The 57,775-nt window shown below is 33.5% G+C and overlaps 5 protein-coding genes across 9 annotated transcripts; 1 reads left to right on the top strand and 4 right to left on the bottom strand.

The window, feature by feature from the left end:
- Window positions 1-7,531: 7,531 nt before the first annotated feature.
- Window positions 7,532-17,873, bottom strand: LOC141677962 (ribonuclease II, chloroplastic/mitochondrial). The gene is made up of 14 exons (XM_074484121.1): window positions 17,497-17,873; window positions 15,561-15,720; window positions 15,311-15,424; window positions 15,141-15,218; window positions 14,944-15,072; window positions 14,258-14,476; window positions 13,927-14,109; window positions 12,932-12,994; window positions 12,733-12,839; window positions 12,502-12,651; window positions 11,802-11,961; window positions 10,354-10,749; window positions 9,742-9,966; window positions 7,532-8,268 (listed from the first exon to the last, which is right to left on the bottom strand). The coding sequence occupies exons 1-14, from the start codon at window positions 17,775-17,777 to the stop codon at window positions 8,140-8,142; spliced, it is 2,394 nt and encodes a 797-aa protein (XP_074340222.1). The 5' UTR covers window positions 17,778-17,873; the 3' UTR covers window positions 7,532-8,139.
- A 420-nt stretch (window positions 17,874-18,293) lies between these two features.
- On the bottom strand, window positions 18,294-23,333 carry LOC141676825 (RHOMBOID-like protein 1). The gene is made up of 6 exons (XM_074482548.1): window positions 22,737-23,333; window positions 22,211-22,374; window positions 21,792-21,955; window positions 21,427-21,686; window positions 19,142-19,268; window positions 18,294-18,645 (listed from the first exon to the last, which is right to left on the bottom strand). The coding sequence occupies exons 1-6, from the start codon at window positions 23,051-23,053 to the stop codon at window positions 18,526-18,528; spliced, it is 1,152 nt and encodes a 383-aa protein (XP_074338649.1). The 5' UTR covers window positions 23,054-23,333; the 3' UTR covers window positions 18,294-18,525.
- A 6,644-nt stretch (window positions 23,334-29,977) lies between these two features.
- LOC141677576 (scarecrow-like protein 9) lies at window positions 29,978-33,010 on the top strand. The gene is made up of 2 exons (XM_074483569.1): window positions 29,978-30,188; window positions 30,585-33,010. The coding sequence occupies exon 2, from the start codon at window positions 30,633-30,635 to the stop codon at window positions 32,907-32,909; it is 2,277 nt and encodes a 758-aa protein (XP_074339670.1). The 5' UTR covers window positions 29,978-30,188; window positions 30,585-30,632; the 3' UTR covers window positions 32,910-33,010.
- Window positions 33,011-37,187: 4,177 nt separating this feature from the next.
- Window positions 37,188-41,252, bottom strand: LOC141677850 (UPF0161 protein At3g09310). 4 transcript variants are annotated; one of them, XM_074483925.1, is made up of 8 exons: window positions 41,054-41,252; window positions 40,910-40,973; window positions 40,713-40,775; window positions 40,429-40,569; window positions 39,553-39,646; window positions 37,881-37,987; window positions 37,673-37,762; window positions 37,188-37,500 (listed from the first exon to the last, which is right to left on the bottom strand). In XM_074483925.1, exons 1-5 carry the CDS (start codon window positions 41,207-41,209, stop codon window positions 39,588-39,590), a joined length of 483 nt encoding a protein of 160 aa, XP_074340026.1. In that variant the 5' UTR covers window positions 41,210-41,252; the 3' UTR covers window positions 37,188-37,500; window positions 37,673-37,762; window positions 37,881-37,987; window positions 39,553-39,587. The 4 variants fall into 4 exon arrangements, with proteins under 4 accessions (XP_074340026.1, XP_074340027.1, XP_074340028.1 ...); XM_074483926.1 differs by having other exon boundaries at window positions 37,673-37,799; window positions 37,927-37,987; XM_074483927.1 differs by lacking the exon at window positions 37,673-37,762.
- A 1,721-nt stretch (window positions 41,253-42,973) lies between these two features.
- On the bottom strand, window positions 42,974-45,603 carry LOC141678518 (suppressor of disruption of TFIIS). Of its 2 annotated transcripts, XM_074484868.1 has the most exons (9): window positions 45,446-45,603; window positions 44,718-44,785; window positions 44,547-44,612; window positions 44,366-44,463; window positions 44,212-44,249; window positions 44,024-44,111; window positions 43,589-43,918; window positions 43,407-43,472; window positions 42,974-43,305 (listed from the first exon to the last, which is right to left on the bottom strand). In XM_074484868.1, exons 2-9 carry the CDS (start codon window positions 44,776-44,778, stop codon window positions 43,150-43,152), a joined length of 903 nt encoding a protein of 300 aa, XP_074340969.1. In that variant the 5' UTR covers window positions 44,779-44,785; window positions 45,446-45,603; the 3' UTR covers window positions 42,974-43,149. The 2 variants fall into 2 exon arrangements, with proteins under 2 accessions (XP_074340969.1, XP_074340970.1); XM_074484869.1 differs by lacking the exon at window positions 45,446-45,603 and having other exon boundaries at window positions 44,718-44,804.
- Window positions 45,604-57,775: the final 12,172 nt, after the last annotated feature.

The raw sequence follows: 57,775 nt of genomic DNA, 5'->3' as shown, positions 1-57,775 counted from the left end.
CTAACAGTTAATTTGATTAATTTTTTATTAAAAATCAAAAGTTATTTTTATTTTATTTTAAAAAACTGGAAATTATTGATAGACTAGATTAAATGTTCATTACAATAATATATTTTTATTTAATTTAATTTTAAAATTATAATAAACTTCAGTCAAATTTTGAATAAAAATGTAACAATTAAAAAGAGACGGAAGTAAAATGTGAAAACTAAAAGGGCCGGAGAGATTACTTTGATTTTATTTAAAGAGATAAATGATAGTCAAATTAGGATCAGCGAAGCAAAATAATAGAATGAAATTTATCATAATTCTTTTTATAAAAAAAAATTAATATTATTGATTAAAAGATGATAATTGTTTTAACGTGCAAGTGAAAGGTGGGATGCGCATGTGATTTTCACGTGGGCATTAATTGTGATAGAGTAGGATGGATATATGGAAACTTGACACATGGCTGATGGTTGCAGAAAATATAATAATAAGTATAAATTAAAATTACTAGTACAATAATAAAATTTTACATCAAAAAATAAATAGTAAATAATTATTATTTTTTCTAGGGTAAAAGTTGTTATCATCCATATTAATTTTGCCTTACAAAATTACAACATCTGTTTCAATTATTTAATGTTGCTGGTAATAGTAAACGACATTATCAAATAATAATTAATGTTTTATAGTATTCAATTTTTTTAAAAAAATAAAAGACTAATTCCTAAATCTGTAAGTTTCATAATTCCAATTGCGCACATATATGAAAATGTTAAAATAATAGTGAGAGTATGAAAGATCGGAGTTCGATTTCTGGATTGTGCAGGTGAAACGTCGGTCGGCCTTGAAAAGTGTGCGTGTTTAATTAATTAATAAAAAAAGTAAGAAAGGCAAGTTTAAGTATTTCGTGACTATTAAGATATATGATAAAAGGAACCTCAAAATTATTCTCGAATGTCGAATATCCTTTTCTAATTTGGTGGAGTAGTTTTTTTTCTTTTTTCTTTTTTTTTAAAAAAATGCAAATCCAATTAAATTATGACAATTGAATATTTATAAGCGTTTTATGAAACGATTATGAAAATTTTAACATTTATGAGTAATAAATTAGTTTCAATCATGCACTTGCTTTTCCCCAATTTTTTCATTTGCCACAATAAATAATTAGAGATGAAAAGAACGAATCAACGATAAAGTCTAAAGTTAAAATAGTAAACAGTAAATGTTGTATTGTGTATTTGTGTGAAACAGGAAAAAGAAATAGGCAACATAGTAATAATTTTTGGAAAAAGAACAAATAATTAAACATCGATTCTTGAAATAAAGGGATTGAAAATAAAATAGAAATTAGTTATGGTACAGGGTCACATCAATATGTTAGACTCCGGGTGTTCTGCCGGCAGGCTGAGCAAAACGTAACTGAAACCGAAAAATCGAACCGAACCGTGTTAATTCTGTTCGGTTCGATCCTAAATTTCTCAGAAATTTTGTCTATTCGGTTCGGACCGAATAGACCGAAATAAAATTCAGTTCAGTTCGGTTCTTTATACAAATATTTCTGTCCAGACAGAATAGACCGAATAGACCAAATCATAAATATTATAATTTTGTATTATATATTTTACATATATCTTAAATATTATAATCAAAATTTTTATTTTATAATTATATTTATGGAGTATTAGAACTCTACGTATGACATTACTTTAATTATATTTTAAAATTTATAATTTGTGTTTTAATTTTTAATGTAATTTAATTTTTTTTAAAAATCGGTCTATTCGGTCCAAAATCGGACCGAACCGAAAACCGAACCGAATTATTTCGGTTAGGTTTTGTCCGGTCCATAATATAACTTCGGTCCGGTTCGGTCCAAGAAAATATGACTATTCCGTTTTTCGGTCTGTTCGGTCCGGTTTTGGACCGCACCGACCGAATGCTCAGCCCTCCTGCCTAGAGAAGGAGTTACACCCTCCTCCCCCTCCATTGTTTAGATCGGGTACCGGACTCGACACGTATTTTAATATTTTTATTAAATTTAGGTGTATAATATGTTTTTTAATTAAAAATAAATTACATAAATATACTTTACAGTTAACTTAAAATACATGTCAATCATGTAAAAATTTGTAAAGAAATGAGGGGAAGCAGTGGATAGTACCAAATTTCATCTTCCAGACTCGAGAAATGGTTTAGTAAATCATGTACCGTTACTTTTTAACTACATAATATTTTGTATAGTTATTTTTTTTAATATTACTAATTTAGTACTACTTAGACAATAATATGGAGTTTCAAAATCCAAATATTTAATTCTAATTCCAAGGAAAATTCCTCGATTCAATTATACATTACTCCATACTTGATAACTTAAAGTTTATTTCCGATTGTACATTACTTGATACTTGATGATTTAATATTAATTTTTTTTCCAAGAATGAACGGATTAATAACGAATATACACTCATGTTTACATATTTCGAAAATCGAAAACAATCGATTGAGTTATCAAAATGCAATTTATCGGTATTTTTTGAAAAATCAGTTGATTGATTTTACCGAATATGACAAATATTTTTAACTAATTTATTAGCAATTTTTTGAAAATCAGACCGATTTCGAAAACCATGATTGTTAGCTGTGTTATAGAAATCGGCTGATTTTTCAAAAATCGCCGATAAATCGGTCAAAAATATTTGTCCGATTTGACCGATTTCCAATAAATCGCCGATTAATCATCCGATTTTTTAAAAATCGTCCGATAAATCGTAAACCAGTACCTCAACCGAATAGTTCCGATTTCCGAAATCTATAACACTGATTGTTCGTCGTATTATCCCGGTGGCCTAGGAAATTAACCACCTACATTCACCGGATAATGAATAAGAGTTCAACTATGAATGTGAAATGTAAACTACACAATGGCATAGTTAAGAGGGTGACAGAGGAACCCTAGCCACAAAAAGGGTGATAAAAATGAATCACATGAAGTGATGTGAAATGGATTATATGCGAGTGGTGTGTTCTAGTTGCTTCTTCTTCCATGGGATATAATTATGTCTTTATCTTGCTTGTGTACATTTTTTCAAACAAATCCATAACCAGATCCGGAACTGAAATAACCGGACTGTATTTAACTGAATAAGTTTATCATGTAATTCAAAAATAAACAAGTTTCGAAAACTAAAATGATCAGACTTTATTCAACTAGATAAGTTGCTGAAAAAATACAAGTTCCGGAAGCTAAAATGACCAGATTTTAGATTTTATTTAACTGAATAAGTTGATCGATCACCAATCAATTTTGGCTCCAATTATAGTCATTAATAATCATTTATGGCCATTTTATCTAATCATTTATACTCCCTCCGTCCCTTTCAATTGTTTACATTATTTAGAGAGTGTCCGACACGCATTTTAAAGTGCTTATAAAGTATAGTTCTGTAATTTTTTTTTTAAATTTTGTTTTTCTTAATAAAAATTAAAACATTCAACTTTTATTCAGAAAAAGAAATTTGTAAAAACAAGTTACATAACTATACTTTTTATGCACCTTAAAATGCGTGTCAGACACTTTGTCAGAAATGTAAACAATTGGAAGAGACTGAGGGAGTAAAATAAAGTATTTTTGTGACATTTTTTATGATAACTAAGTTATCGAAGGGTTTTACCCGGTGCTAGGCTTTTTTTTTTCTCCCGATTTTTGTTAAAGAGGAACTAAAACACCCGAAAAATAACGGCCGTGGATTACCTACAATAATAATAAAAATAAAAATAAATTCAACTTATAAGTTTGGTCGACAAACAGTTAAAGATAAATACTTATAAGTCCGTAGACAAACATACGCTAAGTTAATTAATCATTAATCAATGTTCACTTCGCTTACAACCGATAATAATCATTTACGATCATTATATAATCAACCATTTTGGCAACATATATCATCTACAAGACTGCATAATGTCTTCAACCGAAAAACATCAAAAACTTGCTGGGTTCATTAATCTGAGGGTGGTAAATACAGTTAAATAGTTAAAGGTGCCGCACTTTATTTACACGTAATAAGATCCAAATAAGCTAAAGCTGGAAAGGGTCCCAGTCTCGTACCAATAAGATCATAGCAAATCTGCCTAGTCACTAAAGCAAATATTGAAGTAGCTCAGCTTACCTGAACTAATAAAAAGTTCTGGTACCAAAATATGACAAGATTGAAGCATACAAATCCATGTGAAAACACCACCAAGATCGCCCTAAACCCTTTTCATGTCCACGTTTAACCATGTGTCCATGTGTGTTTTTATCCACTTTGTTAATGTATAATTGTATATTAGTCCTGCATTATAATCAATTCAATATACCGTCAAGAAACCAGTTATTCTAAAATTTTAAGGTGTTACAGAATATCCCTTTCCAGAATCTTATATTATTCTAATATTTCCGCTCACTCGAAAGACCATTTATAGGTCGAAGAGTGAATCACGGAGGCATCGAACATGAGTTCTCTGTCAGTCTGTCTGAGCTCTGATATCATGTCAAGGAAACAGTTACTCTAAAACCTTAAGGTCTTAGGTAATGGCACTTTCCAGGATCTTATATTATTCTAATATATATCATATACACATTAGACGTCACGATCCTCATTAGTGTTTGTTGCAACAAATTTACCGGATATATTAAACGTAATAAGATATGTTCGGTGTTTTTTCGAAAATCAGGGTCCTACATTTATCGCTTTGAAATTAACTTTTTTTGGGTATATATTATCTTATTACGCTAAATACTAGACGATAAGTTAGAAAAGGTTTGTTCTATACCAAAAACCCTTAATTATATGAGAATTCCTATTTACCCTAAATTAGTTTCCAAAATTTGTTCCAAATGACGTTACATGATATTTATAATATTTTAATTTGTGAACATATATAAATTCACGCGGGATTTAATTTATATCAGGAAACTAACCAAGTATATATCTTTCGTATCATTGTCCGAAAACGATTTTAAAAACCGTTTTGGAGGCCATTACATTTCTCCGGATATATTACAAGAGTAATGCTACAATTGACTAGTAGTATTCTTGTTGCAGAATGTCAAATACATAATTTAGCATTTGACTTGTATGCGTCTTCACGTTCATAGGGATGCAAACCCACATGAGATATTACATGATAAATTAAGAACCCTAAAACTTAGGTTATATATTCCTTTCTGAGATTATAATACACCCACTAAACTCATCTAATCATTGTTCCTTCCTATTCTTGTGCCTTTGAAATTGAGTTTCGTTGTAATTCATGTTGTACACTAGTACGTACGCATTATCCCTATAAATTATGACAAAGTAAACATTACTCTAAACAACTTGTATGTCCTATTTTTTGTTCAAAAAAATACTTAAAATTTAAATTTTCAAAATTGTGGCCGAAGTTACCAAATATATAATTTCTCAAATGATGGAACGTGATTTTTGTCAAGTTTTAATTTGGGGATACGTATGTATACAACCGGATCACATCCATTATAAAAAAAATGTGTTAAATATGCAGAATGCATATCAACATCGGATACGTTTTTGTGAACCGTTTTGGGACTCCAAAATTTCTCAAATATTTTACAAGCCAACATATATTATATATGGGATGAGGAGGTTTAGCATGTCCAGTTAAATTTCTTTAAAATAATAGGGTCAGGATCAAAACAAAATATTATTTTACCGAGTTTATTACCTTATCGGGAGTAAAAATACACTGTGTTCATTATGTCGGAAAAAAAATATTATTTTAACGAGATTATTAATTTATCGAGGTTTAACCGTAGTAGTTTTAATCTATTCCTAATAAACTAGAGTTGTGTACTTAAATACTCATCATTGATTCCATTTGTTCCGTACCACTTGGTCAGCAACTGAATTCTCATGTGACTTTTCCGTTTCATTATTAATCTTCATTCGTCGGTCACCTTAAATAATTTATTAATCACTTAATTTGTTAGCAATTAGTTGACCACTTGTTAATAAATTATGTCAAAAGAATATTACCATAACTTAATCTATAGGAAACTACATTTTAAATACGTCTTCATTTGTCAAAACGTACATATTAATATTAAATGGCATCTAGCTAGGGTGCTAAATGATGTAGGTTTAATCTTTAATTATAATAACTTGGATAAGAAAACAACTGATTGATAAGCAAACTTGAGCAATTTGCATGTTCATTATGTGTATAATTTATATGGATCTAAGCTCATTATTAGGTAAACATCATGATAGACATGCTAGTCAATTTACTCTAGAGAAGTGGAGCTCAATGTTTCTTTTTGTCGAAGATATTAACAAATAATGATGGATCGACTAGCAATGTTTCTTTCAAATTGCTCAATTTCATATTTATTTGAAAAAACTAGCTAATGAATAGATTAGTTTAGATAAAATTATAAAAAATTGGAAATACTAGCTAAAACTTGGTATTAGTGGCAATAACATATATCTCATCATCGCTCGTTCTGAATTGGATTATCATCGCTCGTTCTGGATTGGATTATCATTATTATTCTTGTACATTTAACTTTTTTATAAATTTTTATTCTTACATGTACTAGAAATTTGACGGGCTCAAAAGTAGGGAGAAATTATATTTACTTCGCGGGACCAGTCCAAACAGAAGATAAGTAGTATCCATACTATTAGCTATGTTACCAACAAACAAAGTATCTCGAGAAATCGATGAGGAAGATTTTGTAAATACTTCAAAGATGGGTAATATGACTCGGGAACAATACTAAATTCAAACCACATATTAGGTTGTTGGTAGAATGAGTAGCACCCAGATTTGAAATGACAAATTATCTACTGCTGTACTTACCCTGCCTCTCTGCATTTAAAGGAAACCTTAACTGGCTTTCCGGGAAGCCCCTCGATTGCACCTTAGACCTTGCATCGAAAGGAAAACGGATCAGTATAATGAACAAAGAATTAAGTTGGAAACTGACAGAAAAGATACCGTTGTGGGTTCTAAGATTTGTAATTGAATACCTTCAATCATCTCTTGAATGCTGAGCAAGTTGAACATTGAAGACGACATGAACCTCTGTGATAGTACAACCGCAAAAGCTGGTATAGCGATGGATGGTGAAGACATCATCGTCTATTGTTGCACCTTTAAATACATAAACCATGTAGGGTATTATACAAGTACTACAAAGAAAGTATTACCAAGTATATCAGCCATCGGATTCCTCATCAGGTTTTCACCATCTTATCAAATGATTCCAGTCTCAAAAACACACAATAAACTTGGATCAATATCCAGTCCAATATTTGCCAGAAAGTGATAGAAGTAATCATACAACTCCATTCATGCTAAAAACTTCTGTATCACGCTGAGTTGATGAGACTGTTTGTCCTTGCCCAAGTCTTTCCATCTCCAAATCACTCGTGCAATCCTAACTCCTAACGTATTAGATATAGGGCAGAGAATATGAAGGCCATAACAAGAAAAGCACACCAAGGTTACATGATTTAATATCGACAGACCTGTGTATGATTACCAAACTAATATAATGTTGCATGAACTCTGAGTTAACTTTTGACATTAACACATTTCAGCCCTCTGGTAGCATTCATTACAATTAGCAGAAAGCAAAAAATCTATAAAGTTCTCTAGGTGCAATTCTGGCGGCATCGAACTTTTTTTAATAAAAGGCGGAAATGAAAAATATACACCAAGTATTAGAAAACCTAGCCTCGAGTTGTGTTGAACTGATGTTGATTGAAATCTTTCTAATTAAGTTCTGATATCAAGCAAAAATGCATATTTCCAATATTTACCAATTTCTCCCAGCATTGAAATGAGAAGAAATGTGCACCACGGTAGTCACACTCTGCAAAATATGGTGTGCCTGCATTGTGGAAGCTTTCTTCTTGGCACCAAAACCAGTCCGCAAAATAGACTTCTGAGAATCCCCATTTGTTAGCATTCTTTCTCCTATTATATCGAATGATTAGTTTAATGTAATGAATGGCACAAGTCTACTGCAAACATTATAGTTTTTGACCCTGCTGAAGGTTGTAAGGAACAGAACTAAGTGCCCTCTTTAAAGGAAGATCAAGAACCAGAGCTGAGATCTTGACTAGTGCTGGGATATCTTCAGGTCTGTTGTACAACTTCCTTGAGAGAAAGAGAATCATCACGCGGGTCAGCTTCTTCCACCCGAACCACCACTTCATCACCAATCTGGGACCCCACAGAAACCCAAGCAGTAGCTTGAAATCCTACCTGCAACAGAAATTGTAGTCCATTATTAGCTAGCATGCAAGACCCCTTTACTAACACTGATTGATAAGGTCTAACAACAGCTGAAACTTTTAAAGTATTCGACATCCCAATCATGTTAAAAAATTATCATTCCACAAACAGGATGCAATGGGCCAGGTCCAATCTGCTTAAATGCAGGCCCAAGTCCAACATCCTAATTAATTACATTTGTAAGAAGTCGATCGAAGGGAAAATGGGGGAACGTCTCTGAGAGATAGATAAGGTAGAGTAGAGGAGTCAGGGAGGATATCCTGTAAGAATTATCATGTAAACCGTTGTCTGGGTAGAGGGAGTCATGGTCTACTTGAAAGTCCTGTAGTTTATATTATTAAATCAAAGATTGATTCTCTTTCATTTTTAATGCTCTGGGTACTTAGTAGAGTGTGGGTTTGTTAAATATCTTTTGCAGTTTATAACAGAGGATTATTCTGCAACTTAAAATCTACTTCTGTCTAAAGATTTTTGTTTTGGAATATATCGACACATAATGCCTCCATTTAACTAGGTCCAAGTTTACATATTTGATATAGCTTGTCAGAAACCTATACATGTGATCAAAAGATAATATGTGATCAAAAGATAATATACAAGTTTCCAGGGAAAGTATTTAGCAAAAAAGAGTATCCAGGGATATACAAAGGACCACTTATGAACTTGCTGGAAAATTTACCAAAAAACAAGTGTGTGCGCCAAATTGCAAGGAAAACTTAAATAAGGTGATATTTTATCATTGGTTCTGAAGTAGAAAGTCTGACTGAGGTTTGATATTTTGTGAACTTTCAAACCAAGTGTTGGGGACACACACTTGTTTAACTCTATTCACTATAGAGCAAATCGGTACTCTCTACAACGACACTAAGATATACTAGCATTTTATAATTACTTGTTTGTATGAAATAGTCATTCCTATGCTAACCAATATATTTGTAACATATTTAAATACAATTAATCTTTTATTTCCTTGCTCCGCAGCACCGTGCAATAGCACAAGGTCCAAACATGTCTTAATAGAAGCAAAAATCTTTGCATCTTCTTGGTAAATAGAAAATGCAAAATGTATCAAGTAAATATTGCATGTTCTTGTCAATGTGTTTAGTTGCTGACTTGGCTAATGCCTTGCAACATGAGTAGAAGTATAACAATATATAAGCAAGTCTATTCCAGTGGCATGAAACACACTCTAATGTTCAATTCTACAAAATTCTGATAAAATGCTATACATAAAGAAATGAGGTATCATTGCTTAGTAAATTTAAGCAGTTTCCATCTAAGCATTTGAAAATGAGTTTTTGAATGGTGTTTAACACAACAGGTTGTGGCTCAGTAATAGATCATAGAAGCTGTTCCCACTAATTATGTACAATTTGCTACAGCAAAGGTATGAGTTGTAAAAGGCCTTGATGTGCCATTAGTTAGGAAATGCTATGTTCTTACCTCTGTTAGTAGCAAAGCTGCAATTCGATCTTTGACAAACTTAAGTATCAATGCGCGGAACCTTTTCTCCTTGGGCTGTCTTCTTAAGTATTCTAGTATCCAATATCGCAGACTGCTGTTGAATAGTTTTCTTGCTACTTTGGCCTGCATAGTTACATTCGATGACATCTGTTCCAGCTGACCAGCTGAAAATGGTGGACTCTCACCTCTAATAAATGCTTTCACCTGTAACAAATGAAGTACACATGATATCAGATCATTACTTTTAATTATACAGAAACTAAGATCATGCTCAAAAAAATGTTATAGACCTAATACCATTGCTCATACAAAGCTGATTGAATAAACATGATTCACATAGACAATGAATGATAAGTACATAAAATGTAATGGTCCCCATGTTTAACACGCAATAACATGAGACTATATTGTGTAGTAAATATACTTTAGGATTTAAGTTAATGGATCACCAATCAAACTGAATGAAACTTTATACAACTTAAAACATAAACGGAACAATTTATCACGAAAAACAAACCTAATAATGGGAACCACTACACTATAGAATCTTAAGTAAAACAAAAAAAAGAATGAATTATCACAAAAACCGACCTGATAATGAGCGAGAAGATCCATATATCTACGGATAGGAGATGTAAACTGAACATAACCAGGAAGTCCCATTATTCCGTGGCGTATAGGTTTCCTGTAATCCATCTCAGCTGCCCGCATGATCTTAATGATAGCAGAAGTTCTTACAGGCCCTTCGGGAAGATGATCATATGCAGATAAATCTATATCTGATTGGGGCTGTCCTCTGTAGGGTAGTGGAATATTATTGCAAGAGCCAAAAGTTGCCACAGCTTCTCCACATAATATCATCATCTCAGACACAAGTCGCATTGCATGATCTGCTTGGTTTTCAACATAGAGCTTGATGGTTGGATCTGGATCATCTGGATTAGCCACCTTAATTCGTGTTTCTATTGAGGTTGTCTCTATTGCTCCCTGAAAAAACACAGACTTTACAATGAAGTGGACTGGATCTAAATCTATATGATATGTGACGAGCCATTTAGGAAAAAACTTGGCCGGAAATATGATTAGTTATATTAATATATCTTTAAAAAAAATTATCAGAGAAACTGAACCCAATTTTTTTTGAAGTAAGAGAATAAGGAGACTGCAGTCTGCTGTGACAGGGGAACAGATGGTATGAATAGATGCACCTAGAGCAGTGAGCACTGATAACTTCATTAAGTTCCCGAGTCATGAGCTCGTTTAAGTGAAAACTTTAAAACAATACATCAATTTGTGTACAGCGGTGGACGCAGGTTGTGGGAATAGGTCTCCTAGGCCACATCCATATTTTAATATTTTTATTATAGAAAATCTTAGTAATGATGGGTCATGGGATTTTGGGTGGATCAAAGATCAATTTAATTCCACTAAAAACTCAAACCTAGTCTAGATGAAAATACTAAGAAAATGGAAGACATATTGTTTTGCCTGCTACAGAATTAATTGAATATGCTATCTTATGTCTAGAAGTAATCTCCTCTCCATTACTTAAAAGAGCATGTACCTAAAAAATTTTTACATCATAAAATTTAAATATATTTTCTGATCATATATGGGGAATGATCAAATAGAAACTAATCTAAGCCATTAGATCAATCTAATCTAATGGGCCCCCCTAAAGCACCACACCCAACTAATTTGCACCCTCCCACACACAATTTCGGTTTTTCCCCTTCGTTTTTAATTTGATTTTTCCCGTTAAACGATAATATTTTTTTAAAATCCGACTTCACTGTATTTTTCTCCATCTCTCAACGATCGATTTGCATACCATATGTGTTATATTTCAAAGTATTTTTTTTAAAAAATTATTTGGTTTCTAATTTCTATTCTAATATTGGTTTCTATTAGAGTAGCCCCCCCTATATATATATATATATAATAGCACTGCTAAAACCCTTGTGTGCGTCTCCTGCAGAATAACTTAGTTCAGCAGATATTCAAATTAAAAAAAAAATATGATGATGCCGAAAGCCAACCTGTTCCCGACGCCATTGCAACCTAAGCGCCGCAGCCTCAGACAAAATTCTAAGTTCAGCTTCCTCTTCCAAATTTAAATGAAGAAGCTCTGAAGCACTCTCATACGTCAGCATATAAGTTGGCTTGATAACCGAGTTCTCTATTTGGTACTCTGCAATGCTGCAAAAAGCACCCAACCATCAATGCCAGTCGTGTAAATGCCAACACATTGCTCAAAAGAAGTTCATGTTTAGTAAGAAGGTTCCTTCACAAGACTTATTCTGTTAAATTAGCATACATAACCAAGGTCTTAACTTTAATTTTTACCTCTCTTCCCTACTTTTAGGTAGAGTGAAGTTTCAACTTTTAAGTGTTGCAAGAGACATTCGTGGTTTCGTACTGTGTTCAAATTCAATATGTTTTTTTTATTAAATAAGAAACACTCTTCAGAAAATAGTAGCATTTACAATTATAAGGGTCTGGTGCTAGTTTTACCACTTTTCCCAATTTCTCGAGGGAGTGAAAGTTCAAGTCTCACAGGAGACATTTGTCTTTGTGTTGTGTGTGAGTTCGGCGGAGATACAACATGTGGGTGTCTGTGTTACCATATGCATAGAGACACTTGCATGCACCTAAAAATGCACAGAAACATACAACTAAGGGACAACTAGTCTGGAACCAAGAATTTAAAAGAAACTAGGTAACATGATAACAGTTTACCTGCCATCAGAATGAAGTACAACAGATACTGTAACAGCATTGCAAAGCTTTCCCTGCTTCATGCTCATCCCTTCCATTGCAAGCTTTTCGGGGAACATTGGATAAGTAGCAGTAGGTAAGAACACCGAAGTTCCTCTTTTAAATGCCTCCCTACAGATCACAGAACTTTAATCATCCAAATTTAAAGATCATCTAAATAATACTTACGAGTTGTATGTCAAGTAAACTTACTTGTCCAAAATGCTACCTGGTTGAACTAGACTACTTGGGTCTGCAACATGTATCCAGACCTTAATCCGTCCATCCTGCAATCTGGTAGCACTTAATGCATCATCAAGCTGCACAAATTTTGGTGAGTAGCAAACTAGTGTCACCTAACTGGATAAGATCAACATCCGTGGAAGGTAAAACCAGGTATTCATGTTCTTACCTCATCAGCTTCATCGACATCAATTGCATAAACCTTTAAGTGAGTCAAATTTACTCTGTCAACCTAAAAAAAATATCATCAAAATGAATATACAGCTATAAAAGTGCCGACGGCAGGAACCGATAATCAGCATGAGCAAATCATATTCAATTATGAAATTATCTGGTTTGAAAAAAGATGTCTAGTTAATTACATGTGCTAGTATAAAAGATAACTTTTGTACAAGCACAAAACATTATACTCTATAATTAACAGATTAAATCCTCTCTGCTAAAAACATGACCTCATATTCATGATTGGCCAAGGATAAGAAACACTGGGCAGGGAATATATGACATTTAATGTTGGAAATAGGACCCAATGACTGTGCATGATTAGTTTACCAGGATTCTACCTACACATAGTTCTGCACATAGCAGCACAAGATTTGGTATTTAGAGCGCCTACACTTCTACGGGCTACTAACTCTCTCCAGACGAGGAAAATTGTAGTGTTCCCAAATATAAAAATAGTAGAAATTGTACAGATGATATGGAGCTTTATATATTTACTTAAACTATCAGGAGGCCATTTAGATTTATTTCACAAAGGAAGACATTTCTGTTATTATTAGCCATCACTCTTCCTATCATGAACCAGGATCCTATCACACATACACCTTTCTCACAGGAAGCAAGAACTGCTATATCATTTCACATGCTTTATCAGAAGTGACTGGCAATATAAAAGGAGGAAGCTTTGTGTGTACCTCAGCTACCACGTACACACAACTTTTGGTACAAGCAGTTGAGCTCATCAAAAGTTAAGCAAGAAAAACAAAATCACAATAAGAATTCAACAGTTGCGTTTGCAACTATTAACCGGGAAAAAAATGGCTAAAAATTTCTATATATATATGATCAAAATTTCCTACCATAGAAGCAAAGATAATAACAGTTCGACAAATAAGAGATCTTCATACTTGGTAATAAAATATGAATCGAAAGCAAGGATACCTCATCTGTGTCAGATGATTCCAAGAGAAGATTTTCAGCTGCTGATAAAATATTATCTGCATAATCTGTACGAATGTTAAGCTTTAACAAATCGAGATTTACATGCACCGGGAAATACCCAATATCTATGAGGAGACCAACTGCTGAAGAAGATTTCTTAACCATCCCCATTGCCTTCAAGATCTAATTGAAAAAAAACTAGGAAATTATTTACTTGCTTTGACCTAATATTCAATTTACACAAACTGCATAATAGCTCCTTATCAATTAGAAACATCTAAAGATAAATAAACTAAATCATGAAACTTTAGAATCTAAACAAAATTATTACCGTCCCCGCTGTCTTTTGTTCATCATTTTCGCAATTATCAAGGGCATAAGCTTGAAGAGATTCAATTTTATGCCAAACATTCTCATCAACTTTCCATGAAGATTTGGGGGGCTTTGCATCTAGAGGCAGTCCCCTGGCAGATTTTAGTAATTTAATAAATTCCTCAAATTCCTTATCAGCAGCTTCCTGAGCAAGCTTCCGGCGCTGACGTTCTTCTACCTAATATTAAATTGTAAAAGTACAATAGCACAAAATAAAATTGCCTAATCAATATAAAATAATACTCCCTCCGTCCCAATAGGTTCTTAACATTTGAATCAGAGTGTCCGGCACGCATTTTAAGGATCTTATCTAGTATAGTTCCATAACTTATTTTGAATTTTTTTTTTCGAATAAAAATTTAAACATTTAATATTTATTCAGAAGAAAAAAAGTTTTTCAAATAATTAATGGAACTATACTAGATAAGAGCCTTAAAATGCGTGTCGATCACCCCGTTTCAAATGTTAAGAACCTAATGGGACGGAGGGACTAGCAAGTAAAAGTTCATTTACACTGTGCAGCCCTTTAAATTCAAGAATAGGGGCATACTTACTACCCATCCTAAACCAGATTGACAAACAAAAAATACAGATCATTACAAATGACACAAGCGAAAAAACACATAAGTAGGAAGGCAAACATACCTGAACAGTAGTTCGAGGTCCATAGATAGCAGGACCTTTGCTATGTAGAGACGTGAAGTAAATGTCATCTCTTGAAAGCAAGAGGTGAGCACAATAGCTCTCAAGTGGCTCCGAACTACCAAAAATCATCTGTTATTATAACTTACTTTAATTAGAGAACAAAGAATACATAAAACCTTTAAACTGAGAGTATATACCTCAGCTAATTCTTCAGCAGTGACAGACTTGTTACTCTCCAGAAGTTCCACCCAAGCAAACTCAAGAAGCGTGGTATCCTGTGTTAACAGAAAAAACACTATGTTTGTCTGTAAGCAGAGAGGAAGATGGTGAAACTGACATTGAAGTTTATATTATGATGAGAACTAACCAAGTTATTATGAGCTTTCTGAATGAAATCTGAAATATCTGTCTGATCAAAATTTTCAACACCAGGAACAACATATGTTATCTGTTGTGGTTTAATAGAAGTTGTGACACCATTCTGTGCATCATAATGAAGAAACATAAATATTAGGTAAAAGCAAAATGTCTGTTCTAATACATGAGATGCAAGAAACCCCTAGTTTTAACTCCTAGCAACCTATTTAACATGCCGCATTATTTGTAACTACAAAAACCTGATCAAAGACCATCCAGTTCTTCCTGCCATCAGGTTTCTGAGCAACAGCTAGTAAAAACCTTTCAGAATCTTTTTTAAACTCCAGCAACAGCCCCTTCTTTAATGCTCTCTTTTCCACCTTGTCTTCAACAAAGCTTCCACTGGCAATAATTTCTAATCTGCAGATTCATTTAGGAAAAAGTTTGATGCACATTCTTATAATGAAGTAACTCAACAATTAAATGCTCAGTTTCTGGAAAACAACTGGGTCTACCTTGATTTCAAAACTCCATATATAAAACTTTAAAAACTCGGCATAATAAGTATATGCAGATAATATGTTTTTATTCTACCATCTAGTTATATATTGGGTCAGACCCTATTTGAATTTTTGCAACAAACGAAAACAACTCACAGATTTATGTTATTTAATAATCCCCCTTGTAAGGTTATAAATGTCTTCCCTAATTCAATCATGCTTTACTTTTGCAGTCTGCACCTCAACGTCTTCCACTGAGTAGTTCTTTGGTTATTAACATAATGGAATAAGATTCTTAGCATCGTAGCCTAGTGCATACCCCTTATTTATTGATACTCAAAGGTTGAAGTTAAGCCTCAGTGGAGGCATGTGTTAAATTTCTCTATTTAAACTTTGGCATGAAAAGTTTTAGAAAAAGATTGTTTGAAGGATTCTTATCATTTCCACAATTCCTTAGCTAACTAGCTTCTATATACATAATTGCCGGATTGCTCCCCCAATTCTACTAAAATAAAGAAAGCATATACCACCTCCATCCCACAATTACCCGCCCTTTTGACTTTTTGTGGATTACAATTTCAGTTTAAAAATTAAATTTATAAAAAAAATAATTAAAATTAATTTGTACAAGTATCTTTAGTATATACTGCCAAAATTTAAAACGACTACTACGGGAAAGAGGGAGTATAATCTAGGCTCACTAATAATTTAACGACAAAGGCTAGTAACAGTATGCTCATCTTCATCTTCTATACAACCATTGTGTATGTACAGAGTGCATAAGTGTAGACAAATACATAAATTTTTTAGAAAGAAATTTAACTAAGTTTGGGAATGTTTAAAAATAAACACACTTAGACATCTAAAAATTAATGACCTCGAGACCGGAAATTTTTAATAATTTGTCGAGGTAAAGTATACACATCTCTATTATGTTAGGACAAAATAACATATATTAAGAATATTAATTAATCAAGGATTATTAATTTACTGATAAACAATTTATAGAGGTTATACTACATATTTACAAATAAAAAATAAATAAAACCCCAATTGGGCTTGTGAGCCTCACTAGCTAAGTAATTTAAAGCTCGAGTCAATAAAGTATCTTATAATTGAGCCGAATACAAATATTTAACAAGTCAAGCTCGAATAGCTCACAGACAGCTCGACTCATTTACACTCCCATTGACATTCCCCTCCCCAATGCGTACCTATAATTTCCAATAGTACACATTCATAGTTTTGCACACTATAAAACGTCACAAACTCCAACAACACTAAGCTCATTTTCATTTTTAATAATAAAACTCACATTCACTTCGTCAATTATTTAACACTCAAACAAATATCCACACACACTACAAAATGTTAACAACAAAAGCCAATAACACTAAGCTAAGCTCATTTTTCATTATTAACATTAGCACACTCACCATCACATCCTCAATTTATGCTCGTAAATAAACACACACGCACAACATTTATGCTAAACAACTATCTCCAAAATCAAACATATAAATGAATTACAAAAACACATAATTCGACACGTAAATCAATAATGCGAACAACCTAAACAAACAAACACACAACATTTCCGCAAAACAAATATCTCCAAAATCAAACACATAATAAATCACAAAAACACATAATTCGACAATACGTAAACTAACAATGCGAAGTATCGATAGAGTACTTGTTATTAGTAGCCGAAACTCTACGGCCAATTTTTCGCATACTTTCGAACTCTGACATAATAGAATCGAACAAAATCTGAATCGAATAGCTTCGAAAACCTAACAAACATCGTGACTGATAATACGAGAACTTCAATTCCGACAATTTCGAACTCCGGCGACGAAAATGACTGTACGGAGCTACGGAATTGAAGCTCCGGTGCCGGATAATAGACAACGGCGGCGCCGCGACGGAGCGGAGCACGGCGTAGTTGTTCACCGCTCGAACTGAGACCGCCATGAGGTGGTGTGTGTGTGTGTCTGTATGTATATGTGTATGTATAGATTTAGTTGTTGGTTGTGTTTTTAAGGGTTCGTGTTGATATACAGGAATAGAAGATGATGATAATTTTGTTGTTTATTATCGTTTGGATTTTATTTTATTTATTTTATTTATTTTTGTGCTTTTTAAATTAAAATTAAAACAATATTCTGCATTTATTAATTAATGATGGATATTTTATTTAAAAATATTACATTGTGATGGATTTGTTATGTTCTTTTGAATATTACAAACAATTTCAATTCAACTATGCTAAAGATGACAAAAATGAAAGTAAAAAAATATGATGAAATGAAAAAGTTACTATCAAATATTGAATAAACCGTAAAGATGCATGGTCTTCAGGTCTCCAACTATAATACAGTCTCCCTTGAACTTTTTTCAGCGTGTTATTGAAAATATCCCTTCGTATAAAATGAAATTTATCATTAAAATGTATTAGTTTTTGGTCATGTAATTTTGAATCATTTTATTAGCTAATAATATTTGCACTTGTTGCTTTGTCCCTAATAGATAATATTGTATTCAGTATTCATACACTTTTTGAAAGAAATAGAAATATGAACTAATACATTTTCCTGTTTCTAAGTGTTCATTTAGTATCATTGTATTGTATAATCCCTTTAACAAGAACAATGTTTTATACAGTTCAATTTCAGTCTCAACATCTCTACAATTCACTAATGAGCACAGCCAACTTCAAATATCATCGGCAGAGCTGGCTACATAGTCCCTGGATCTGAGATGCTGTTGCATTCACCAAGTCGTACGTTCTGGTTTTGTTGTTTGAACACGATAAGACGAGCTGGTTACCTCTTTGCTCGGACTGCAACAATGATGCATAAATTTAGAAAAACAAATATTTGGCAATGCATAATACGGATGCAGGTCTCTGAAAATATATGTTATAGTTAACAAAAACCAATACCTCTACTTCCTAAAATATACAGTATGAATTGCTCACCATGGAGTTTTATAAATTTTTAAAACCTTGGATATTCAGATATACGGATAAGCAGTAATCAGAAAGATGCAGATATAGGTGATGCATTGCTCTCCAATGGGTACATATGCAGACTCAGGTGACTCAAACTACCACAACATATGTATCAATGATTAATTTAATCTTCGGTCACGTAACGACTTTTTCATATTATATTGCACAGGGAAAGGTTCAACATGTGATGCTCAACGGACAAATAAACCCCCAAGTTCGGTTGGAGTTTTTAGTTATGGTTTAAAAATTATATGATATATTTTTTTTTATTTGAATGAAACTGGCCCCATTATAGTTTCGGCAAATCAAATAAAGAACCGGTTACCGTGCAGGAGACAGGTTGTGAGTTGCATCTCCACCGCGAAGTAGGTACACAACTCATATAGTGGCACCAAGAACAATGATCATTCAAATCAACTCCACGAAGAAGCATAACTAGGGAAAGGACCAACCTGGTACAAATAATCGAAAGCTTTAACTCCAATATACAGCATATTACAAGAATCGGATTTTCATATTTAGTATAAAAATAACAATGCAGTCAATAATTTTTAGTAATTTATAATCATATTATAACTCATACATGATGGTATAGAAACACTTTACTCGTCATGCAGTTAGCACCTATTAACTGTAGACCCAAAACTAAATTTGGATATTGACCAGACAACAGCTACATGGATGTGAGTAAATTTTAAATTCACTACCACTGATTAATTGTGCATTAAAATTGAAATTTCTCTGCTATATACTGTTTACATCAATACCATCTGCCACATTTTAATATATCCCTCTCAAGCTCTCTTTCTCAATCCGTTAACACATAAATATAGGAGCTACTAGCAGGGATGGCAAAATAATCCGATCTGACGGATACCCGATTCGAAATTAGAAATTTTGAATTTACCGAACCCGATTTTTTGGATTTGGATTTGGATATGGATTTAATTTTTAAACCCGAAAATTTTTGGATTTGGATTTGGATATTAGGTATACCGATCCAAAACCCGATCCGAAATCCGAAACTCTATCCCAACCCGATCCGAACCCGAATTATTATATATAAATGAATTATATATATATATAATATTAGAATTTTATATATTACACATTATGATATGATAATATATATATATATATGTGTATATATTATAATATACATTATACATATTATTATATATTTTTTAGAACATATATTTTTATATTTATGTTAAAAAATAACTAATTATAAAGTTTAATGAAATACAATTATTCAATTATTTAAACGGGTGATAAGGTTTATAAAGTTAACAAAACATCTTTTAATAATAAATCTAAAAATTGGGTATTAATTGAGTTGATTTTTTAAATATTAGCTACACATATAATAACACAATTAATGATGTGGTGGGATGGTTGAAAATGACACGTTAAAACTATTTCTTTACAAGTCGCGTGTTCAATCCCAAGCACTTGTAATATAAATAACTATACAAATTTTCGGGTTTCCGGTATGAATATCCAGTTCAAAAAAAATTCGGGTTTCGGGTATACCCGAATTCGATCCGAAATCCGATGGATCGGATTCGGGTATTTTTCGGGTTCGGATCAGGTTCGGGTATGGATAAAATTTTCGGGTTTGGATATGGATTATTCAATATCCGACCCGATTGCCATCCCTAGCTACTAGCTAGAGTTTTAGCCCTCAGATAGGTATGGAAAATAATAGAAAGATTTCATCAACTTTTCTAGCACAGTCAGGTCATAGAATCAGTAGTATAATTGTGCTTGACATAATACATGCAACCTTGTCCATAAAATGGAAGGAGTTCTGGTGAACATTTACCATCATTAATATTGATAAAAACAGCGTCTATGTGTTATGTATCCATGCATACCCATAATATGCATAATTGTATTCATCCATTAAGATTTTTTGAAGGGTTAAATTTTATTTATGGCTCTTATGTTTCACTGCAGATGGAGTGGGGAAGAAAGTTGGAGGATAAAATATTGAAATGTATGCAGAAGCGTTTACATGTCTACGTGTATATATATGGGGAGATATAGTGGTGGTAAATTTGATTTTTAGAGAACTTCTACATAAAATTATGACGCCTAACAGATAGGGAAAAGTATCTACTAAAGTCTTTAAATTAATAGACTATCGGATATAAAATTTAATGAGCCCGGTCATGTATATACTGTAAGTAATTCTTTTAGCTCATCTATATATTACCTTTTATATTTGTATTCTTAAAAATTTGGATATAATACGAGACATCTTGTCATCAAATTTCTTAATAAAATTATGTGCTGCATGTTAAGGAAGTAATGGCACGGGTAACTGCAGTCTGCACGTTTCTGCTTCCTAATGTGTAATCATACTCATGTCAGCATATCTACATAGAAGCTATTTATCAATAAATTTCTGTTAATACTTACCTTCACTGTGCATAATTAAAAATGTGGAGCAGCTATGCTCATTTTTAACTACAAATCTTAGCCTCGTGGATTCGCCCCTTCTCTTGATAATAAGAGGTCGAGGATTCATGCCACATGAAGGCGTGTGTGCATGAACAAAAAGATGTTTTTATATTGGATATAGCTCCTTTATGTTTTAGGACTCACCAGAGAATTACAAGGATCAGAGAAATGACCCAGAGTACACGCTGATACATCTTGAATTTAGATTTTGTCAAAGTCGCAGCATATTCACGAGTTGTGTATTTTTGGCTGACCCACCCAAACTGGGGGCGGATCAGAAACACAAAACCAATCAAGAATCCAGTGATAAAGCCTCCAAGATGAGCAAAGTTGTCAACATTTGGAAGGATTCCTACTGCCAGATTAATGACAATTACAAGTAACAGGGTCACAAGAGCTGCTACCTGGAAAAACAAATATGGATTATGACTAGACTGAGCTTTATATTACTGTAAATAAAAACTCACTGTTTCCATATTTCCATCATAAAACAGCTGTTTGTCATGTACCTTATTAGCATAGATTGTCCAATTCGTGATAAGTTCAGACAACATTGCACCAAGTAATCCAAAAAGTGCACTAGAAGCACCAACAGATATATTTGACTGGATAAACAAAGCAGAAAGCAAACTCCCACCAAATCCAGAGATGACATATAGCAAACCAATGAGAACTGTGAAATGAAGAAGGTAAGTGATTCTTATTTTGGTTAGAATATACAAAAGAATTATCAAACGAAAAGATATCCCACAGGTGTACAGGTTTCTTGAAAAAACATGATAGGGTGCTATTTTATAGGACTACAAATATCCATTGAAGCTAAACTGTTATTATTTTTTTTAAATGCACAAATTCGATATATATACATCATAGAGCTTGTATATCTCAATCTCCGGCCATAAAATTTAGATCACAGAGCCTGACTTACCAAATCCAAATTCTTGCTCTAGTCGAATACCAATGACCATGAGACCCAACATGTTGGCTAATAAATGAAAAACTCCGCCATGCAACCACATGCACGTTATAAGGCGCCATCCCTGGTGTTTGTCAACTACTTTACTTACATCTAAAGCTCCCATCTTGTCCAAGCTAGAGAAAAAAAACGGTCAGCCTAATTTAGTCCATCCATATTATACAACTTACAATTATCAAATATAAAGTGCTTAGAGTTCATAAACTCATCTCTCGTTGTCCACAATATTCATATCATACAAAACGAGCCATTTAAACTTCATACGTAAAAAATATAATCATCAATGAAACTAAACCAAACATACTCTATATATCCCGCTCGTAGGACAACATTTGGACGCAAAAGGAAATACGAGAGACTGTAAATATCAGGAAGACACTAAAATAACGAGTAACAACGAGCATGCAATACAATAATGATCGCTACACAACATAAACTTAAACGAATTAAATTTGAAAAAAAAAACACAGAATTTTACGTAGTAGCAGAAGGTCCAAGAAGAGGATTTTCCTTAAACGGCTGAAACGCGAACCTCCCTAAAGAATCAGCAACGCAAGAAACCGAGTTCTTGGGACAATCATTAACATACATTGTAACAACAAACATAACAATATTAGCAACTACAAAACCAGGAATCAACCAAGGCACCCATTTCTTAAACTGCTTAATCTCTCTATACTCAATCTCGTTACGTTCTTGATCTCCCGGTGATCCCACGTCTAACGGGTGAACTACATTGCCACCCCTCTTCGAATTAACCCTTATTTGAACCTCAGGTTGATGATTTCCCGCCATTAGAGTGTTTAAAAGGACTAAAGATTGAAATTAGAGCATAAAGTTTGAAGCTTTTTCAAGAAACAGGGGAGTTTTCGATAGTGTTTGATGAAATGCCTCAATGAAGAAAGAAAGAATGTAAGGCTGATTCTATGCTTGTGCAGGCAGGTAAATTGGTTGCTTATTCCTCTGTTTTGGTGTTTGTGTTTGCTTTGTTGTGAAGTTTGTAATTGTACAGGTGGAACTGTTTTTAGCTACCAGGGTATAGGAGTGGTTTTATAGGGATTTATTTATGTGAGATTAATTTAAATGTTTCTTTTGAGTATGTTGTGGAAATGTAAATTTGCTCATCTACTTCAACAATATTTACCTGCCTCAACAATAAAATTTATTGGTAATATCAACTAATATGTTGTTAATATACTTCATTTTCTATTGACTGAGATTTGGGTGCAAAGTAGCCAATCTAAGCTTGATATTTTATTTTAGAGAAATTATCAAAAATATAATTTTTATTATATTTTTGCGATTTTATTATTTTATGATTTTTTTTCAAAATTACGGAATCAACCAAAATTAAGCATATATGCAACTGGTTGAATCAAATTTTTTTGGTTACATAGAGTTGCAGAAATTTAGAAATTTGTCGAAATTTGCATCTCGTTGAATCAAGTTGCTAAAAAATGTATTTTTATAAAAAGAATTGAAAATAGTATTTTTACAAATAAAAAAAAATACAATTTTTTTAAAAAATTCATAGCATTTTTGTAAAAATATTTTTGGACTTAGTTATTTTCAAAAAAGCCCTTTACTTTATTTACTTCCTTCGTGAAAAAATGGACATTTTTCCCATCGAATGCTTAGTAATTGTCTCGTCTCTTTTTTTAGTTATTTAAAGATTTTCGAACCCCGACTAATATGAAAATTTTGATTATTAGAAATGTTTGCCCTGGTTAAATTTAAGTACTAATTTTTTCACTAATTTGTTTTTATACTCTTTATTAATAATGAAAAAATTATTCTAATTAAATACAAAATTTTTAAAGTATCAAAATATTACTCCCTCCGTCCCACCTAGGGGTGAGCGCGGTGCGGGCGGTACGGTTTTTTACTCAAACTGCAAACCAAACTGCGCAGGCGGTTTGATCGAATTTCCAAACCGCACCCGTACCGCATTCCCTCAAAAACCACATAAACCACAACACGTAAATACGGTGCGGTGTGATACGGTTCACTGCTACTTACACTTTACAAGTTTGAAAATTTTAAATCAAATACAAAACTTAAATTTAAATCAAATGCAAAACTTATATTTAATCAAATTTTCGACTAATATAACACAAAGTCGCCAATATTCTTCAATAATACAAATTAGAATTTACACACCGGAAATTTTAATTTTTTTAGGAATTCAATTACAAAACAAAAATAACTTATAAATTATAAGTTATAATTATTCTAATAAAAAATCTAAGTTATGATTAAAAATAACTAGTGGTTAACAGTGGTTAATTGCGTTTTACATTTTTGGTAGCTAATACAGCTTAGTCATTTTTCCAAACCATCGATTTCCCTGAACGAGAGCAAGTAATCAGAGGGAGAAAAATACCTTAACTCTATCGTAGCTCTTAAATTCTATTAAATGGGTTCACTATTTATAAAATATTAAATATTGCGGTGCGATGCAATTTGAACCGCATTTCAGAAATTTAAAACCACAACCCGCACCGCACCACGCGGTTTATTAAAAATTCAAATCGCAACCGCACCACGAAAATTAAAAACCGCGTTTTGTGGTGCGGATTGGTGCGGTGCGGACGGTTTTTGCGGTTTTCAGCTCACTCCTAGTCCCACCCATTTGTATACAAATGGTTTGGGTACGGAGGACAAGAAACATAATAAAATAATGTTACTTTTGTTAAGATAGTGGGATGAGAGAGAAAGAAAAAGCGTAATTTAGTGAAAAAAAGTATAAAGTTGGTTAAAGTGATGTGATCATTCAATATTTAATGAATAAAGTGAGTGTAGTGGTAGAAAGTAGTGGGTGTAATTGATTTTTATATTATAAATTTTTTACTATTTTTGATATTTTTGGTAAGTTTGAAATGTATATAATTGAATGGGACATCAAAAAATGAAAATGTATAAAAATGAATGTGACAGAGGGAGTACTGATTATCAGAATTTGGTTATCATTATATTGAAATAATATTATTAATTTTTTTTATTCTAAACTATTTTAAAAAATCAATATTTTAATCTCAACTTCGCCCGAGTTATCGGATTTTATATTTTAATTTAGAAAACATGTGTTTTGACAAATTTAGGTGTGCTCTCTCTCAATCTATTTTAGTACATAAATTGTCCCAGGCCACAACAAACGAAGCATTTATTAATCCAGTCCCCTACATATCCTTTGACAGAATGGTTGTTTCCTGAATAATTGAATTATCTGATACGTGCCATATAAAAGCTCTCGTCTTCTTATTTATAGTATATTAATAATTAATTTTATTAATAAAGATACAACAAGTTTATATTTATGATGAAGTTAATATTTGATTTATGATTAACAATTCGGTTAAAAATCGGTCAAAAATAATATGAAATTTAAATATGGGTACATAAGATATGTTTTTTCCCGCATGTAGGGGGAATAAGTTTCTCATTCACAACATCAAAAATAATGAATATTCAAAAAATATTCTTATTCTAAGTTGTATAACAATTAATGAGAATTGAATCATAATCTACATTCATGCATTTATAAGGGCTATGAATGAAAATACATTATCAAATTATTTTTTCCCAATATGCGTCATTTTTCAAAATAGACCTATATTATAGTCTTTTTATGCGGTTAAATAAAACTCATTATAATTTCGAAAATCTTATCTAATTCTCGTTCCTGATTATTTTTCCAATCATACGTCCGTAACTCCACAAATTCGCATGAGTGTAGATTAAATTACATTAAGGTGGCATTGCAAACGAACAAATATTTTCACTAACGGGGGCACAAATCATAATCATGCTAGTTGTTTCAGACTTTCGATTCATGTCGCAGAACAAAATTATTTCAAAGAGAAGAAGCAAAAAAACAAACAAGTCCCTGAAAAAGCATTGCATGTGGTCAACTAGGAATGCCATAGAAAGAGACATCACTTGGATTGATTGACGTGCACTCACCCAAACCAAAAGATTCCTATTTACATAATTTTCAAAATATTTATACATAGGATCCGATTTCCTAATTTTTTAGATAATTTTAGAAATTATTTTAATAAATATTGCAATGTTATACAATAATACAACTAGAATATATACTCATCCAGTAGTATCGGGTTATAATAAGAAATCATGTTAAAATAGATTAAACAGAGCCATCATTTTGTGTTAAAATTATTATTTTCTAATAAATATTTTTTAATTTAAAATATTAATAAATTATTAATTTAATATCTATTAAGTTTATTGATTTATTTTTCCATAATTTTTTTATAATTTAGTTCTTACACGTAGGGATGAAATTCGAGTCGAGTTTGTACTTATTAAATTTGAGTTCGAATTTTTTTTAATCGAGTCGAGTCGAGCCAAAAAAATCGAGCCTGAAAATTATGTCCGAGCTCGACCCGGATAATTAACGAGTCGAGTTCGAGCTACTCGCAAGTTTTCGAGCTTTTCGAGTTTTTTAATCGAGTTTTTGAGTTTTTAAATGAGTTTTCGAGTTTATTCTATTTGCATCGTTTTTTGCAAAAAAAATAAATTATAACTTATGTATTTTTGAAAAAACCCCTGAAATTAATTTTGTTAACAAAAATGAAATTATTAAGTTATTATTTTATTTTAAAATTTAGATAATACTTATTGTATTTTTAAACTAATTAGAGTTGAATTGTTTTAAAAATAAATAAATTAAGATCATATTTTTTCCGGTTGCTCGTTTCTCGTATGTGGGACTCTCTATCTTCTTGGGTAGATAATCGATCGTCTTTCATTTGGATAGTGAGTAGTTTTTATAATAATAAGTCAAGTCAAGAATAATAAGCGAACTGAAGGAGCTTGTCAGGATGGCTTGGTAAGCAAGCAAGCAGTTATGTAGGCGCCAACTCCCGTTTCTTTCTCTTCTTTCTTTTAAAGTTTCTCTATCATTTTAGACTATATGTAGAATCGTCTTCCCATTACCGAAAGTGTCTTTAAGCCGTAGGCTTTATCTTTTTTTGAAGTTAAGGGAGGTCCTCTTTTTTGTTAGAGGTGTGTTCCATCGTTTAGAGATCCTACGAAGTAAAGGGAAGTTTTCGATGTAGTTGATGCTTTACTAGTCTCCTTTAGAAAATAGTGTAAGGATAAAAAATATCTCCCATAGAAAGTAAATAATGGAAATGTGCAACCACATAATAAGTATCATGTAGAGCAATTAACATTTAACTATAAAAAAATAATTAAATATATTTTAACAAAAATATTCAATTCAATTTTTTTACCAAATATAATAAAACATAATAATGCCGATATATTATGAAAAACTAGTAAATTAGTTTGTAAAACTAATTTTATTAAACAAATGAATAACACATATATTTGCAAACACATAAATATTTATAAAAAAGTAATCGAACTCGAGTTCGAGCCGAGTCGAGTTCGAGTTTATCAAGTCGATTTCGAGTTTATTGATTTATTTTTCCATAAACTTTTTATAATTTAGTTCTTACACGTAGGGATGAATTTAGTTTTTATTAAATTAATTTTGTTAACGAAAATGAAGTTATCAAGTTATTGTTTTATTTTAAAATTTAGATAACACTTATCGTATTTTTAAACTAATTAGAGTTGAATTGTTTTAAAAATAAATAAATTAAGATCATATTTTTTAACATTTAACTATAAAAAAATAATTAAATATATTTTAACAAAAATATTCAATTCAAAATTTTTACCAAATATAATAAAACATAATAATGCCGATATATTATGAAAAACTAGTTAATTAGTCTGTAAAACTAATTTTATTAAACAAATGAACAACACATATATTTGCAAACACATAAATATTTATAAAAAAGTAATCGAACTCGAGTTCGAGTTCGAGTTTATCAAGTCGATTTCGAGTCGAACTCATAAAAACTCGACTCGATACGAGTTTTTTAACGAGTCAGAAAATGTGTTCGAGCTCGAGCTCGATAACTAGTTCGAGTCGAACTCAATTTATCGAGTTGAGTTCGAGCCAACTCATTTCAAACATTGTAGTTTGAGAAATGAGTAAAAATAAAATTTTAAGCCATATATTATGGGGTTGGAATAAATAAATTAATATTTTATTTCAGAATATTTCAAATCAAACGACCCCAAAGAAATGTGAAGTTTTACCGAACTTGGTCGAGATCCACGAAGGTTCGCTTATATAGAGTTCAGTAAAAAATATATTATTTCAAAATTTTAAATACATAATTTATTTTATTTTTTATCATAAATATTTACAAATTTTAATTACTAAATTAAGAATAAAATTGTACAATTTTTTATTTAAAAAATAATTAAAATAAAATAAAATAGTTTAAAATGAATCTGTAATATAATCACAGTAAAATCACAATTATCGAAAATTATTTCACAGTATTATCAAATTTATAACATTTTTTTTTTCAAATTTCAATTGTTAATTTTTAATTAAATTTAAATATAATTAGTATTTTACATTAGCAACGATTTTGATATTTTTTAAATAAAATTTATCAAAAACTCAACTCACAATCCACACAGTCACACACTACCTTACAAGTTACAATTCGTGAAAAATTTAAACAGCAATCTAGGAAAACCGCAACCTAGGAGAATTAAAAACGGCCTTTTGCAGACAGACTAATATTAATGTTTGTTTACCAGACCTGCCTTTCTGTATTTTTTTTGTTATGTCAAAACTAGTTCAGAAGGTCCTGCAGATGGTACTACAGAATAATGTTCTATTCTGCCAACCTCTATTTGCATGAGATCAAAATCATATTTAGCCTATTTGCTACTCCCTCCGTCTCGTTGCCTAATTTGACTTTCGGTACTGTTCACGGTAATCGATTGACTACTAATTTACGTCTAAAATAGTCATGAGTGATCTCGTTGGATTCATATTTAATTTGTATTTATCAGTACTTTAATACAGTGAAATTTTTATATTTAATACTAATACGAATTTAAAGATATTAACAATCAAAAGTGTGTATTGGCAAACGTGTTCAACACAAATAGGAAACGTTTTTAGGGACGGAGGGAGTATATTTAATGAATTAGATTAAATTCTAGATTTAGACTATAAATTTGACTGAATGCCATCTTTATACTAGTTGAGTCCAAGATTTAGACTAATTGTTGAAAACAATTACTCCCTCCGTCCCATTTTTTTCTTCCTCTTTTGACTTTCAGTACTGTTCACGGTAAGCGATTGACTACTAATTACGTCTAATCTATAATATCAAACATAGTCATAAGTGATCTCGTTAGATTCGTATTTATCAGTACTTTAATACGATGAAATTTTTATATTTAATACTAATACGAATTTAAAGATATTAACAATAAAAAAAGTGCATTGACAAACGTGTCCAACACATATAGGAAACGTTTTTAGGGACCAAGGGAGTACCATTTTATATTTATTGATTTTATAATCGAAACCGTATTGAAGTACTTTGAATCCAAACAAGAACCGAATCCATTTTAGCGATGACTATTTTTAATTTTAGTTCCGATTTTTTAGAAAAACCGAACCGAGCCTAACTAATCATGCTTTCTCTTGCCTGCTCACAAAAATAAAAAGTCTTCTGGTTTATGTCAACAAACACAAATCTTTGTTAAAAATATAGATTACACACATTGTCAAAGTACCATAGGCCATTGACAGAAGTACACAATGCCTAGATTCAAACAAGACACATGAAAATCAGTGACCTGCTATGGCCGGTAACATTTCTGACATAAACTCGAGACTCTTTTTATGTTTCCTCACTCTTTCCACTCTCTTCCTTAAACTTTAGCACATGATTGTATACTTACACCAACATATATTTTATCTCTCTATCTATCTTTTCTCTTCCCACTGATATTTTCTTCTTTTACATTTTCTGTGCCCTAAAATTACAGAGTTTACTCAAAGCAAGAATTTCAGGTATGCCCTTTTTCTTGTAACATTTCACTGAACTTTATATTTTGATTCTTATGTTTTGCACATGTTTTAAGCTTTTTATTGTTTGATTATGTTGTTGACTATGTTACTTTATCAAATTTTGTGTAAAGTTTGAATCTTGATTCAGTTCTTGAATTTTCTTGATCATTTTGTACTAGGGTAAGTGTTTTTATCAAATTTTGTATAAAGTTTGAATCTTGATTCAGCTCTTGAATTTTCTTGATCATTTTGTACTAGGGTAAGTGTTTTTATCAAATTTTGTATAAAGTTTGAATCTTGATTCAGCTCTTGAATTTTCTTGATCATTTTGTACTAGGGTAAGTGTTAAAAGGATATTTTTTTTTGGAAAATTGAGTAGATGAATCTTGTTGAATTTAGGTGATACAAAGTTAGAAGAAGGGTGTTTTGAGATTTTTTGTGAAAGATATGGATGCCTTGAATGGAGTTCAGTGGGGGGCATGGGGGAATCAATCCGAAAATGTTTTTTCAGAACAAAGGCTAGTTAGGGGGACTAGATTTGAACATAGTGTTTCTGATCAAGTAGATGGAAGGGGAATTGAGAATACATTTGTTGGTCAAGACTTGAGTGGAATTGAGTTGGTTCCGAATCCGCCCTCAGTTACTCATATAGCTCCAAATCCGACATTAGTTGCTCATATGGCTCCTAGTTCGAGTACTAGTGCTGAGGATGGATCGCAAGAAGACTGTGATTTATCGGATGCGATTTTGGGTTATATAAGTGAGGTGCTCATGCGAGAAGATATGGGAGATCAGCCTTGTATGCTTCAAGATTCTTTGGATCTTCAAGCTGCTGAGAAGCCATTTTATGATGTTCTTGGCAAAAAGTATCCGCCCTCTCCTCAACAACAGCCAGATTTAAATGACCATTATAGGTTTAGCCTAAATGAACAGGAAAGTATAGCTGATTACGGTCAGTTCGTTGATCCCTATTGGAGTAACCATCTTGTTGACAATAATGGCTCCCAGGTGCAAGCTCCCCTGGCTTCTAGTGTTTCTCATGCAATGGTTGGTTCAGCAAACGGTTCTAGGAAGTTTATTGATGGATTTTTGGACTCTCCTATAAGCCCTCTACAAGTACGTGATTTATATAATGAGAGCCAATCGATTTGGAAATTCAAGAAAGGGGTTGAAGAAGCAAGTAAGTTCCTTCCGAGTAGCAACGACACATTAATCAATTATAACTTTAATGAGTTGATACCACAAGAACTGCAGATAAATACCAGTGAACTTGCATCCAAAATGGATGGGGGAAATGAGCTCCAATACTTGCCTACTGGGTCGAGGGGCAGGAAGAACTCTCATAGGGATGATGTAGGAATAGAAGAGGAGAGGACTAGCAAGCTAGCAGCAGTTTACCAGGAATCAACTGTGCGTGATATTGAGTTTGATACGGTTTTGCTTTGCAGTTTGGGGAGAGGTAAAGCAGTTCTTGAATCTTTTCGTGAAAATCTGAGGAATGATAAAAGCAAGCTTGCGGAACAAAATGCGCGGTCAAAAGGATTTAGTAGAGGAAAGAGCCGTGGTAAGAAACAGAACAAGAAAAAGGAAGTGATTGATTTGAGAACCCTTCTGATAAGTTGTGCCCAAGCTGTTGCTGCTGATGATCGCAGGAATGCAAATGATTTGCTGAAACAGATCAGACTACATTCTTCGCCTTTTGGCGATGGCAATCAACGATTGGCTCACTGCTTTGCTGATGGCCTCGAGGCACGCTTGGCTGGAAATGGTACTCAGATTCATAAAGCTCTTGTCAGTAAGAAAACATCTGCTGCTGATTATCTAAAAGCCTACCATTTATATCTTGCATGCTGTCCGTTCAGAAAAATTTCGAATTTTGCAGCTAACTTTACAATTAGAACAAAAGCTAAGAATAACATGAGGATACACATCATAGATTTTGGGATCCTCTACGGTTTTCAATGGCCCACCTTAATGCAACGTATGTTGGACAGAAAGTGTGGTCCTCCAAGTTTTCGGATAACTGGTATAGACTTTCCCCAACCAGGTTTCAGGCCAGCAGAACGAATCGAGGAGACAGGGCGTCGGTTGGCAGATTATGCTCGAGGCTTTGGTGTGGCATTTGAGTACACTGCCATAGCAAAAAGATGGGAAACTGTCAAACTTGAGGACCTTAAGATTGACAAAGACGAATTTCTAGTTGTCAACTGTTTGTATAGAGCGAAAAACTTGCTTGGTGACACTGTGGTGGTGGATAGTTCCAGAGACATCGTTCTCAACCTAATAAGGCAGATTAATCCTGATATTTTCGTCCATGGGGTTATAAATGGTGCTTTTAGTGCCCCATTCTTTGTCACACGGTTCCGTGAAGCTCTATTCCACTTCTCAGCACTGTTTGATATGCTCGAAACTAATGTACCCCGAGAGCATGTTGAAAGAATGCTGATAGAGACAGAGATATTTGGGAGGGAAGCCCTGAATGTCATAGCTTGCGAGGGCTGGGAGAGAGTTGAGAGGCCAGAGACATATAAGCAGTGGCAAGTTCGTACTTTGAGGGCAGGCTTCGTACAACTTCCTTTTGACAGGCTAACTGTAGAAATGGCAAAAACAAAGGTGAGATCATACTACCACAAAGACTTCATTATTGACGAAGACGATAAGTGGCTGTTGCAGGGATGGAAAGGACGCATTATATATGCCCTTTCTTGTTGGAAACCTGTCTAGATAACTTGATGGCATGTTTTAAACATGTTTAAAATGCTAGAGACATTGAACACTTGCAGCAGTGTTACAAGATTTGGATAAATAGTCCTACTTATACTTCAGAGTTGTCTTCAGAAGTCTGGTATCAGCTGACAGTTATGCTACAGGCTGAGGTAAAACATAAAACCTTGTGCATCTTATTGCACCGAGCTTATATGTTACTTCAATCGACTAGGCATATACGGTTCTGGTCCATATGTAATTTAAGCGTCATCTCGTGGTAATTGGAAGTCAAACTAGTAAAGATACAATATAATATCATCCATTATGGATAAAAAAGTGTTTTGAAGCAAGTTCATCAACTTAAAAAGTGCATGTCTCTAGGCTAGTAAGTTGCATTGTTAAATAAATTACTCCTCTTCGCAGCTGTAGGTTGTTCTTTGAAATTATATAAGAATCTAGTTTGGGAAGGGTTTTTTTTTTTTTTTTTTTTTTGTGTCGGTTAGTTTGGGAAGTTTAATTGTTGAAATCATCCGAAAAAGTGAATTTTCTATATGTTAGTCAGCTGTTGCCTCTATGTCCTCTTAGATGTCTTTGACTTGCAAATAATTACATTAATGTGATTGCGATATTCTTGGTGCTTATGATACATTCCAAGTGTCTAGATTCAACCCGGAGACAGTTTCTTCCTTAAAGGAATCATGATTGTAGAAACTTAAATATTCATCAAAAGCTTGAATAACTCAATAATTTAAAGGTAGCGGATCTCCGAGGAGGATCACTAGGTGGCCGGGTAATGAGCGACAGCTCATCGAAAGCATATGTTTAGTGTTTGATGCTATTTGTTTATGTTGCACAGCTCTTTAGCTTTCTTCCTTGGTTCACCAACTTTTGTTGGTTGTTAATAGCATGTTGCAGAGTATTGTTATATAATAGAGTTATATAAGTCATTTTTGCAACTTCAATACGCTCCTCACTCGAGAACCATCATACTAGGTCAAAAGAGTTCTCTAACCAATCCTAGCCAGGATCCATATTTTTTAAAATATTGCCGAGTCTGATACTTGAACACATCTGACACTTCTAACCGAGTCCGAGTAATATAGCAGTTTGCCGAGTCTGATACTTGAACATCTATATATCCATGTCGGACATTTCTAATCGAGCCTGAGTAATATAGCTAACTGCTAAGGGTTGAAAAGCTCACCCCACTTCCCCTTTGGTCACTTGGTTTATATAATAAACACTAATAGTTTTATACTAAGATATAATCGAGGAGACTAATTTGCAAATTTCAATTAGTCAATCATTTAATTAGTACTTCGTAGTACGTGACATGCATCATATAGCTTAATTAGTACAACTCCTTTTTAATTACTCCCTCTGTCCCTCCCATTTGTTTACACTTTCCTTTTTTGGATATTTCTTCCAATTGTTTAAATTTCAAAACTTTCCAAAAATGATAAAGTTTTTATAATTTTTAAAATAACCACATCCACTACTTCTCTCCACTATACTAACTTTATACATATAATATTAATCGGTCCAACTACTTTACTCATTTTTTTAACTTTCCTCCACTATTTTATCATTTTTCTTAAACTCCGCGCTTCAGCCAAATGTAAACATTTGAGAGGGACGGGGGAGTAGTATTACTAGCCTTGCAGCTTTGATGATGACATCAAAGCAGAATTATCAAGTATCATGAAGTCCGCAAGTGTATCATAAAGATCAATACGAAGTGCTAACTGAAATGATTAATACTCCGTCCGTCCTAATTTATCCGTCTTGTTTGATTTTTGATGGTCAAATTGACTCAATTTTGACTGTAAATAAAAACTCATTCTTTCATTATTTTGAAAAATTAAAATATACATATAAAAGTAGATTAAACATACTTTCTAATGATATAAATTTTATAAGTATGTTCGATATTATACTCTATGAAAATTTCAATCAAAGTTGGGTTAATTTGACCGTAAAAAGTCAAACAAGACTGATAAATTGGGACGGAGGGAATACTCTAATTATCTTACATACAAATAATGATCTGGTCACCTACTTGCATGACTTGACTTAGTGCACCTCTGGGGCCTATTAAAATAAGTAACTTATGAATTAAAATGAATAAGAGACTTGTAAGTGATAAGTAGATGGATACTTATAAGTTAAATATGTGTTTGGTTACTTATGAGCTAAAATAAATAAATTTTAATTACAATAATTTTATTTCGTAAATTTCTAATTAGAAAAACATGTAAAAACATAAATTTTAAAACAAGTTAATAAAAAAACAAAAAAAATCAAAATAAGTTGAGAAAAAGTAAGTCGTTGCTAACATTCAACTTATCAGCTTATAAGTTGTAAATTCGACTTATAAGTTGTGTCAACAAACACTCATTAAACACTCATTGATAAGTAATTACGGACTTATAAGCAAATAAGTTGCTTATTTTGTTCGGCCAAATATGTCCTTAATCTTATTCGTGACTTATTACTACTAGCTTAAATCCCGTGCAATGCACGAGTTCCTGTTATTATTTAAAAAATTATTTATTCCGTCATATTATAATTTTAAAATATTGATATAAATATATAATAATTATAAATTTATAATAAAAGTTATAAGATAACATGTGGTTCTAGTTTAGTATGATAAGTAGAATATGTCTAGTAGTTTAAAATTTTAGTAATTTAGCGGATATATATCATTATTTATTTATTTTTTAATAATAGCTTAATAATATAAGTAGTCTAAGTCTGGTAGTTTAACAATTTAGTAGTTTAGCGGATATATAACACTATTTGTTTACTTTTTTAATAACAAAAATTAGGATATAATCGTTGAACCAAATTATACTCCATTCCGGTTATTATAGTATAATATAGAAGTATAGATAGTATAGATTATAGCAAGTCCAGTGCAAGATGCAAAATAACTATCGGTTTTTTTAGTATGTGCTAATGTGCCGAATTCCATGAGTTTTACTCATTTTGATCGGAAGAATTTTTATATGCAGGGGGTTCCACTATCATTAATAGACATGAACCAATCAAAATGAAATAAAATTATGAAATTTTGAGCTTAACATATGTTCATGACCGCACACTAGAAAATTCAAATAAGTCATAATTTGGCTTCAAAAAGTGTCTTTTGGTGCTAAAATAAAATTTCAACTCCAATGCTAAATAAATTTTAAAACCAAATATTTTCAAATTTACCTAAATTTTGTCACTTCCCCCGTGAATTGGTCAAAATATTCGGACTTTCTTATAAGTTTCATATAAAGCACACTAACATGCATTTCATTTGTAGTTGTTTGATAATACGGTTAAATGTATTAATGCACCATTAATTTCAAATTTAAAATGAAGGATGCATATATACACATTTACATCCAAATATAGAATCGCTTTGAAGTTAATTTTTTGACAATTCGTTTCAAATTTGAGAAATGAAACCAAAGATAGCAAAGTGGCTCTTGTGGTAAAAGTTCACTCCACTTCCCTTTTGGCCCCTTGGCTTATATATATGAAAAAAGTTCACCACTTGCAATTTAGCCCTAATTAAATTAATATTTGGGAATCGGAACGGGACCACACCCCCACCGGGTCGGGTTCATTTTGTTTATTCTTATTGGCTCTGCATTACTCAGATTTGATCCAGGTAATATAAAGCTATTACTCTATATCTAGTGGATGAATAAATATATGAAAACATATAATGAAAGTATTATTGGTATATATCTTTCCAAACAATTTTCAAGTACAATTAAAGCTGTCAAAAAAATTCGAAAAATCCGATATTCGTCTGAAAAATCCGTATTCGTATCCGAAATAAAGCGGATATTATATGTATCCGAAATAAAGCGGATATTATCCGTATTCGAATCCAATGATTGCGAATACGAATACAAATATAGACATATTCGTATCCGATAATATCCGAATCCGAATAAATATTTATTATATTTAAATATTTAAATAATTTAAAATTTAATATATTATTTAAGCGGATATTATAGTGTGTTGTATGTGTGTTTATATATATAATAAATATTATGTTTATACAAATTTTATATAATTGTAAAATTGTATAGACATTTACAGATAATTATTTGAGTTCAACAATTTAAAGATAACATAATTGAATAAATAAATAATTTTTTTTTTGAAAAATTAAAATATAATTAAATCATTTTAACTCTTATTTTTTAATTTTAAAAAATGGATTATTATTTTTTTTTCAATTTTTAATATAAAAATAAAAAAATCTGATTGAAAATCAGATTCAGATCCAGATGTTATCCGTATCCGGATAGTATCCGTCGGATCCGGATTCAGATATTATTCTTTAAATATTTCCGGATTCGGATACGGATACGAATTTTCGGATTCGGATTCGGATACAGGCATATCCATATTCAAATTATCCGTTTTACAGCCCTAAGTACAATTGCAAGAAAAGGTATCACGGCTAGACTCCGTATCCGGAATGCAAATAACATCAGAAGCTCGTTCTGCTTTCCGTTAACCAGATTAAAATCTCGTGATGAGTGATGAGTCCATTACATATTCACTACCTCCAAATTTTAGATTGCCACCAAGAGACCTAGTATAAAAGTATAGAGGGTAAGCATTAACCCCTTACTCCCGAGTTTTACAAAGGGTAGAAAACAAGTATAATTCAAGTAAAATAGTTTCACTTTCATTCGTAATCGTGCTTCCGAGTTTTAAAAAGAACGAAAGCAATTGATTCTGAATGTAAATTTTGCATACTTTACCTCCAAAACGTTCATCCCATTTTTGAGATAGACAGTACTTTACCCGTCTATCACTTACTTCCTTTACTAGTAAAAACTCGGGAGCAATGCCTAAATGTACCAAGAACCAGGTAGACAGTAGTAGCTGCTGTAGAATATTACAAAAAAGAAGAAGAAAAAAGAGAGAATGAAGTCATCTTCTGTATCACAATTGATCCAATTACATTACCTTTTTGTATCATATGATCAATTAGAAGGATGTTGAACAGGTCTACATTAGTTTAGTACAAGTCAAAGCCGAGATGAAGCAACCATTGGCCGAATCCCACCTGAGATCTGCACAAGATACAGATCAGTTTTTAGTAAACCTCTTGCTTAGCTGCATTACCAATCATCTAATGAAAAGAAAACAGAACATTAATAACATAACAACCATAGTTGCTAATAGTGTTATACTAAGACATGATTAAGGAGACTATTTTGCAAATTTTAATTAGTACTTCGTAGTACATAACATGCATCATATAGCTTAATTAGTACAACTCCGTAATAATTTAGTTACTAGCCTTGCAGCTTTGATGATGACATTCAAGGCAGAATACACAATTATCAAGTCTCATGAAGTCCGAAAGTGTATAATTTACTACATATCTAATGCTGACTAGTTGAAAAATAACATGTCAGGCTTAAGAGTTGTAAGCTAATTCAACATATAGAGGATCAATTGGAAGTGCTAATTGAATACCAGATATGATTATTTTACCTATAAGATACAAATAATGATCTAGTCACCTACTGGCATGACTTAATCGTATTCGTGACTAATGGATACATTGATCATCATTCACTCAGAAAACTTTTCTTAAACTGTTCTTAGTGCTAGTGGGTTACACAAGCTATAACTGAACAAGTAGTGTTGATGATGTCGCCATTCTATTCAAGACATGTGATAAGATGCACAAATTTCAGATGGAAAATATATAGCACAGTGTCCACATAGAATACAACTTGAGACATTAAGATAAAGAAGTTTGGATCTAGAAGAAAGATCCTATCATTGTATAAGAAATTAAGCGACAGGAAAGCACGAACCACCAGTAGATGGAAAATATATAGCACACTGTCTCAGAAACGGCAGTAACTATGATACAACTAGTAAGTTCTTTTAAATGACAAACATGGCTGATATCTTTGCCCCCCTAGCTTTCTTTGATACTGAGGAGCACGGTTACGAGAGAAAGTTAACATGTTACATATCCTAGACCTATTTTTAGCAGCATACATATCCTAGACTAAAGACCAAAAACCTCCGAAAGGGAAAAAGGGCTTGTACTTTTAGGCAATTAATTCAACCATCGATGAGCATTTAGTAACAATCCTCTCTCAGCCACTATGGATCAATCATCTCTTTTCCAGAGGAGTAACACTGGGAAGATAAGTTTTGTAATGTAAGTGCTGGGATTTCCTTGGTGGTGGTGTCAAGGGATAGCATCTATCATATAGTATAAGAAGTTAAGCAACACGAAAGCACGAACCACTAGTAGATGACTTATCTTGCATGCTTAAATACATAAATTTATCGATCACCAAATTTGACGTAAGATGGTGATGATAAGTCAAAATCGTTTATTACCGAGAAAATAAAAAAACCAAATCTGGAGACCTGAACTTGACTACATCAAGGTTCAATTATGCTAAAAAGTAAAAACTAAGGAAATATAGGTGTCCACTCATATAAGATAATTCAAGTCCACTTAATTCTTGTCTCGAACAACATTTACTATACATCACATACGTCAAAAATGGTGGTTATTCTTTTCTTCATTGTATTTTCAACAATCAGCCAAAGATATATCGGCTAATAAATTGTACAATCTTTTCAACTCCAGGGAAAGGAGTACCTAAACAAGGTATTATCCACAAGTATAATATTTACTCATTCTTCAGGGGGGCGTGTTTCACCAAACCATCTTGGGGGATCAAATCCAGACCCACCTGAGAAACATAAAAACTTTGACAATTATGAGCAAATTAAAATAACTAAAGTTTATTTTCTCAAAGTTTGAAAGCAACAGAAAAAAAGAAGCAAACCTAGAGCAAACAGTAACAATTATGGAAGGTTATTTACCACACACAAGGATGTTATCATTTAAATAAGGTTCCGAGATTATGTATACTGTCGCATGTACATTGCGAGATATGAGTGTTGAGAATATTGATCCTGTTTATGCAGAAAAATTAAAGAATAGAGAATGCCACCAACGCAAGTTTTTTTTACTTCGACTTGACTACAGAAAAAAAAATTGCCTGATTGATTAAGACATATCGTTGCATCAATTCACAAGTTCAGATTGATGTGAATCCCAGCTGTAACATGTACATGCTGAAATTTCAGTTCAAATATGATGATATGAACTACACACGTAGACCATATAATCAATCAGTGTTTATGTCTTTAAGAGAATTCCTAAGATATCTAGATTCTTCAAAATCAGAAAATGTGTGTGAGAATGTGCAAGCCTTTTGGACGGAGAATGGCATAAACCACTAAACGAATAACCATCACCACACTGCTGTCATATTATTCTAGGACTAGGCATATTTTCCGTTGCTAACAGTAATGTGCAATCTTCAGCAATCAGCATACTGTACGTGTTTATAACTTCAAAAATTAATGGTTATTCATTTGCATACTCCTTGTTTGTTATTTTATACATTTTCAACCAGAAAAACTATAACCATATAAAGATCTTGCATATACGGCATTGTAATATTACCAAGGGGATTACAGCGACATAGACGCCAAGCAGTCAAAATAGTCCCCTTAGCAACTCCATATTTCTTGTAAGCAATCATCGAATACTCACTACAAGTTGGAAGATAACGACAACTATTTGGCATCAATGGCGAAATTTCCCCTGCTCAGGAGCCCATAATTCAATCAATAACTAAAAAAAAAATAACTAACAAAAAAATTAACTCACAAAAACAAGGTGTATTAGTAAGAAATAAAGCTCAAATATCATGTACCACATCAAATGCATGTACAAAACACACTCACTTTTGTAGAACTTGAGCATAGACAAAGCTGTTCTAACACCTAAACTGTTAGCCTCCTCATTATCTGATTCAAGAAAACAAAACCCCCAAAATTCAGATGTAGAGAGAGAGAGGGGGGGGGAGAGACAGAGAGAGAGAGAGAGAGAGAGAGAGAGAGAGAGAGAGAGAGAGAGAGAGAGAGAGAGAGAGAGAGATTACCTTGTGCATCACTCTGAACTTCTTCTTGATCTAATTTTGCAATAATTGGGCAAAAGGGTTGGCGCTAAACACAAAAAAGATGAGAACTTTAAAGAAATTAATCAAATTTATAATGACAACAAGCTGAAATGAAAGTAAAATTACCTTATGATAAACTGAAATTCTGGGTTTTGGGTTAAAAAATTTGAGGGGTTTATGTGTGTAAAAGCTATTATTAATTTTATTAATAGTGTTGTTATTACATGTACTGATGTTAGTGCTGCAGACTATAAGCGCCATTTTTGTATCACTGAAGCTCATCAATTTGGACAGAACACAACTTTGAAGTAGGCTTTCAACAAAAGCCCAAAACGGTGCCGTTTAGACATACAAAATTTGTCCCTAATTTTAGGTTTTATTTTAAATATTTTGAATCAACAAAAAATGGAATATTTATAATTATTTAAGAATATTGTTAGAGATAATTTGATACACATAGATTATTGAAAAAAGGACCCTTAAAAAATTCACCGAAACATTAATTTAACAATTTAACCGTTCCAGCAACTCCGGTCCAAACCAACAAAGTATTGGTGCACTGGTTGAGTACGAAGTATTGGTGTAGTGGTTGAGCACGAAATATTCTCTTGGGAAAGTCGAGAATTTAATACCTGGCGTGTGTGTAATCAATTATAAAAAAAACTGCGGTCCAAGCCATGCATGGCCGGGAATACAGAAATGCATCACATATTCACAGTGTTGCATAGGTTGGTCATTCGGGCGGTCCGTGCGATTCGGGTCGGGCCGAATTTGAACCGAAAGATGGTAACTCGTAACCAACACTAAAACTCGCGAGTTCGTGCAAGCCGTGCGGACTTAAATATGCGGGTTGCCATTAATTTTTCAAATAAAAAAAATCGGCCTAAATGATACTAAGTTACGTGTCTTGTTTGTAGGGGGTTTCAAATAATTACTTTTCGATTTAGGTAGCAGTAGCATATTTAATACTATATACATATTAAAAAATTAAAAAATAACAAAAGAATACATATTTAATATATGTAATAAAATAATATAAATGTAATACTAATAATAATAATAGTGATAGTAATAAGGATAATAATTATAAAAGAATATACATGTTATCGAAATATTTCTAATAGAATAATAAGAATAATAATGATAAAATAAAAGTATAGTAATAACAATATCGTAAATATAAGAATTAGAAAATTTTAAAACATAAGTAGCTTAACTAAATAAACTAAAAATACACAATTAAATAATAGGGGAGGGGTAGATAATACAGGCATACAGAAGTTATGGTTTTAGTCTGTGCGGGCCGTTCCGGGCTTTGCGATTCGTGCGGGTATGGTTCGGTCCCGGGTTTTTAATTTCATATTTGTAACTGTCACTCTAGTTTAAATGAATTGTGCGGGTTTGAACGATCCGATTCGGACCGAATAAATTCGGGCTTCCGTTCGTGCCGGTCCGGAGCGAACGGTTCAAACCCGCTCGATTGGCCACCTCTGGTTGTAACTGCAACTACTGTTGGTGGCAAACAACTACTGTTGGCGGCAAACAAACTGCATTCAACTATTCTATGTTTTTCTCAAGTTATAACTTCAAATAGGCATCATAGCATAATGTTTTTTGTTTTTGGAACCAGTGAATATTTCAGTTAGAACACTATAAACCATTATATTCTTGTTCCCTGATTCAATGGGTAGTTAGAAAAGTTCCCAGAACAGAAGAGAAGAGAAATATAAGAATACATTTCCATTTCATGCCTTCAGTTATCAGATATCCTAACAACCTTGCAATCACTTAATTCTTTTCTATTTTCAACCAGATCATCTGTAGCGGACCTCTTATTTGGCTCAATAGGTGCTTATGTTCAATATGCTACTTCGGTTTGATTAGCAAAAATCATAAAATGTTATACCTTATTGATGCTGACAGAGGCTACCGGTTCTGCAACCAAATTTGGAAAAGAGAACGATATCGGATTAAACTCTCCATTGCTAGCTACTCATTCTTTTTAAATTCCCCAGAAACTTGCAGAGTTCCTGTAGATATGCTGTATTCTTATAACAAATGGTTTTGATTTAGGTGCGGATTAAATTACTTCATATATAACAATGGTACATGTACATCTCTTGATCAAGGACTTAGAAGATCCCTCTCACCCCCTCATCATTGACATTTGATTGCATTATTTCTTACAATGACACATGTACTAAGTTAATAATACACAGAACCTAAGCAGTCACCGATGTTTCCACAGCAACCTTGCTGTAGTTGCTGGCTTCAGACGTTATAGTCCCAGCGGTCCAGAGCTCTGGTAATGCTTCTCGAATATTGTGGATACTTTCCAATGCATAATCGGCTCCTTTAGTCCTTTGAGAAGTCCCTACCTATAGTCATCAAGAGTTCTTGAGTACAGATTGTACATTACCATGATAAGTGAAGAAATGTTAGGATAGAACTGTCGAAAAGTTCATCACTAGGAACTTACCAGCACGGTGTCAAGGCCAACGCGCTTTCCAGCCTGTATGTTCCGAACACTATCTTCAAAGAACAGCTGAGATGGTAATTCAGTAATACAAGAACATAAGAATACTGTCTGATACACATCTCAGATCTCATGATAACGATAATAAAATAATACGAATTGTAAATCCTGAGTGTGAATCTTACAGTTCTGTGAGGGTTGATGTTGCCAATCTTGAGTGCTTTCTCAATGGCATGCTCAGATGGCTTGCACACAATTGGTGTCTTTGGCAATACTGAAGTGGAAGCATCAGGCTGGGAGAAATGCTTGACAATGTCGAAAATTTCATGTTTGCCAGTAGTTATACCAGAGGATGATCTTGAACCGGTGAACTGAATGTCATCTTCATCATCAGATGCCGTGCTCTTGTAAATTGGATTCAGAGTCTCAAAGCAGATGATCCCTTCGAAACAATCTTCCAACCCCAGTTTGCCAAGTGCTTTCACAGCATGAACCTTGTCAGCATTTGTGAAGATCTAATTCACACACCAAAATGTAAAAGCAGCATCAGTAAACCATGTAAAATTTCCACATTTACAATGTTACAGATAATCTATTTTCAGTTGACTTATGACACTCACAACTTTACGAATAGGAAGACTCAACAAAAGGCTTCTCAGAACAGGATCAGGCTTAAGATTTTCGTATGGTAATCTTCCATGAACAAAGCTGAAAAATTGCAGAGAAAGTTAGACGACCAAGAAAACATTTAAATCTACGAGATGTGGCTACTGAATGATGATAATAAGGTTCAAGACTGCAATCTCACCTGTGGTACTCATCGTAATCAAAATCATAGCCTATAGCCTGCATACATAAAATTGCAGGACTTAGCCTCAGAAAGATAAGAAAAGTATATACATGAAACAAGCTTTAACTGTCTGAAAAATACTAAACATGACTACATATGTTTGAAACCATACCCTAAGACCTGCCATAGTTGTGCCATAATTCTTATACAGCAAGTTACTCAACTCCACAATTTTGCTCCTATCGATACCGAGCTTTTCAACCATATAATCTGAAAATTTTATCAAAACCAGAATCAGAATTCAAATTGAACAAGATAAAGAACTATAACACTGATCAGAAACTGTCCAGTACCTTTGATATTATTGCCGCAGGCAGTTGCCAAACCAGAACTGTATGGATACAGAGTATCATCCAAATCTGAAAGTGAGTTCATCATCATAGCTAATTAGTACTTACAAAATAAAGTCTATATGAAATTTAATAAGTAATGCAGTTTTAAAGTGTCCTTTAAACAATACTTACCAAAGAGAAGGCAGTCATATTTTGATCTTTCAACCTGCATGTATCGGTTCTCGAATTCCATCTTGATTCTTGAAGAAACAACAAAGAAAGTTTAGCAATGCAGATCAAGTTATGTAAACATTCAGCTTAGCTCTAGATTCACAATTTGTTCAACTGCAATCAATATAAGTTAGTAGTGTTAAATAACCGGTCTATTTAAAATCTTAAGGTGTTAGAGGAACGTCCAAACAGGATTTTATGCTATTCACCCTCAATCGTCCTACCCATTGATCAGACAACATACATAACCAAACATATAACAAATTGTTCTTACTTATCATAATGAAGATGTCATTTTAGTTTGAAACCTTTACAAATATCCTCAACTACACAAATTTTTGTGGCTAATTGAGCTTCAATGTTTCTGGACATTATTATTGAATGAGACCATTCACATCCACAAATACAAAGTGTACAATGACATTACTCATTAAGCTATTTCTAAATTATTACAATAGAAATAGAAACCTCTTGGGCAACAGTTCTTAAAAAACAGTGTAACAAACGGTACTTGTGAAATTTTCGAAACATTATTTTGACTTGAAAAAAGAGACAAGACGTATCCTGGTTCATAACAAAACCAAACCAAACGTACTCAGTATGTCTAGCGTGAAAGTAGAGTATATAAGGTCATAATATACGCGACCTTATATAAGAAAATGAAGCAGAGTTTAAAGAACAGAACTTACCCGAAAATCGACACGAAAGAATGCTAATGGAGAAGTATCAAGAACACTAGAGGAGCAATGGGGTGGCAACTGGTTGTGTCAAAGCAAAGCAGAGGAAGAGGGGGAAGAAAAATGATGCAGAGGGCTTGGTTTATATAGCCGAACTATTTCTTAATAAAAAACTTCAGTATATACAATAAAAAATTAAATGTGACATGTAAATAATAGGAGTCACAAATTTAGACACGTCAAGGTGTTGCCCGGGAAGTTTCCATGCTCAGTTATGAGAATGTATCTGATTTAATTAATGGAGTTCGGAAATATGTTTCGGCCTTGCTTGTATACGAGTTCGAGCCGAGTCAATTTTTTTAAACGAGTTTAAATTTGAGCTATTAACGAGCTGCACAACTCGAATTACAGTACTTGTTATAAACATAATGATCTTTTGGTGTGCAAATTTGGAGGATTATAAATGTTATCTTATATAGTTAATAAAATATAGAAATTCAAAGAATTTTGACTTAAAACGGATGTCTCTCAGAGTATTATACACCGGTTGCTGAAATAAAACGATGTGATGTGTCTCATTTAACATTGCTATAAATAAGAAAATTGATGTCCATCTTCACCTTTAACATCAGTTAAAAATCGATGTCAGAAACTCAGAAACTCTGACCTTTGTCTACACATATGGAAAAATATCGGTTTGAAAAATAAAAGATATCAGTTAATAACCGATGTCTAATGCAATATTTTTAGTAGTGTTAGAATCATATTCTCTGAATCCAGAATACATACACAAGCTGAACCTGAAAACAGAACATGTGTTCATTGTATCATAAGTCATAACCTAATGAATTGAGCTGTCCATGCAATTACCAAACCTCTGATTAAGCGTTTGTCAAGAACATATATAGCCTGTATTCTAAAAATCAGCTCAAATGGCCCATGAGTAACCAAGGAGCCGAGGTTAACTCATTCGGATTTAAGCAAGTAATCGGCTCGACTGTTTGTCGAAAACGATTACTCGAAAAATCGACCGATTATTCAAATTCCGAAGACGTAACTTGTGAAATCGATTTCCGAATTTTATAATCATGGATCCGAAATTCCAAATGCATACAAAGCATCGTCTGCTTTTGAATGTCTGCGTACTTTACAGCTTGCATGCTGATTCAAGTTTTAACACAAGATGAACTTTCCTCCTAAATCTCCTAAAAACAATTTTGCTTTCAATTTATTAGTTGTTTTTAAACCTTAAATAGAATGAAAGTTACTCCATGTATAATGTCCACTTGTTTTGTATTATTTACTTCGTGTTTTCGGTTTAAATCAAATATGTGACAAAGACCGAGCACCATGCGATAGCTCAAACGGTAAAAGACTAATTCTCTGTCGTCTTTTGACTCTGACTCATCAGATAATTTAATAAAACAAATTATAAGGTTATAAATTACACCAGTCAAAAAATTATTATCTAACGAGGTTGTTCATGATCAAACAATTATTGCAGCATACCGTACCGCATGGTGCCACGTATCTGTGATACGTGTAGAGTAATTTTTTTTTTTGATTAATTTGGCTTATATACCTTACAATTGATTATTTGTCCTAACAAATCTCGGGGGCGAGGGAGAATCGAACCCAAAACCTGGGACGACAAGAGATAATCCCTTAATCACTTGAGTTATTTCATCACGCTCTTAGAGTAATTTTTTTATTTTGAATACATAGGTCCATTTTTATGTGTCACAACAAATTTTTTGCTGTCCAATATGCGCCTAGCAATAATGTCCTCGAACATATAAAAAATTGGTAAATTGTAGAGGTTAGGTGTGATAAAAAAATACTAATAAATCCGATCTTTTTGAAAATCGGATATTCGAATGTATCTAACTTGTCTTTGGTACTTTGAGTGATCCCGTTACATTGTAAAATATTATGATGCATTGCCAACAAAGGATTGAATGAACAAAAAATTGATAAAATGGTTAAACTCTAATCTACTTACGGGATGTTAAGAGTTCGAACTGTGTGCGTATATTATTAAATAAAAAATAAACGGTATACCTTTGACAATCAACTCTTGAGTTAAAATATAAACGCCCATCACCACATATATTAACTTACAATGATTGCATGGTGAAAGAAGACTTTCGTTTCGTGAAGAAAATGAGAAGAAATTATTTAAAAAATTAGACTATATTATTGATGTTGCATACGTAGGAAACTTTAGCATCTACTCGGTAACAAAACATTGATCAATTAGACTCCGAGACTGTTTGATTTGATTGATGATTAATGTGTCCGCTTAACGATAATCAAATGTTAATCCCAAGTGTTAGTATTTGAATTACAAATTTAGTGACGGAGAATGGAAACTCCATTCACTCTTCGTAGTAAATCAAACTCATCATATCTTTTGCGTTTTCATTTCATTCTCATTTCCGTTAACCCCCATTCTCATACCCTCTATTTCCGATTCCGATTCCCATTCTCATAATGTATCTAAACGCCTCCTATAAGCGTCTTAAATTATCGAGGTGAATCGGACTTACTGAGCCGCAATTCTCACTAATGTTGTTGTTTCGAAACCAAATACGACTGAATACTTTAAGAAACGAAAGATATGCTAAACACGTTATTCACTGCATTAGCCTAATAATCCTGCATCAACAGTACACAATTAGGTGTCATAAACTAACATTAAAACGTTAACCAACTCATTTCGTCATTTACGGAAAGGAGCCCTTCGTTCCTCCCAATTATTATCATTTATAAGATAGTATCTGACACGCATTTTAAAATGAATAGAATGTATAATTTTGTAACTTTTTTTTTAAACAAAATTCTGAATAAAAGTTTGAAAATTCTATTTTTATTTAGAAAAAAAATATAAAACTATACTTTATATTTATTTTAAAGGGCGTGTCGGACACTCTGTGTAACAATTGGCGGAGAACGAGGGAGAACTGTATAATAAAGGGAATGATCATTACATACGAGTTCATACCTAAAGAAAATTACAGAACTGATTCATACTCAATTTAATAATTACTCCCTCCGTCCCATAAAACAATTCCTATTTTGACTTTTAACACTGTTCACGGTAAGCGATTGACTACTAATTTACGTCTAATTTATAAGATCAAACATAGTCGGAGTGATTTTGTTGGATTCGTATTTATGAGTACTTTAATACAATGAAATTTTTATATTTAATACTTATACAAAATTAAAGATATTAACGATCAAAAGTGTGCATTGGCAAACGTGTCCAACACAAAGAGAAAACGTTTTTAGGTACGGAGGAGGGAGTATAGTTTAAGTCTTTTTCTAGCTCAATTATTTCATGAATCCAACCTGGCTGCCTGACTATGACTCATTTAAATGTTAATGTTGTTTTATTAAATGCGCAACAATCATATTTTAGTATATTAGTTGTGTTTTTTAGTAGGTGAGATTGGTTGAATGGATAGCAACAGCAGCCAAATCACCAATAATTTGTTATATTTGTTGTGAAGAATTGGGTTGTTTATATCAAGCAAAGCCAGTACCAGCACATCAGATTTTCCCAGCTATTTCGCATTGCATCAGTTTGAATCCTGAAAAAAAATCAATTAAAAACGTGTTTGGTAAAATTTAAAAACATATCTTTTAGGGTTTGTTCCCGAGTTTTTTAACGAGAAGAAATGAAGTGATTAGAAGGTAAAGTATTTCATCCCATTTTTGGAGTGAAAGTTTTATAATGAAAGATTATCAAATTTGCATTCATTAACACTTGTTTTCGCTACTTTTAAAAACTCGGGAGCACAGTTACAAAGGAAAGTGAAACTAATTTAATTACCCTCTACTTACTTTCCTTCCTTTTTTAAACTCGCGAGCAAGAGGTTAAATAGTGTTTTTATCTAACAATGTCCCTCTTATATTTGAAAAAAGTTATCTTACCGGTTTTGTAGGAAGTAGTTATTGATTTTATCATCTGATCAAAAAATATTATTTTTTATTTTTTTTACATCAAAACGTATATGTATTAAAAATATTAACAAACATTTATCTGATCATTCCACCGACAATTTTTTTAACAGTACACTAATTTTTAATAGCAATTTTAAAAAGAGGTTACACTCTATTTATTAAGGCGGGGTTAAGGCGAACCGTTCAGCACAAAAGATTTCAAATAATTTCAGTAATATATTACATCTCGGTAAAAGATCACAACAAGCGCAAATATAAGTGTTATTCCCGCTTTCGGTCATGGGCCCTAAACAGGTCCCTTTAGGTGGATTGAATGGCTGGACTATCATGTGTGGGCTAGAATCATGGACCAATGCAAGCTGGGCTCGTGACATGCGAGCTGGGCTCGGTTGCCCACACGCGGGCTGGGCCCATGAGCTCACATCTAATGGAGTTAAAGATAATATTGTATTTATTAATTAAAAATGAAGGCGAGGCGGGCCGAGGCCGCCAGGCCGGCCCGCATTAGAGGACTTTGTGCTTGATATGGAAAGTAACTCATAGATGATTGAGTTGCTCGTAGATTTCGGGGCCGACACGGGTTGTTCCTACAATCACGGGAAGGATTGCGGAGATGCCGCGAGATTGTAGGAAGCGTGTGGAGCCGGTTGAGATTTACGTGACTAAATTGGCTGAAGGCCTGACTCTATCATGGGCTTGGGCTGCACGGGCTGAAGAATCTTAACCCTAGCCTATGTGACTTGTTCCCCAAGAACTACGTGAGGCTTGATCCCTATAAATAGGGTACGTAGGCACTTGTATGAGACAGGAGTCGACACTTGACAGAGAATAACAAACCCTATTATTTCTTAAGGAGTCAACATACAAGCTCAGCCATCACCAAACAACCTTCCTCCGCCCTCAAACACCGTCCTTGATCTTTGTTCCGCCCATTAACCTCCACAACACTGTTATACGGAATTCTCTCTATAACAATTGGCGCTAGAAGGAGGGGTTCATTCATCTTAGGGAGAAATTCTCCCTATAATGCAGGCTGTCTGCATTTATTTTTTCTTGTCCCACGAGGACAGTGCGAGGCGGGGTGGCTGGAGAAGAAAAAAAAACATTTCTTGTTAAAAGAAGGAATTATGGTAGAAAAAACGAGAGCGGCCAGGGAAGACTTACATGGATTATAATAGAAATGAGTCTGGACTCGAGGCACCTCGTGGACGTAGAAATAGGGGCTCTTCCACTTCCCTGAGTTGCTCGGCCCGTTGTGAATGAGATTCTTCTTGTTGAAGCACGGCCAGACAGAGAAGTAAAAATATCCAAAGTCATTGAGAGAATGTTTTAGATTAAGGAAATAGCCCAGCTGCCTCGCTGTGAGGGGAGGAATCCCACACTTGCTATACATGATGTATAATGCGAGGGCGGCCCGGTATCCATTCGGGTTGATCTGCAAAGGTGCGAGCTGGTAGTACTCGCAGACATCCTTGATGAAAGGATGAAGAGGAGAAGAGATGCCTAGCCTCAGAAGGAAGGTAGACAAGACCATGCGAGGCACCCTGCCTCCATTCTCTGGATGGTTAAATCGGTAACATCTCATGTGAGGTAGGGGCAGGACAACATGGCCCTCGAGCTGGAATTGCTCAATGTGCTCGGCCAGATGTTTTTGAGTCAGCGAGGTGGGAAGGTCGCGGCAGGCGAGCACCTTAACCTCCTCGTTTGCAGTTGAGCTCTCCTCCCCATCAGGAATGATCTGCATCTTGAAAACAATTTCACCCTCCAGCTCGGGCTGGGCAGGAGGCACGTAAGGCTCAGGAGAGGCCGCAGGGACGTAGTCGTAGTTACAAATCTTGTACTGACTTGTAACATCTGCCACCTCCTCGCTCTGAGGAGAGTCATAGGACTAGTGCGAGCCGTCCTCTTCACCCTCGAGCCCCAAAATGGGGTATTCAGCAGCTACGGGCTCATTTCCTTTCTTCTTGGTGTCGTAGTATGCACTCCCCAGTTCGCTGTCAGTAGACTCAGAGTCAAGGTGAAACGGATCGAGGTCGTTAGCTGCTGCTTGCCTCAAACGGTCTGCCCTCTCTTCGGCCATTTCTCTTAAAATCTCCTCGGCTCGTTCTTTGTCCAGAGGAACGGGCTCGCGGTTGAGAAGTTCCTCCACCCCGAGGGAGGCTGGTATTTTGGAGAGGTCCACGGACCTGTTTCTCCAATCATAAATATTATTTTCCCTGGTGTAATCTTTGGGATTAGGGTCGAGGTGAATATCAAGCGAGCCGGATCCTGCTGCTCGCATCGAGTTCTCAACTCTGGCAATGTTCAAAGTCCCTTGAGGGGTGATAGCTGAGCTAGGAGAGATGAGTTGGCTAAGACGACCAGAAAGAGAAGTCAGCTCGCGTTGGAAGTCCTTTGAGCCTCGCTGCTCAGGAGGATATTGGTTTAATGGAGATGGAGTGGGTGAGGAATGAGATGGCCTGGCGGAGGTGCGAGCCGGGCTCGAGGAGGAGCGAGACGATCCGTAGGAACGGGCTGAAGACGCACTCGACATTTGTAAAAGATGGTGAAAATTAGTGTGTGGCCCTAAAAAAAACAAAAAACAAGTATGGGGTCGCACCTAAGTGTCCTCACACCTCACACGGGATCGCACCTAAGTATCTAAACGAGCGGAAGGGTTCGCATCGCGTGTTGTGGTTGTGTGTGAACTCACATCGAACAGGTGGTGTGTGCTCGCATGGTGTACATGAATAAGTATGAATAAAAAACGGGCTCGAATCGAAGAGTACCTGTGGGAGAGGTGTATGAAGATCCTGATGAATCTGGTCCCGGAGAATATCGCTGCCGGTAGACGGTTCTTGTGGAGATGATAATCTTCGCCGTGGTAGATCCTTGAGCAAATTGAGCAGCAATTCAGGAAGTGTTTTTGGAAATGTGAGAAATGAATTCAAATCTCACATATTTATAGGGGATTGGAGAGAGAAAGGGGAGGTGACACGTGTCACCATCTCAGATGACGACACGGATCCCCACGCCAGCTGTCCAACGGCTGTCAAAATGAATATTAAATAGAAGGCGTGCGAGGCAAGGTACGCGATGCGATTTGGTGCAGCCTGGTGGGCTCGCACCTATGAGGCCATGAAAAGCTACGGTTGGAAAATTCCTAGCCTTAAGATGCGACCAGGAATTTTGGGGGTAGTTGTTATGCCCGCTTTCGGTCATGGGCCCTAAACAGGTCCCTTTAGGTGCATTGAATGGCTGGACTATCCTGTGTGGGCTAGAATCATGGACCAATGCGAGCTGGGCTCGTGACATGCGAGCTGGGCTCATAACATGCGAGCTGGGCTCATGACATGCGAGTTGGGCTCGGTTGCCCTCACGCGGGCTGGGCCCATGAGCTCACATCTAATGGAGTTAAAGATAATATTGTATTTATTAATTAAAAATGAAGGCGGGGCGGGCCGAGGCCGCCAGGCCGGCCCGCATTAGAGGACTTTGTGCTTGATATGGAAAGTAACTCATAGATGATTGAGTTGCTCGTAGATTTCGGGGCCGACACGGGTTGTTCCTACAATCACGGGAAGGATTGCGGAGATGCCGCGAGATTGTAGGAAGCGTGTGGAGCCGGTTGAGATTAACGTGACTAAATTGGCTGAAGGCCTGACTCTATCATGGGCTTGGGCTGCACGGGCTGAAGAGTCCTAACCCTAGCCTATGTGACTTGTTCAATAGATACCTCTTGGAATTAACGAATCTTGGGATTCAACGTAATTAGTAATCTTGAAAAATTAACAAAGAATTTTGAAGTTGTACTGTATAAATAATGTAAACAAGATTAATGAATGTGTTCAATGTATTCTCAAACAAGTTTGACATATTTCAATAAGGTGTAATATATTTTTTCAGTTCCTATGAATTATTAATTTATGATTTTCTTGGGACTGAAAATTATAAAGGGATTTCCCGAAAAATTATTATCTTATTATTTTATCGAGTTTTTCAATTTTTTACATTGGCCCAAGTCGGGACTATATAAATTTATTATTTTAGAGAGTTTATTAATTCAACGAGTATTAATTTAAAGAGTTTCTACTGTAATTATGTAATTTGTAGTTGCATTGTAATAAATTAAACACAAGTATCCTAGTTATTTTGAAATTTGCAAAAACTTTAGTTGTAGGGAGTACTTTAGATGGTTACTTGTAAATAAGTAGGAATAATGTTAAATTACTTTCTTGTCCTCAGTTCCCCTCAGTCTCTCTCAGCATCCTATGATATCGGAGAAGCATTATTAATTAATGATCGGAGAAGTGTGCACGTATATATTTTAGCAAGTACATCACATGAACTATTGGACTTATGTGACCAATAATTCTAAATTATTTCATTATCTATTCACAACTGAGCTTAGCAAGTCTTTCTATATTTGGAGCTTCCCGTTATAATTATTATGGCATAATTAGACCTTTTTTTATAATTAATTACACACGTACATTTCACGAGTCGAATTTGACCTCCCCGTAAGGAGAACAAGTGGTCAACCATTATATTTTGCAAATAACTAAATGAGCATCTGTTCAAATAAATCTCGATGTGAGAATTGAACCTATAACTTTGCACGATAAAAAGGAAATAAATGAGATGCGAGAACCGTCTAGAATACTTGTTATAATATAAAATTCTGGAAAAAATCATTCTTTAACATCTCGAGATTTTAGAATAACTGATTCTTTTAAAATGGTATCAGAACTCAGGCTGATAGAACACTGGAAAATAATGTTAGAATATAAGATCCTGGTCCTGAATGACAAGAAATTCTTTTATCACTTGTATTATTTTATCGGATTAAATATCAAAGTAGTCACTGAAGGGAATGCCATATATCATTTCCTTCACTAATCTTAACGGGATATCATTTTGATCACTAAAGTCATATAAACATCAAATAGATAACTCTAAAAATGCGATTATAAAGTAAATATTATCATCTGTTATGTTCTACACATTTTTCTTCAACGCTACTATAACCAAATGAAAAGTTGTGAACTCTAGTAATTTAGATAATATATCTAGATTTTAAAAAAATTATTTACTATTTATTTTAAATTTTATAGTTATTTTATCTTACTTAATTAAAAATAAATAGTAAATAAAAGTTTTAAAATCTACATATATTATCTAAAATACTAGAGTTCATAACTTTTCATTTAATTATAGTAGCGTTAAAGAAAAATGTGTAGAACTTAACAAAAGATAATATTTATTTTTTCGTCACATTTTTGGAGTTATCTATTTGATAATTATACGACTTTAGTAATCAAAATGATACACCGTTAAGATCAGTGAAGGAATTGATATATCACTTTCACTTCAGTGACCAATTTGATATTTAACTCTTATTTTATCGCGCTCGTATACGTAGCTTTTTTAACAATTGCTGAATTATTTAAGATACAGCTAGATCTCTATAATTGGAGCCAAATGATTCCCTGAATTAATGTATTCACGATATGGGCTTATCCAGTTCGATCATATCCCAATTGGATATTTCTTGAATAAGCTTAAGCCTGTGACTCTCACTAGTGTTCTTTCTTTAATCTGTTGACACGATTATGATTATTGTCATCACGTAATGTCACAAGTTTCTCATTCATTCACCCTGTTCATATGGAAACTAGGAGCGTACAGAGTAACCGCGTTCAAACGCTTAATCGCTCGCAACCGAACCGTATTTCACGGATAATTGTGAAACGTGAGTTGATTATGGATTTAAATTTTAAAAACAGCTCATTCGCGGTTTTAAATTCTTGAAAATCGCAAAATCGCAAAAGTAACTGCAACATATATTTTATAATAAAATATATTTCCAAAAATATAGTTGATATCATATGAATTAATAAGTATACATATTTATTAATTAATCTTAGGTTGATGTTAAGACTTCATTCAAAAGATTAACAATCATTATAAGATATATAACCAAAATAAATGGAAAATGTAATCAACATCTAATTTTAATTTTAATTTTTAATTTTTTTTCTTTTCTCTCACCTCCATATTTTTGTATGTTTTTAATATTCTTACTTCAGAAGGAACATTAGTTTGTATTTATATTTTTGAATGTAAATTTATCACGTAACTTAAATTTAAATTTATTAATATTCCATTGGAAACTCATGGCGGAACTTCTATATTATTAAAATGTTCACTTGTACAAAAAAGATATTATTTCTAGATCAGTCATATTCTTGTCCACGACAAAAATCGAGTTTCAGTGCATTGTAAACGGATCAAATTTTTTCGAAAAGTATTATTCCGAGATCATCTATATCCCCGTCCATGACAAAAGACGAATTTCAGTGTATAATACGTCCATATATTCGATTTCCACTATTTTAACTCTTTTCTAATTTCCTTTGAAATGTTTTCTTTTTATAACAAGATGTTCTGACTAGCTTACGACTGATCATTAAAAAAACGCTAGCAAAACGTCTAATCGTTGTGACTCCGTACTTAAATCCGAGCATTTACTTGTTATTGAATCGAATCTAGAATTTTGGATAATAAGCTCTGAAGTCCGGGTCACAACCCGTATCGACAAAAGTAATAGAAAGGAGTAGACTTCAAGTAAAGGACGCTGATTAATTTGAGCTGCATACATGAACTGTAAAGTGAGCAAGGACGTACTAAAATTTAAAAAAAAATAATAAAACTTTAAATTCTTCTTAACCCTATTTTTTTTGTTTTGCCGTAGAACGGAACTACGGAAGTACGTGTTTTTGCTTTTGAGTTTTGTTGTTACTCAAACTCAATTGGAATTATTTACCAAACACCAATGAGCAGTGCAGCCTGTAAATTTTTGACTTATATAACCTTAAAACAAGGTACAATATGATTGTGTTTTTTTGCAATGATAGGTGGCAACTTGTTACTCTCAATCAGGGCTGTCTTACAGTGTTTGCCAGTGCTGAAATTTAGTACTCCCTCCTTCCCGAGTTTCCTCTTTTGACTTTCGGTACTGTTCAAGGTAAACGATTGACTACTAATTTACGTCTAATCTTTAATATCAAACATAGTCATGAGTGATCTCGTTGGATTCGTATTTATCAGTACTTTAATACAGTGAAATTTTTATATTTAATACTAATACGAATTTAAAGATATTAACGATCAAAAGTGTGCATTGGCAAACGTGTTAAACACAAAGAGAAAACGTTTTTAGGGACGGAGGGAGTAGTATTAGCCCGGAGCGGATTCAGGAATTAATTTTCAGACAGATAATGATTATATTTTATGAAAACACCCTTATATTTTTAAATTGTTGGGGCACTTTTATATATTTTTAAAAATTTTAATGATAAAAAAATATAAAATTTTGTTTAGCGAGACACGTACCCTGTGGAGGATCTAGTAAGGGATCCCGGGGGACACGTGTCCCGCTTAAAATAAAATTTTACTATTTTTTACTATTAATTTTTTTGAAAATATATGAAAGTATCCCCTGAAATTCAAAAAATATAAGGATGTATTCATAAAATATGGTCTGTGCCCCTGAAATATAATTCTTGGATCCGGCGCGGCACGTACCCCATGCCCCTTACTAGATGCTCCCCGATACTAGCCACTTGTCATTTGCATCCCCGATACTAGCCACTTGTCATTTGGCAATTATATAGATTTATCTCCATATTTTTGAGATATGACTGATCTTTCGGATAAATTTGAACTCATTTCGCAATCATAGTTGCTTAAGTTTAAGTTGAATCTCGGTACTTTCAAGTTTTGGTTTAAGTATGTGCCTCTTTTGATGCTAGTTTGTTGAACATTTCTCATTTTTTTTCGAATTTTAATTCGGGAACGCAACATTTGTGATTGAGTTTTAAGCTCTGTTGTGACAGTTTCGTTTAAAAGAAAAAAAATCATCCACTTTGATGTCTAAGGCTCTAAGCAATCACCACACGCCTTTGTAGTTGGAGGGAGATGCATTGGTTCACGAGGACGAGGATGTCCTAAAGGAGATAAGAGGTATAAGTGACGTATGCAGCTTTGAATATAAGGGGGTCGGAAATTTTAATTTTAACGAGCTACATCCGAGCATTTGACATATTCTGCTCGAGTTTGACTTGAAATAGGTTCGAAATTGACTCGAAAAAAATTCAAAGATACGATTTTATATATTGGATTATTACCAATATTTGCGACAGAAAATCCTTTCTTAATTGTTGCAGTTGCAACCGTTAGAATCATTAACGATTTTACCAACACATAAATTCAAAGATTTTCAATATTTTTTTTAATCATCTTTCGAGCGAGGTCAAAAATACCCTCCAAATTTTGAAAATCAACACTGCTTCTCATGTTAACTATATAGTTATAAACTGTCTTTCAAGTGAT

The sequence above is a fragment of the Apium graveolens genome, chromosome 8, assembly GCF_009905375.1.
Source record: "Apium graveolens cultivar Ventura chromosome 8, ASM990537v1, whole genome shotgun sequence".
NCBI lineage: Eukaryota > Viridiplantae > Streptophyta > Magnoliopsida > Apiales > Apiaceae > Apium > Apium graveolens.
This window is presented reverse-complemented; position numbering and strand designations above follow the sequence as displayed.

Excerpts from the sequence above, each read along its gene's own strand:
- LOC141676825 (XM_074482548.1), bottom strand. The coding sequence starts at position 23,053 with ATGGCGGGAAATCATCAACCTGAGGTTCAAATAAGGGTTAATTCGAAG. Across the intron at positions 21,687-21,791 it reads GGACAATCTATGCTAATAAG|GTAGCAGCTCTTGTGACCCT; the intron begins GTACATGACAAA and ends TTGTTTTTCCAG. Across the intron at positions 18,646-19,141 it reads CACAACCTGTCTCCTGCACG|TCCGAGCAAAGAGGTAACCA; the intron begins GTAACCGGTTCT and ends TCATTGTTGCAG.
- LOC141677962 (XM_074484121.1), bottom strand. The coding sequence starts at position 17,777 with ATGGCGGTCTCAGTTCGAGCGGTGAACAACTACGCCGTGCTCCGCTCC. Across the intron at positions 12,652-12,732 it reads CCAGGTAGCATTTTGGACAA|GGAGGCATTTAAAAGAGGAA; the intron begins GTAAGTTTACTT and ends TGTGATCTGTAG. Across the intron at positions 9,967-10,353 it reads ATCTTCTCGCTCATTATCAG|GTGAAAGCATTTATTAGAGG; the intron begins GTCGGTTTTTGT and ends CATTTGTTACAG.
- LOC141677850 (XM_074483925.1), bottom strand. The coding sequence starts at position 41,209 with ATGAGCTTCAGTGATACAAAAATGGCGCTTATAGTCTGCAGCACTAAC. Across the intron at positions 40,974-41,053 it reads GAATTTCAGTTTATCATAAG|CGCCAACCCTTTTGCCCAAT; the intron begins GTAATTTTACTT and ends TTTTGTGTTTAG. Across the intron at positions 39,647-40,428 it reads ATGTCGCTGTAATCCCCTTG|GTGGGTCTGGATTTGATCCC; the intron begins GTAATATTACAA and ends TATGTTTCTCAG.
- LOC141678518 (XM_074484868.1), bottom strand. The coding sequence starts at position 44,778 with ATGGAATTCGAGAACCGATACATGCAGGTTGAAAGATCAAAATATGAC. Across the intron at positions 44,112-44,211 it reads GATTACGATGAGTACCACAG|CTTTGTTCATGGAAGATTAC; the intron begins GTGAGATTGCAG and ends GCAATTTTTCAG. Across the intron at positions 43,473-43,588 it reads ACATCAACCCTCACAGAACT|CTGTTCTTTGAAGATAGTGT; the intron begins GTAAGATTCACA and ends TTACCATCTCAG.
- LOC141677576 (XM_074483569.1), top strand. The coding sequence starts at position 30,633 with ATGGATGCCTTGAATGGAGTTCAGTGGGGGGCATGGGGGAATCAATCC.